The following is a 68,871-nucleotide window of genomic DNA, read 5'->3' on the forward strand; positions in this document are numbered from 1 at the left end:
CCCTACATTTCACCCAACACTAGGGGCAATTTAGCATGGCCAATTCACCTAACCCGCACATTTTTGGACTGTGGGAGGAAACCGGAGCAGACCCACGCAGACACGGTAAGAATATGCAAACTCCGCACAGATGGTTGCCCGAGGCAGGTATTGAACCTGGGTCTCTGGCGCTGTGAGGCAACAGTGCTAACCACTGTGCCACCATGCCGCCAATGCTGTGGAAAATCAAAGTGAATTCCTGAGAGCTGTGGCATACCCTTGGTTTGGTCCCAGAAGAATAAAGAAACTTTCAAGATCCCATAGATTATAACTGAATTCCTGGATGGGAACAATAGAATGGGGAGGTGGGGTGTTAATTAGAGAAATGTGCCACAGACTTCAATTGCAGTTTGTTCATTATCTCAGGACATACCCAGTCACTTTGAGGAGGCTGCAGTGCACCTTTTCACCTGGACAAAACTGATTCATAAGGCAGGGTGGGAGCTCAAGAACTTTTAGACCGGCGCAAATCCTAGCCCCAATGTTGCCAATAAAACCAAGTCTTCATCCTTAGTGTACAGATCCTAATACTCACAAGGCCACCTCGTGGCAACCAGGTCAATGTTTCTGAATAACAAATACATCAAATTCATTGCACCCTTTTTTATCTGCTTGCTCACTAACTCCTTTCAGTCAGTCGACCAGAAATCTGCTGTTTATAAATCTCACTGAAACTCTCCAGTTGGACTTCTAAGCAGTAGGTTATTCTGAAACTGTGGGATTCTGTGCGGTGATGTTGCTTTTACAATGGTGGCTGCTCAAAGATGATCTACTTTTTTTTATTCCTTTGTGGGACTTGAGCTTCACTGGCTGGGCCCAGCATTTATTGCCCATCCCTAGTTGCCCCTTGAGAAGGTGGTGGTGAGCTGCCTTCTTGAACTGCTGCAGTCCACCTGCTGTGGGTTGACCCACAACGCCGTTGGGGAAGGAATTCCAGGATTTTGATCCAATGACTGTGAAGGAATGGCGGTATATTTCCAAGTCAGGGTGGTGAGTGGCTTGGAGGGGTACTTGCAGGTGGAGGTGTTCCCAAGTACCTACTGCCCTTGTCCTTCTAGATGGAAGTGGTCGTGGGTTTGGAAGGTGCTGTCTAAGGATCTGATCTCATCCTTCCATTCAAATAGCGACATACCACAGTCTGTGCCCCTCATTATAGATCCATCAACGAGTCATGACCTTAATAGGTGATGGGACATGTGTTAGGGTTAAATGTTCATATGCTATGCCAGTGGTCCAATGGAAAAAAAGATCTGCCACTAGTTTAATTTTCCAAACCTCTCAGAATTTTAAACACTTCTGTTAACTAGCTGCTAGCCTCTGCTTTAGTGAGCACAGCTATTGATATTTAGATCTCACACGAGCATTCGGAGTTACAACCAGGCACTGATATCCTAGCTGAACTAATGTCGTGCCTCTTCCATCTCTCTCCTATCTTCCCTATGGAAGGCCCCAAACTCTGCCAACTAGGATCTTCCCATGTCTGATACATCACTTATATCTCCAGAGATCAAGAAAAATCCCTTGGGAATGCCAGGAGCTGTGCCAAAGTAAACAACAGCTGCATTTCCTCACACGCTCTGCTTTCTGTTTTTCCAACCATCTACAAACCCATACTGCTGTTCCTGGGGAAGGTTTTCTCTGTCGGCTTCTGAACTCTGACATCAGGTTCAAATATGGGTCAGAGGCCTGCACTGTGTGTGAAACAGTCACTCAATATTGACACAGGGTTGGGCTTTGGGGCGTCATTGTCGCCAGACTAGTCATCCAAAATACCGAGGTTATGTCCTGGGGACCTGTGTTCAAATCCCACCAGGGCAAATGGAATTCGAATTCAATAAAATCTGGAATCAATAATCTAACAAAATCAGTCTTCTGTCCCACTGGTGGGACAAAGATGGCAGCATGATGCTTTACAGTCAGGAAGGAGTTACCTGGGAGTCCTCAACAGCGACTTTGAACTCCAAGAAGTCTCATCGAATCTGATTAAACACTAAACTAGGAAACCTCCTGCTGATTACCATGTACCACATCCCCCTCAACTGATGGAGTGATGAATATCATTTGGAGGAGGCACTGAAGGTGGCAAGGGTGTGGAATATACTCTGGATGGGAGACTTCCATGTCTATCACCAAGGAAGGCTCAGCAGTACCACTACTGACTGAGCAGGTCCTAAAGGATGTAGCTGCTAGAGTGGCTCTGAGGTAGGTGGTGAGGGAAGTGATGAGAGGCAAAAATGTAAGAGACCTCATCCCCACCAATCTGCTGGCCATAGGTGACTATATCGGTATCGGTCAGAGTTAAAACTGCATCGTCAAAATCCCATTTTCACATTGCGTTATCGCCGTGCTAAGTGGAAGAGACCTCAAATAGATCTAGTAACTCAAGACTAAGTGACCATGAGGCACCGTGAGCTATCAGCTGCAACAGAATCGTACTCCAGCACAATCTGCGACCTTGTGTTCCTTACTCTACCATTATCATCAAACCAGGAGTTTAACCTGGAGACAGCAGGACAACATGCCAGGAACAGAACTGGGCACGCCTGAAGATGAGGTGTCAATTAGTGGATATACAACAAAGGACTACTTGTGTGCTAACAGCATAAACTAAGTGATAGACAGAGCTAAGCATTCCCAGAACCAACAAATTAGAGTTAAGTTCTGCAGTTCTGCCACCTCCAATTGTGAATGGTGGGAAAATCAAACTACTCACTGGGATAATATATATTATGGAAAACTGCCCAGATATGTACACGAAAAGCAGGACAAATCCAACCCAGCCATTTAATGCCCCATTAGTCCACTCTCAATCATCAGTAAAGTGATGAAAGGTGTCATCAACAGTGCTATCAAGCAGCAATAATCTGCTCAGTGAGGCCCAGTTTGGGTTCCGCCAGGACCACTCAGCTCCTGACCTCATTACAGCCTTGGTTCAAACAGGGACAAAAGAGTGGAATTCCTGAGGAGAGGTGAGAACGACAGCCCTCAACATCAAGGCTGCCTTTGACCAAGTGTGGCATCATGAAGCCCTGGAAAAACTGGATCGACGGGTATCAGAGGGCAAACTCTCCCCTGTTTGGAGTCATATCTGGCACATAGGAAGATGGTCGTGGTTGTTGGAGGTCAGTCATCTCAGCTCCAGTACACCTCTGCAGGAGCTCCTGGAGGTCTATAATGTCAAGTTTACTTGCTCAGAAATGTTACTACACACCTCTGGAACAGGTAGAGGTTGAACCTGGGCCTCAGGGCAGTGCCCAGGGCACAACTATCTTCAGCTGCTCTATCAATGACCTTTCTCCATCATAACATCCAAATTAGAGATGTTTGCTGATGATTGCACAATGTTCAACATCATTCACAATTCCTCAGATACTGACGCAGTTCCATGCCCAAATATAATAAGACTCGGATAAGATCCAGATTTGGGCTGACAGTGGCAAGCATTATTAATGCCATGCAAGTGCCACGCAATGACTATCTCCAGCAAGAGAATCTAATCATTGCATCTTGATATTCAATGGTGTTACTTTCACTGAATCCCCCACCATCAACATCCAGGGGGTCACCCACTGACCAGAAACCGAACTGGACTCACCATCTAAAATAAATGGCAAGCACAGCAGGTCAGAGGCTAGGAATCCTGTAGCGAGTAACTCACCTCCTGACTCCCTGGAGCTTGTTCACCACCGACAAGGCACAAGTCAGGAGTGTGATGGAATACCCCCTGGATCAGGGTAGCCTCAGCAACATTCAGGCAGTTGATACTATCCAGGGCAAAGTAGCCCGCTTGACTGGCACCACATCCACAAGCACCCACTCCCTCTACTTCTGACATGAAATTGCATCAATGCGTACAAGATGTACTGCAGAAAATCACCAAAGACCCTTAGACAGCACATTCTAAACCCATTATCACTTACATCTAGAAGGACAAGAGCAGCAGATACATCTGAACACCACCCCCTAGAAGTTCCCCTCCAAGTCGCTCACCATCCTGACTTGAAAATATACCGTTGTTCATTCCATGTCACTGGGTCAAGATCTTGGAAATCCTTCCATAACAGCATTGTAAGGCAATATACACAACATGGACAGCAGTGGTACAGGAAGCAGATCACCAACAGCTGCTCAAGGGCAACTAGGGTTGGGCAATAAATGCTGGTCAGCCAGGGATACCCACATCTAACGACTGCATTGGCCTATCATTGATCAGAGGTCAGGCTCACCATTTAATAAAGGTTGATAGGTGGGGCTGTCGAAGCTAAATGGCCAATTAGAGATTTCTGCCTCAAAAGGAGGCACAGACTGTGATCATAGGTAAATAAGAGGGGGGTGGTTCCAAAATGGAGGTATCCCATCTCCAACGTTTTTCAACCTCAATTGAAAAACAGTTTTTGCAGACAGACCATGAGGGGTGGGGGTGGGGGTTTGAGGGAGTATTTAGGAAGGGGTTAGAGAGAAGACCCCTCTTCAGCGTGAATGGCAACTGTTGCTGGGCGCGGGTCAGGAGTCCCCTTCGAACAATTAACCCAGCCACAGAAGCCTGTGGATACCTGGTGGGTGACTGGTCAATCCCCATCGGCTCTTGGTGGGCCTTAGGTGACCGTTAGCGACCTTTTGGTGACCCATTGGTGACCCATTGCCACGTCCACCCCCTCCTCCCCACCCACTGCTTGCCACCCATACCCCACCTCTGCCAAACCAATATGGAAGTGGGATGGTTCCAGGGAATGTTTCCTGACCCCCAACTCCCCACCCCACGTCAAGCGCAGGCCCAGGGAGGCCAAGAAACCGGGCAATTTATAAATATTTATTAATAATGTCATTATTATTCGATGATCATTAATGAAATTGTTTTGAACAGCATATGCATCAAGCCATTAGGGTCAGCGTGGTGGCTCAGTGGTTAGCACTGCTACCTCACAGCACCAGGTACCAGGGTTCAATTCCACTCTCAGGTGACTTTCCGTGTGGTGTTTGCACATTCTCTATGTGTATTTAATTTCGTCTTAAAAATGTACACCCTTTTGAGCTTCCCGTGGTGGCATGTTGCACATTCTCTCACTGTTTTGGTAAAGACGTTTTATCCTGAATTCTCTATCGGCTTTCTCGTTGGCTGCCTCAACCGATGGCCTGCAATGAGAAGAGATCTCTACCTGGGATGCATGCTATCGAAATCTTTCATTAGTTCCAAAGAAACCTCTACAGAATAGGTAAGCTGAGCTGATCCTGCAGGAAGCCAATATGAACAGGGTGGGCTCTATGGCCTCCCTCTGTGCTCTACCTACTCTGTGATGCTACAAATCACCCCTCAGCTCTCGTTTTGCAAGAGAAAATAGGGTAAGCAGAGTGTCTGTCACTTGATTATTAATCTCCGCTTGAATCTCAGACTGCTCAATCTCCCGGGGTGGTGATCAATCAACCTTACTTCCCATTATTACTTTGGACACTTCAATAGGCCGAATGTCTACATTTGTCATTCCTCTTTAACTCCTCCTCTGGTGCCCCTCCTTTCAATGCAGAGATGAGGACTTTTTAATAATCTCCATCTCCATAGAGTCATAGTCATAGAGATGTACAGCATGGAAACAGACCCTGCAGTCCAAATCATCCATGCCGACTAGATATCCCAACCCAATCTAGTCCCACCTGCCAGCACCTGGCCCACATCCCTCCAAACCCTTCCTATTCATATACCCATCCAAATGCCTTTTAAGTGCTGTAATTGTACCAGCCTCCACTACTTCCTCTGGCAGCTCATTCCATACACACACCACCCTCTGCGTGAAAAAGTTGCCCCTTAGGTCTCTTTCATATACTTTCCCTCTCACCCTAAACCTATGCCCTCTAGTTCTGGATTCCCTCAGCTCAGGGAATAGACTTTGTCTATTTATCATATCTATACCCCTCATGATTTTATAAACCTCTATAAGGTCACCCCTCAGCCTTCGAAAATTCAGAGTAAACAGCCCCAGCCTGTTCAATGTCTCCCTGTAGCTCAAATCCTCCAACCCTGGCAACATCCTTGTCAATCTTTTCTGAACCCTTTCAAGTTTCACAACATCTTTCCGATAGGAAGGAGACCAGAACTGCATGCAATATTCCAACAGTGGCCTAACCAATGTCCTGTACAGCCGCAACATAACTTCCTGACTCCTATTCTCAATACTCTGACCAATAAAGGAAAGCATACCAAATGCCTTTTTCACGATCCTATCTACCTGCAAATCTACTTTCAAGGAGCAATGAATCTGCACTCCAAGGTCTCTCTCAGCAACACTCGCTCTCCCCCTCTCTCTCTCTTTGTCTCTCAGAATACAGCCTGGTGACAGGCACTGGCCACAGTGCAGGCTAGGTCCATCCTCAACACTGGGCGAACAGATGGCCACAATCTGGGCACATTACACAAATCGGAAAGATCACGTGGTTTCATAGAGCCAAGTTCCAACTGGCAAGAGTTCCTCTGAGGGAACTGTCAGTTAGTTGAGAATGGATTGTCTGTGGCTCAGGAAAACCTCTCACCAAAGAGCTCAGAATGAGGCAGCCACCAAGAAAGATGGGAGGTGATGGCCTAGTGGTGTTATCGCTGCACTGTTGATCCAGGTAGTGCTTTGGGGACATGAGTTCAAATCCTGCTTTGGAGGATTCAATAAAAATGCGGAATTAACAGTCTGATTAAGAGATGACCATGAATTCTCTGTTGGGAAAAACCCTTCTGGCTCACTAATATCCTTTCGGGAAGACCTAACCTGGTCTGGCCTACATGTGACTCCAGACCCACAGCAACGTGATTGACTCCTAACTGCCCTGTGGGCAATTAGGGAAGGGCAATAAATGCCGTTCTAGCCAGTGACACCCTCAGCCTGTGAATGAAAAATGCATTAAAAAAACCTGATAGGGAATTCAGGATTAAACATCTTTACCCAAAGAGAGATTGTGGACCATGCCACCAGGCTGAAGCACAAAAATTTGAGTTATTTTAAGGGGGAGATTAGATATGCATATAAGAGAAAAGGAAATAGAGGGTTATGATAATAAATCTACTCATCTCAAAAGAAGAAGGAACAAGCAACTGACAAAATGGATATTGAGTAATGATTGAATCATAGCAGCACTTTTGCAAACATCAACTGTTTTTATCTTCAGAATTCAAGAATGTGAATTAACAAGCTGTAGAGAGTGGGGATTTGTGTTCAAATAAACTTTAACTGAACGGGACTGGGCAGTGATCACAAGCACTGGTAATCTCTGAACCTCTGCACTACAGGAAAGGTGGAGTCAGGGGATCGATTTAAGCTCGCACTCATTTTTCATTGACAGAGGCAGGAAGTAATGTAAAAGATCATCTCCCATCACTGTGAGATTTATATCCAAATCATCCTCTGCTCTGAGATGGGAGGGGTCAGAGAGTTAACATTCCCAACTGTGGTAGCGCAAAGCAAATCTTCTGGGGGTGGCACAGTGGCTAGGGACCTGGGTTCTTTTTCCAACCTCAGGTGATTGTCTGTGACGTGTTCGCACATTCTCTCCTTTGGGTGCCCCGCTTTCATCCCACAGTCCAAAGATGTGCTAGCTAGATGAATTACTTATGGGAAATACAGGGTTACAGGGATATGGTGGGATACTCTTCAGAGGGTCAGTGTGGAATTGATGGGCCAAATGGACTGCTGCTGCACTGTAGGGTTGGTTCTGCTATCAACCAAACCAGGCAGCTCAAGAGGGAATATGCTATGAGCCATGATGCCATTCCTGCCCAGGCTGGGTTGGGCTCCAGGGCTGCAGGGAGGGAGGTAAGAAAATTATCCAGTATTTGCAAATGAGGATCAGCGACATTCAGTGAAAAATGGAAGCTGGCTGAAGGTAAACAAGTGGAGCTCAATGACGATGCCCCTTGTTGTCAAATAGTCTGCACTCAGTGTCCTTGCGCCCCTCTCCCTGAAGGTTGGCATTGTGGCTGCAATTCTGTCAGTGTATTATTGCCTCAGCAGGAGCCCTGGTCTTTAACAGGAGACAGGCGATAACGGAATGAGGAGGTGAAGAGAAGGGAGTGTAAGATATGGTGTAATTACAAAGCTTCCCCTTTTAGATTGTCTGGTAAAGCAGAGCAAGGTCTGAATTATACACACCCGCCCTCAGAGTGTGACACTTCTTTCCAGTGTCATTAACACGAAGGAGGGCAGAAGCTTAATTATAGTCTGGAAGAATTAAGAATTAATGGTGTGCAGCATCAAATATTGATCGGTTAAAACGAAAATTAAGCATAGTAGCATCTGGATCCTTTATAATGGCAAGCTGACACGACAGACAGAATGGCGGCTAAGCCTAGACATTCCTTGGTTCAAACACTGGTTTTGGTTGAGGCAAAGGGCTTCAGCAGAAACAACAGTGAGACTGCATGTAGTGCTCGGTTAAGGAAATTGGCTGCTCCTATGGTCTGCACATGACACATGTGCTGAATGCATGTGTGCGCTGATGCATGCACATGTACACACCGGGTCTGTATGTTGGCCAGGTGTAAGGGTGCTGTGTGCAAGTGTTTGTATTGGATATTTGGGTGTCTCTGCTAGCAGTGTGTTGGTATGAGTGTGCACTGAGCATGACCATGGCTTGGATGTGAGTATACGTGCCTCGTATGTGTCAGGTGTATGTATATGTGCATTGTATGTGTCAGGTGTGAGTGTTTGTATATTGTATGTGTCAGGTGTGAGTATATGTGCATTGTATGTGTCAGGTGTATGTATATGTGCATTGTAAGTGTCAAGTGTGAGTGTGTTCGGGGTGTGTGTGTGTGTTGGGTGTGAGTGTTTAATTCTCTACAGGTATTGGGCAATAACCTTCACTTGTGTTTGACTGAAACTGCAGTTGTGAGTTGAGGGGGTGCATGTGGGTGATGCACAACTCCACAAATAAAACCGTGCAAGCATGTTGGGCCAGTGTCTGACTTCCGATCTGAAGATTGTGGGATGGGTGGCACGGTGCCTCAGTGGTTAACACTGCTGCCTCACAGCACCAGGGTCCCAGGTTCAATTCCAGCCTCGGGCGACTCTCTGTGTGCAGTTTGCACATTCTCCCCGTATCTGAGTGGGTTTCCTCCGGGTGCTCTGGCTTCCTCCCACAGTCACAAAGATGTGCAGGTTGGGTGAATTGGCCATGCTAAATTGCCCATAGTGCTAGGTGCATTAGTCTGAGGGAAATGGGTCAGTGGAGACTGGTTGGGCCGATGGGTCTGTTTCCGCACTGTAGGAAATCTAATCTAATTGGTTCCTGTTGCATCCTTTACTACCTGGCTTTCTAGATTATAGCCCTAAATCAGTGCAAAACTAATCCCCATTGTTGTGCATTCTTCCAGCCTGCCACAACCCTGTACCCAGCTCACTACTCTTCGCTGTTAGACATGCCTTGCTCTGCGTTATTTTAGTTTCTCAGAAGTCCTGATGAAAGCTCATTGAACTGAAACGTTAACTGTTTTCTCTCTCTCTCTCTCTCTCTGCACATTGGCTACCAGATCTGCTAGTTATTGCCAGCGCTTTCTGCTTTCATTTCAGGTGTCCAGCTTTTGTGTGCACTCAGAACTGGGTCCCTTGGAAACGGCAGTAAACACTTTTAGAGAAAAAAAAGACGCCCTTTCAAACGCAATCGAGGTTTCAGAGTCCAGCTATTCTCTGGCATCCTTAACAACCAGTGTTGAAGGTGAGGCGTCAATATCTCCCGTCCAACTGTGTACCGCGTGTCCTTGACTCCTAACACTGCAGCAACGTTTCTGAAGATCAGTGCTAACAAGGCATGTTTATGATCAGAAACTCAAACCTGTAGCTTTCAGCTAACGCTCCACAAAGCTCAGAACTCACGGCAAATCCGAAGCACAAACCTTTATTTACTCTCGATTTGCAGTCTCCACCATCACGATTCAGTAAAGTACCAAAGGCAACCGCAGTCACGCCAACGTTGCAAATTCTCAGCTACAAGTTGCCTTCACCATGCAAATAAAACGCAACTTATAAGCACGAACATGCTGCAGTCATGAGAAGATGGTGTGACAGTCAGCCATCCTGCCCCTCGGGGCTTGCAAACTGTGGGACGCTGCAGATGCCCATGGCTGCGACAAACAAATACTTTTCTTTTGTAAGTAAAAAAGGCAGCGAGATTTGCAAAGCCTACCTTGCAATTTCTGCATCACGTTGGCGATATCTAGGGGGGATCTCCCATACTGTCTCCCTGTCGCCATCCTGAGACTGTGTGTGTGTTGTTTGAGCTCAGCTCAGAGCAGCAGTGTTGAAGCTGAGTCACTCACTGCTGTCTGACACCCAATGAGAGCCCTGCTCCCTGCAACACTCAGGGAGCTTGAGCTTCCTTTCTGCAGGAGGCTCGCTTTCCAAATGACCCCGGCTCTCTGGAAGGAAACGCCAAGTATTAACGTAAATCCTTGCCTTCTTTAAGAGGGTGAAATCCACATTGGCCGATTATCGACTCTGACAGATCAGCAGCAAGGACATCCCCTCCCTCCTCTTACACACACACACACTGCACTGATTAAGGCAGTACCAGGTATCAGATCCCAGGTGCAGTGGGGAAATACCACTGCAGTTTTCCTGCTGAGGTTAATCGGGGGTCCGTTCAGTTATCGAACCCTCCTGGTGCCTTCATGCATGTCAATATAGTCTTGTATATGTAAGGGATGCCTTTGGTTTTAATGTATAGAGTCAAACTCCAGTGTTTATATATTTCCTTCATATGCTATGGGGCAGAAGCGAAATGCATTCGTGACAAATATATGTATACAAAGATTTTTTATGAATAAAGTGTATTTTTGAAATAACAAAGGTGTCAGATCTCTGAGCCAGGAGTAGTTTGGTTCAAGTAAGAGATGCTTTTGGTTTGTTTGGATAGAGTCAAACTCCAGTGTTTGTTTGTTATCACAGAATCCCTCCAGTGTGGAAGCATGCCCTTCGGCCCATCGAGTCTACACCATCCCTTGGAAGAGCATTCAACCTCCCTCCATCCTATCCCTGTAACCCTGCATTTCCCATGGCTAACAGTCACATGCTATGCTGTAGTACAGAAAGGAACTGCGTTTGTGACTATATATGTATAAAGATATTTTTTAATGAATATGTTTTGAAATTTTAAAAAAAGTACCAGAAATAGATGGTGACATCTTGCAAAATGTCCAGATTACAGAGGAGGAAGTGCTGGATGTCTTGAAACGGTTAAAGATGGATAAATCCCCAGAACCTGATCAGATGTACCCGAAAACTCTGTGGGAAGCTAGAGAAGTGATTGCTGGGCCTCTTGCTGAGATATTTGTATCATCGATAGTCACAGGTGAGGTGCCGGAAGACTGGAGGTTGGCAAACGTGGTGCCACTGTTTAAGAAGGGCGGTAAAGGCAAGCCAGGGAACTATGGAGTGGTGAGCCTGACCTCAGTGGTAGGCAAGTTGTTGGAGGGAATCCTGAGGGACAGGATGTACACATATTTGGAAAGGCAAGGACTGATTAGGGATAGTCAACATGGCTTTGTGTGTGGGAAATCATGTCTCACAAACTTGATTGAGTTTTTTGAAGAAGTAACAAAGAGGATTGATGAGGGCAGAGCAGTAGATGTGATCTATATGGATTTCAGTAAGGCGTTCGACAAAGTTACCCATGGGGGACTGATTAGCAAGATTAGGTCTCACGGAATACAGGGAGAACTAGCCATTTGGATACAGAACTGGCTCATAGGTGGAAGACAGAGGGTGGTGGTGGAGGGTTGTTTTCAGACTGGAGGCCTGTGACCAGTGGAGTGCCACAAGGATCGGTGCTGGGTCCTCTACTTTTTGTCATTTACATAAGTGATTTGGATGCGAGCATAAGAGGTACAGTTCGTAAGTTTGCAGATGACACCAAAATTGGAGGTGTAGTGGACAGCGAAGAGGGTTACCTCAGATTACAACAGGATCTGGACCAGATGGGCCAATGGGCTGAGAAGTGGCAGATGGAGTTTAATTCAGATAAATGCCAGGTGCTGCATTTTGAGAAAGCAAATCTTAGCAGGACTTATACACTTAATGGTAAGGTCCTAGGGAGTGTTGCTGAACAAAGAGACCTTGGAGTGCAGGTTCATAGCTCCTTAAAAGTGGAGTTGCAGGTAGATAGGATAGTGAAGAAGGCATTTGGTATGCTTTCCTTTATTGGTTAGAGTATTGAGTACAGGAGTTGGGAGGTCATGTTGCGGCTGTACAGGACATTGGTTAGGCCACTGTTGGAATATTGCATGCAATTCTGGTCTCCTTCCCATCGGAAAGATGTTGTGAAACTTGAAAGGGTTCAGAAAAGATTTACAAGGGTGTTGCCAGGGTTGGAGGATTTGAGCTACAGGGAGAGGCTGAACAGGCTGGGGCTGTTTTCCCTGGAGCATCGGAGGCTGAGGGGTGACCTTATAGAGGTTTACAAAATTATGAGGGGCATGGATAGGATAAATAGACAAAGTCTTTTCCATGGGGTGGGGGAGTCCAGAATAGGAAGGGTTTGGAGGGATATCTGTTTCCGTGCTGTACATCTTTATGACTCTATGACTCTATCTCTGACCTAGGAGCCCCGGGTTCAAATCCTTACCTGCTCCTGAGGTGTTTGTTCAAAATAACAATGTCACCTGCTTCCTCCAACTGAGCTGGTGGCTAAGGGGTCATAAGCTGGCTTGTAATCTGTGACTGATGCCAAAGGTGTAGATTCTGTTCCCACACTGACTGAGGTTACTATGGTTTCCCTCACCTGAAGTATGGTGACGCTCAGGTTAAACTGTCATTGGTCATATCTCTCTAATGTGCTTTTTCATCCAGTCGCTAGCTCTATTTCTCTTCTCGCATCTTGTGGAGAGAAAGATAAACCCAGCTTTTTTCCCTATTGTCATAGAGTCATAGAGATGTACAGCACAGAAACAGACCCTTCGGTCCAACTTGTCCACGCCAACCAGATACATAAATTAATTTAGTCCCATTTGCCAGCATTTTGCCCATATCCCTTTAAACCCTTCTTACTCATATACCCATCCAGATGCATTTTTAAATGCTGTAATTGTATCAGCTTCCACCACTTCCTCTGGCAGCCCATTCCACACATGCACCACCCTCTGCATGAAAAAGTTGCCCCTTCGGTCTCTTTTATATACTTTCCCCTCTCACCCTAAACCTATGCCCTCTAGTTCTGGACTCCCCCACCCAAAGGAGAAGACCTTGTCTCTTTATCCTATCCATACCCCTCATGATTTTATAAACCTCTATAAAGTCACCCCTCAACCTCCAACGCTCCAGGGAAACAGCCCCAGCCTATTCAGCCTCTCAAATCCTCCAACCCTGGCAACATCCTTGTAAATCTTTTCAAGTTTCACAACATCCTTCTGATAGGAAGGAGACCAGAATTCCACACAATATTCCAAAAGATAGGATAGTGAGGAAGGCATTTGGTTTGCGTTCCTTTATTGATCAAAGCATTGAGTACAGGAATTATGAGGTCATGTTGCAGCTGTACAGGACATTGGTTAGGCTACTTTTGGAATATTGTGTGCAATTCTGGTCTCCTTCCTATCGGAAGAATGTTGTCAAACTTGAAAGGGTTCAGAAAAGATTTACAAGGATGTTGCCAGGGTTGGAGGATCTGAGCTATAGGGAGAGGCTGAATAGGGTAAGGCTGGTTTCCCTGGAGTGTCGGAGGCTGAGGGGTGACCTTATAGAAGTTTATAAAATCATAAGGGGCATGGATATCATAAATAGACAAAGTATATTCCCTGGGGTCGGAGCGTCCAGAACTAGAGGGCATAGGTTTAGGGTGAGAGGGGAAAGATATAAAAGAGACCTAAGGGACAACTTGTTCACGCAGAGGGTGGTACAAATATGGAATGAGCTGCCAGAGGAAGTGGTGGAGGCTGGTACAATTACAACATTTAAGAGGCATTTGGATGGGTATATGAATAGGAAGGGTTTAGAGGGATATGGCTGGGTGTGGCAGGTAGGATTAGATTGAGTTGGGATATCTGGTCGACATGAACGAATTGGACTGAAGGGTCTGTTTCAGTGCTGTACATCTCTACGACTGTATAAGTGGCCTAACCGATGTCCTGCACAGCTGCAACATGACCACCAAACTCCTGCGCTCAAGGTTCAGATCAATAAAGGAAAGCATACCAAACGCCTTCTTCATTATCCTATCTACCTGCAACTCTATTTGCTCAATTGGCACATTGGGAGCAAAATGATAATGGCAGCAGGTCAGATTTAGATAAAGATTTGTGTCAGGTCCCAAAGACCATGCACTTTCAGGATCACAGCCCCACTAGACCTTTCCTGAACACCAACAACAACATACATTTATATAGTTTCTAATGTAATAAACCCATTTTAAGGCATTTCACAATTGCTATTCACCAAACCTTTGACACCAAGCCCACATTGAGACAAATTAGGTCAGGTGGTTCAGTGGGGCGACACAGTGGCTCAACGGTTAGCACTGCTGCCTCACAGCGCCAGTGACCCGAGTTTGATTCCAGCCTTGGGTGACTGCCTGTGCAGAGTTTGCACGTTCTCCCCGTGTTTGTGTGGGTTTTCTACGGGTGCTCTGGTTTCCTCCCACCGACCAAAGATGTGCAGGTCAGGTGAATTGGCCACGCTAACATTGCCCATAGTGTTCAGGGATGTCTAGGTTAGGTCCATTAATCAAGGGCAAATAGAGGGTAGGGAGAATGGGTCTGGGTGGGTTACTCTTTGGAGGGTCAGTGTGCGCTTGTTAGGCTGATGGGCCTATAAGGGACTCTATGGTTCAAGTGACCAAATACTTGGCCAATGTGGTAGGCTTCTAGGAATGTTTTTGAGGTGAAAAGAGAAGTAGAGAGGCGGATGATGCAGGGAGCGAATTCTAAAGGATGGGATCTTAACAGCTGAAGTTACTCGTGATTGAGCAATTAAAATGGTGAATGCGCAAGAAGTTAGATTCATTGAGTACAGAGATCTCAGAGGACTGTTGTAGGGGATCACAGTGAAAGGCAGGGGTGAAAGCATTGAAAGTATTTGAAATTAAGCATGACAATTTAAAAATTGAAGGCATTGCTTCAGTGGGGATCAGTGTAGGTCAGTTAGAACAGGGGAGACCAGCCAAGAATACATTAGAATAGTCAAGTCTGAATGTAACAAACAGATAGCTGAGGGCTTCAGAACAAAAAGGCTGAGGCAAAAATGAAATGAGTCATTTTCAGGGAGATGTGAAGGGACTATCTTAGTGATGTTGTAGATATGTGGTTAGAAACTCATTTCAGAGTAAAGTTTAACCCCAAGGTAGCAAACTGGTCCAGACAATGCAAGGGTGAAGTCAGTTACAAGGAAATGAAGGTTGTGACAACAACCACAGACAATGTCATTTGGCTCTTCCAATATTTGGTTGGAAAATCTTTCTGCTCATCCGATATTGAAGTCTGATAAGGCTTCCATTTTCTGATGGGCACTCCTCTCTGCTGCCTATATTCAAAGCATGTCAAATCTTTTTCATCCAGCACTCCTGCACTCTGTAACCTAGACTGGCTCCCACTCAGGCAATGCTGCCATTTTTCCAATGCTTCTGATTTCCTCCATTTCCTCAACACTCCCTATCTATGTAAACTCTAAACACATGTCCTTTCTTACTCTTTCATGGGATGTGATCAGCTAGCAAAACATTTATTGCCCACCCTTAGTTGCCCTGGAGAAGATGGAGGTTGGCTTCCTTTTTTATCTACGGAGTTTGTGGTAGGATCCTGGGATTATGATCTAGCAACAATAGAGGAATGGCAATATATGTACCTGTCCCGCTGGTGAGTTTCTTGGTGGGAACTTGCAAATGTTATTCCCACGTATCTGCTACTCTTGTCCTCTGGATGGGAGAGGTTGTGGGTCCAGAAGCTCTGGGTGAGTTACTGCAGTAGGTCTTATGGACGGTACATATTGCTGTCACTGTGTGTCAGAGATGGAGGAAGTAAATGTTTAAGGTTACGGATGGAGTGCGAAACAAGCAGATGGCTTTGACCGAGGTGGTGTGAAGCTTCATTAGTGTTGTTGGAGCTGTATTCATCCAGAAAATTGGGGAATATTCCATCACATTCCTGACTTATGCCTTGTAGATTGTGGATAGGCTTTGGAAGTTGGACTTCACATTACAAATTCTCTCTGAGACCCCTGTGCTCCTCCACAACTGGTGTATACTAAAGCTCTGATTTTAATCACTCCCACTTTCATGGCTATGTTATCAGCTGCCCAGATCCTGAGCTCTGGAATTCCTTCCTTAAAACTCTCCAGATCAATCTGCTCCTTGAAACCCAAGTCTTGATTTAGTCAAATCACCGAGTATGACACTAGGTTCAAATTTTGCCAGAGGCAATGAAGCCCTTTGTTACTATGCCAAAGGTGTTATTGAGCTGTTTTGCTCACTGAACCAACCCTTTCTGTGAGATTTGGAATATTTCACTATTATTTTAATGTCCTACCTATGCTTCTTACTACTTTAAGTCCTAGATGATGCTATTTCCCATCTTGTGGTCTCTATAACGGTAAACTCGCCATAGTCTTACCAGGGCACTGACATTGGAGAGAGGTGACTGGTGATGGTTTAACACAAAGGTCACCTTACCTCAGGCAGGGGGAAAGGTTGAGAAGGGAAATCCTTCATGGTAACCTCAGCCAGTGCGGAAATCCTTGAGTGGATCTTGCATAACCCCTGAATATTGATAAAAGTGATGCAAACTACAGCCAGGATGTGCCCATGGCACCAAGAGTGGCCCAGCTACACAGGGGACACAAGGAAGTCCATAAAAAACAATAGTGATAAATGATTTGATAGTTAGGGTCGCAGATAGACGATGCTGTGACAAGTGACATTAATCCCGGATGGTGTGTGGTCTCCCTTGTGTCAGAGTCAAGGATGTCACTGAATAGCTTCTGCTGTAAGGTGCATGATTTATATACATTTTAACATGATTTTATTTTAGAGTTTGGATTTTGAACTAGTGGAATATGGGTTTTAGTCTGTGCATATGAGAGGTTTAATCATTAACTTGGGTGCCAGTATGAGAGAGAGAGAAAGAGAGATAACTCCTGGGGTGATTGTTTGTATTGAAAGAGTTTTACAAGCAGATAGAGTAAATATTGAGTAACATTAGCTTGCTTTCTATTTAGAAGGATCAAGACTTTTTTTTCACTTGGGAGAAAACCTATGGCTTGGAAACCTTTGATTTTCAGTTTACACAGTCCTAATTGAAGTTATAACGATAAAACAGCTTCTCTTGAAGAAAGAAGATGGCTTAAAACTGTTAGGAATATCTCAGGATGTTAATATGTAAGTTCTAAACCAGAAGTGTTTGGCTAGAGCCCACAAGGATTATTCAAAGTTGAAAGAGTCTAACCTCTATTGTGAGACTAATCAAGGAAGAGGCTATTGCGGTGATTGGAACCAGGGTCAGATGGATTTCGTTGACAATGAGATCCCTGATTGGGATTAACCTGAACCAATCAGGGAGCCCTAGCTGACAGAATTTAACAGGAGATTCAGAAGGTCTCCTCAGTCTACGGACCGGCTTTAAGCTGGCTGGCCACAGTCCATGTATTATGCAGAAGTAAATAAAGGGTGACTTGGTGACGGGGTAATCACCCTCTGTCCAGTTATTTCAGCTACCAAACTCTGAAGATTGGAGATTGAAATGAACAGCTAAGTTTGACCCATTGCTATAAAAGAGAAGCAAACCTTCACTGGTGTTTCAGTATTAAAACATGATAGATGGATCGTATTTTTACTGTGTGTTTCAAACTTTTTCAAATTGTGGCTGTATATTCTGTTGGCATGGTTTATTCTGTTGCATCTTCTTTTTCCTTTTGCATTCATTGTTCAAACCAAACCTGTAGCATTGGGTGCCTATGTTTTCTAAAAAATAAAACAAAGTGTGATCCTTCAAATCAGATTTCAATTGGGATCTGGTTTGACCAGTAATAACATCAATTGCAGGACAGTAAACAGCCAGCGTCATTGTCCACAATGGGACCAACAATATAGGTGGATGAAGGGATATAGTCCTGCACACACTGAATATCAAGAGACAGTGGTTACATTAACTCTTATTGGAAATGGTCATTGCCTGGTGTTTGTTTGGTGAGAATGGTACTTGCTACTTGGATATTGTCCAGATCTTGTTGCATTTGAACATGGATTGCATCAGTGTCTGAGGCATCACAAATGCGGTGCTGAACACTGTGCAATTGTCGGCAAACAGGTGGATTCAAGATTATATACCCTCCACATTTCTGTGAAGCCAAGATGACTGACCTCCAATAACCATAACTACCTTCATATGTGCCAGGTATGACCCAAACCAGTGGAGAGCTTTCCTCCCTGATACCCACAACACCAGTTTCACGAGGGCTGCTTGATGCCATACTCAATCAAGTGCAGCATGATGTCAAGGGCTGTCACTCTCACCTCCCCTCTGGTATTTAGCTCTTTTATCAATGTTTGAACCAAGGCTGTAATGAGGTCAGGAGCTGAGTGGCCCTGGCAGAACCCAAACTGGGCGCCACTGAGCAAGTTATTATTGAGCAAATGCTGCTTGACAGCACTGTTAATGACGTTTTCCATCACTTCACTGATAATCGAGAGTAGACTAATGGGACGGTAATTGGCCAGGTTGGATTTGCCCTGATTTTTACGTACAGGATGTACCTGGGCAATTTTCCACATTGTCGTGTAGATGCCAGTGTTGTGGCTGTACTGAAAGAGCTTGGCTGGGGAAGCAGCAAGTTCTGGAGCACAAGTACTATTGCCAGAATATTGTCAGGGCCCCAGTGCTTCCAACCATTCCTTGATATCACATGGAGTGAATTGAATTGTATGACGATTAGTATCTGTGATGCTGAGGACCACTGGAGGAGACTGAGAAGGATCATCCACTCAGCACTTCTGGTCAAACATTGCTGTAATGCTTCGGCCTTATCTATAATTTGTGGATATAACAGAGACCTGGCTCAAGGCAGGGTAGTACTCGTTGTCAAATATTTCTGGATACAAAGTGTTCAGGAAAGATAGAAAAGGTTGAACAGGTGGTGGGAAAGCAGTATTGATTAAGGGGAGAATGGTCCAGTGTGGTGGAGGTAGGTTTAATCAACACTTTCAAAAGAGAATTGGATTGTTATTTGATAAGGAACAATATGTAGTGTTAAAAGGAGAATGGCACTAAGTAATGTGCTCATTCAATGGGCTAGCACATACACAGTGGGTCAAATGGCCTCTTTCTGTGATGTAACAATTTGGTGATCCTATAATGGGTGAAAGCAAACCCTAATTATGTGATCTTCCAACACCACACTCCTCCCTCCAGCTCCCACACATGACCTCAAGTGGAACTTAGGACCCAGTCTCCCAATGGTACAGAACCACAACTCCATGCCTGCCAAGGAAGAGAGGAGGGCACCCACTCACCCCATCATTAACAATGGGAGTAGGACTATAGTCCATCTTACCAGTTCTAGCTACACCTCTCCTCTTAACCCAACTGTATGTCAGCATACTAAATCCGAACAACCAATCCCCTCTTAGGCATGTCAATGTTTTCAAAGAGGAACACCTGATTTAGTGCTGAACAGGGCAGTGGACTGGGGACAGATGAGATCCCCATGTGTTATCACTTCTCCAAGCTAAACATTACAGGGGACTGCTCATACTTTAAAAGTCCACTGGTACTGACAATGGCACTTTCCCAGAGATTAGTGAGCCTCTTGCTATCTGGTGGGGTAGATGCTAACTCTTGGGGTATATGTTCCAAATCAAGCCATTTAAAGATGTTATTACGCACCTGTGCAGCAGGGAGACTTAAACCCAGGGCTTCTAGCTCAAAGGTAGGGACACCACCATCAGACCACAAAAGCTCCAAACTTCAGGAGTGTGTTGGAGGAGTTGCTGACCCATGCAGAAGGTCTTTGTCCAGCACACATAGTTCATGGCATCTCCAGGACTCATTTCAATCACTTGAAGGGAATCAGAAAGAAATTTTCCAGTATGTGTGTGTGTATGTATGTGTTTTTCACTCCTTAACAGTCCTGTTGCTTTGCTTGCCTCTTCCAGGAAATGACATAACTGACAGGAAGTGCCTAGCCGTGAGCATGAGGGCAGGTTTGATAAGCCTGTGGATCTTTTCCTACCCATCATGTTTGTACGTTTAGCAAAGGGTCCCAAAATAACACACATGATAGCAACACCATCTCATTCTACACCCAGACAGTGATTGGCCACATCTCTAAGCTACAACCTGTTGGGGAAGTCAACCATGCTGACTATTCACCAGCTTGTGCGATTGTAATCGTCTAACACCACACCCACTCAGGCATTTGGACCTTGGCCACCCATTAAAGCAGACTGGCCTCAGAGGGATTTGAGAGGATTGATGAAGACTAGCACCGTTGACTAATGAAGCCTGAATCACACATTTCAAAAGCACTAAGACCTTCAGAACCAATGCCACAGTAAATTCGCACCTTGACCCTCGACTGATGTCAAATGCTCTTTGTGGAGTTTTCCTTAATCCACTTAGCTTGAGCCAGAACGCAAAGGACAAATTGAAGTACTCCACCTTCCGATAACCTCACCCTGCTAAATGGACAGTGTCACAGCAGAGTAATGCGATAGTACCAAGTGTTATTGTACTGGCACCCATCCCATGTTCTCAAGCATGCAGCACTATTTGACAAATGAGTCTCCACTTCCTACCAGAGAGGCCCTTACCTCCCTTCAATATTTCTTGCTTCATTCCAACTCTGCTGCCATCCCCACAAGCTCCCTTCCCCACACCCCTGCCATCCCAAGCTCCTCTACAACCCGGTGAAGATGAGACACTAAGGTAATGCAGAGCAAATTTGCAGCCTGTCACTATAGTGCCAGCTTTTACTTAGCAGTGGAGTCCCTTTTTTCTTCAAGAGTTATGACTGAATTTATAGCATTCATTTGAGGCGAGTTTGATTTGAAACTTCTGAAGTTCAGCTGAGCATCAGTCACAAAGTGAAAAAAAGAAACAAACTTAAGGTTTCATGAAACAAAGAATTGCAGAGTTTCTCCAGCAATTTCTGTTTTGCTTCAAATTTAAGGTTTACTTGGATTGAGCTGCAATGGTAGCAATTTTAGCACTGAGTCAAAATGTCGTAGATTCAACCCCGACTCCAGAAAATTGAGGTCAAAGTTGCGACAGACACTGGTGTGCAATAGTGAGGGAGTGCTGCACTGTTATGAGGTGTGGTCTTTTGGATGAGCCATTAAGCTGGGGCCTCACACTGGACTTAAAGGGGACTATTCAAAGAATAGCAGCTTCACCTCAATCAATGGCATTTAAAAGAAACATCTAAAAATAAGAAAGAATAGCTTTACGTAGCATTTTCGCAACCACAGATGTCTCAGAACGCCTTGCAAACGGTGAATTTCCTTTTGAAATGTCTTCACTTTTGCAATATGGGAAAGAGACAGCCAATGAACACACAGAAAACTCTCCCAAAAACCAATGTGATAATGTTCAGATAAACCGCTCTGGTGATGTTGATTAAGAGGTGAATATTAACAAGAATATCTGCAGTACTTCAAAATAGTGCAATGGTGTATTATGCATGCACCCAAACATGTAGATGGAGATCTCGATTGAACGTGTCATTTAAAAGACAGCACCTCAGAGAGTGCAGCACTCCTTCAGTACCGCACTGGAATGTCAGCCTTAAACCTCATTGAGAAGCACATGCACTGCCAACACATACACTGGATACTACTTCTGAGGTAACTCCACAGAGGCCAGTATCCCATCATCCAGTCACTCTTTATTTAGAGTGTTTGATGCTGATCTGACTCCCTCAGAGCCAGCTCTCAGAGTTAACAGAGCTCTGACACTCCCAGTTATATCTGTCAGCCAGATCTCCCTGACTGGACCAGGTTAACAGCCCCAGTCAGGTAACTCATATTCTATGAGATCCATCTGGCTGAACTCGCTACGATCACTATAAATTAATTGCTGTTTGTGGGAGCTGACTACTGCATCTCTGTACATTACATTAGTGAGTACCCTTCAAAAGCCCTTCATCAGCTGTAACACACTTTAGGACACCCTGAAGTTGCATAATGCACTATCTTTAAGTCTTTCAAAGAAACAGGTAATTCAATAATTTGAATAAAAGAAATAAATAATGGCAGGAACTTAGTACTAAAAATAATAAGAAAGCTTCCCGATCAAATCTGAAGTCAGCCAAGGTTATACCCCCTACCTCTCTCTCTCGCTCTCTCTCTCCCTGTCTGGGGGTTTGTATTTTGTATAAAATATTTTGTATTTTGTCTGAAACACTTTGTTAAGTCCATCAGGAAGGATGCAGGCAGAAGTGAGATGACTCACCCTGGTAGTAGAGGCAGTACAGGAGACATAGGACTTCATATTGAGGTAAGCACTGAGGCTTGGGGCCATTTTTGCAAAGTACAATGGGGAAAGTCCATTATCTAAGACCTTTCAACCCCAGATACTAATGAGTTAGAGACTGGACAAAATTCCTGGAGCTGTACTTTGGACATGTGATGGACATTGTAAAATTAACTTTGTAAACATTAATTACATTAGCACATGTAATGAGTAGCATGCGGTTTTGAAAAGAAAAGGATTTAGTTTGCACACATCAAGTTTGAACACTCATCATGTATTTTTATAAGTTTCATGAGAAAGGTAGAATTTTCAGGAAGAAAATTGTATAATCTGTGTATTGTATCAAACTGCTTCCCCAGTCTATCAGGAAGGATACAACTGGGCCGACTATCCCAGGCAGTGGAGTCACCAAGTCAAATCCCCTCTGTTGCATGGATGTTGTTACCATTTCCTGCTCAGATCCACGGAGGAGCATCTGAGCCCAGTTTGAACTGACCTTGGAACCTGTAGTAATGGCTCTGATCCACAGTGTCGTGACAATGACCTGAGACACCTTTTGCCTTATCTGGAGGTTAAAACCGGACTGTGTTCAAAGCAACATGGCGAACAAACCTCTAGATTTGCGGGGTAAAGTATTCCACATGTAGCCTTCACCCATTGGTCACCTCTCTGAGCAGCTGCATGGAACTGTGCGCAGTTCCTCTGTAGGTATACACAAAGTGTCTTTGTGGGTTGAGGTTGGATCTGTCCAGTGAAATGAAGGATGGGTCTGGCCTTGCTGCGGTGGAACGCTCCATATTGTTGGAATCGGACCATATCCCTTGGGTATGTCTGTGCAGAAAGCACCTTTTGCCACAGATCTATCAGGCAGTGGTCCATACATATCCTCCTCAAGACATTGTGGGGAAAGGAGATGGTTGGAACTCTGTGCAGATATTTGGCTGAATGCTTTATTGCCAGAACCTTCAGATGATCACAAAGACGTTGTGTGGGTGATGATGAGGAAGCCCACCCCAGCTCCAATAGACTTTTCATAGGGTCAGACAGCACACACTTTGTACCAATCTGTCCATACCGACCATAATCCCAAACTAAACTAGCCCCACCTACAAGCTCAAAGTCTCACTTCCAAAACAAACACCCCTCCAGGTGGATAAGACAATTGTCCTGCTCTTTCTGGATAATGCTTTCGTGAAGGACAATTGTAGAATGGTTACAGCATGGAATGAGGCACTGGTCTATAACAGGAGCAGTGCCCATGAAACAGGAAATGGTTTCAAACCTTGCGCTCAATATCCTCTTCCCTGGAATATGCATCATAAACATGAATTGCCCTTGTGGTTGTAGTGAGGCATCTCAGAGTGTCACGTGTTGCGGAGGAAGAATTGAACCGTGCTGCACTTTGAACAATGTTCAGATAGGAACACAGAAACAGGAGGAGGCCATTCAGTTCATCAAGCCTGCCCCACCACTCAACAGGATCATAGGTGATCAAATATTTCTTACTCACTCCATCCTCATACCTCTGCAAATTGTTGGTAGTCAGAAATTTATCAATCTCTACTGTAAACACAATCAAAGACTGAGTTAGCTTCCAGAGCCCTTGTGGTAGAGAATTCCAAACGTTCACAGCCCCACAAATAAAATAATTTCTCCCCATCTCGGACCTAAGTGGTAACTCTCTTATTTTTAAATCGTGCCCCATGGTTACAGCCTCCCCATCAAGGGGAAACCTTTCTTTTACAATGATCCTGTCTATCCCTTTGAGTATTTTGTAGGTTTCAATGACATCACCTCAATTTAAACTGATACGGAATGTCATTTTACATGTGAAATCCCTGTGTGTGTATGTTTGTTATGAAATTAATGTTGTGAATATATTCTAGAAATCTAAGTGTAACAAAACTCCTGGAGTTGCCACATACTGTATCAAAGAAAATTAATCTGTTTTTGCACTTTATGCTGTGTTAAACTGTTCTAAAATTTTACAAATTTTTTAATGAAAAAGAGTATTTTTGCAAAGATACATCTCCCTATGCATTCACTAAGTACATGAGATGACAGATTTCCTCAGCTTGCATCTAATTATTATTATTTCTGACAAAGAATTGGCTGATTGTCTTAAGGTTTCACAGCTGACAGATGTGTGGGGCATCAGGTAACCATTTGGTCAGGACACCGAGCTGGATAAGGTGCAGGACCAGCCCCAGAGAGGCCGCGAGTAGGAGGTAGTGGTCTCCTTGCCTTAGATACCTGAGCGCCACTGAGCTGATAACGCCTAGTGCTGATATATCCCGGTGCTGATATCACCTGGTGTTGATATCTCCTGGTACTGATATCACCTGGTGTTGATATAATCCCGGTGCTGATATCACCTGGTGTTGATATCTCTTGATACTGATATCATCTGGTGTTGATATATCCCGGTGCTGATATCACCTGGTGTTGATATCTCTTGATACTGATATCACCTGGTGTTGATATATCCCGGTGCTGATATCACCTGGTGTTGATATCTCCCGGTACTGATATCACCTGGTGTTGATATAATCCCGGTGCTGATATCACCTGGTGTTGATATCTCTTGATACTGATATCATCTGGTGTTGATATATCCCGGTGCTGATATCACCTGGTGTTGATATCTCTTGATACTGATATCATCTGGTGTTGATATAATCCCGGTGCTGATATCACCTGGTGTTGATATCTCCCGGTACTGATATCACCTGGTGTTGATATAATCCCGGTGCTGATATCACCTGGTGTTGATATCTCTTGATACTGATATCATCTGGTGTTGATATATCCCGGTGCTGATATCACCTGGTGTTGATATCTCTTGATACTGATATCACCTGGTGTTGATATATCCCGGTGCTGATATCACCTGGTGTTGATATCTCTTGATACTGATATCACCTGGTGTTGATATTTCCTGATGCTGATATCTCTTGGTGCTGATATCACCTGATGTTGATATCTCTTGATACTGATATCACTTGTGTTGATATCTCCTGATGCTGATATCTCCTAGTACTGATATCACTTGGTGCTGATATCTCCTGGTACTGATATCACTTGGCGTTGATGTCTCTTGATACTGATATCATCTAGTGTTGATATCACCTAATGCTGATATCTTCTAGTACTGATATCACTTGGTGCTGATATCTCCTGGTACTGATATCACCTGGTGTTGATATCTCTTGATACTGATATCACTGGTGTTGATATCTCCTGATGCTGATATCTCCTAGTACTGATATCACTTGGTGCTGATATTTCCTGGTACTGATTTCACCTGGTGTTGATATCTCTTGATACTGATATCACCTGGTGTTGATATCTCCTGATGCTGATATCACCTGGTGTTGATATCTTCTGATGCTGATATCTCTAATACTGATATCACTTGGTGCTGATATCTCCTGGTACTGATATCACCTGGTGTTGATATCTCTTGATACTGATATCACCTGGTGTTGATATTTCCTGATGCTGATATCTCCTAGTACTGATATCACTGGTGTTGATATCTCCTGATGCTGGTATCTCCTAGTACTGATATCACTTGGTGCTGATAACTCCTGGTACTGATATCACCCTGGTGTTGATATCTCTTGATACTGATATCACCTGGTGTTGATATCACCTGATGCTGATATCTTCTAGTACTGATATCACTTGGTGCTGATATCACCTGATGTTGATATCTCTTGATACTGATATCACTGGTGTTGATATCTCCTGATGCTGATATCTCCTAGTACTGATATCACTTGGTGCTGATATCACCTGATGTTGATATCTCTTGATACTGATATCACTGGTGTTGATATCTCCTGATGTTGATATCTCTTGATACTGATATCACTGGTGTTGATATCTCCTGATGCTGATATCTCCTAGTACTGATATCACTTGGTGCTGATATCTCCTGGTACTGATATCACCTGGTGTTGATATCTCTTGATACTGATATCACCTGGTGTTGATATTTCCTGATGCTGATATGTCCTCGTACTGATATCACTTGGTGCTGATATCACCTGATGTTGATATCTCTTGATACTGATATCACTGGTGTTGATATCTCCTGATGCTGATATCTCCTAGTACTGATATCACTTGGTGCTGATATCTCCTGGTACTGATATCACCTCGTGTTGATGTCTCTTGATACTGATATCACCTAGTGTTGATATCACCTAATGCTGATATCTCCTATTACTGATATCACTTGGTGCTGATATCTCCTGGTACTGATTTCACCTGGTGTTGATATCTCTTGATACTGATATCACCTGGTGTTGATATCTCCTGATGCTGATATCACCTGGTGTTGATAGCTTCTGATGCTGATATCTCCTAATACTGATATCACTTGGTGCTGATATCTCCTGGTACTGATATCACCTGGTGTTGATATCTCTTGATACTGATATCACCTGGTGTTGATATTTCCTGATGCAGTTATCTCCTAGTACTGATATCACTTGGTGCTGATATCACCTGATGTTGATATCTCTTGATACTAATATCACCTGGTGTTGATATTTCCTGATGCTGATATCTCCTAGTACTGATATCACTGGTGTTGATATCACCTGATGCTGGTATCTCCTAGTACTGATATCACTTGGTGCTGATATCTCCTGGTACTGATATCACCTGGTGTTGATATCTCTTGATACTGATATCTCCTGGTGTTGATATCACCTGATGCTGATATCTTCTAGTACTGATGTCACTTGGTGCTGATATCTCCTGGTACTGATATCACCTGGTGTTGATATCTCTTGTTACTGATATCACTGGTGTTGATATCTCCTGATGCTGATATCTCCTAGTACTGATATCACTTGGTGCTGATATCCCCTGGTACTGATTTCACCTGGTGTTGATATCTCTTGATACTGATATCACCTGGTGTTGATATCTCCTGATGCTGATATCACCTGGTGTTGATATCTTCTGATGCTGATATCTCCTAATACTGATATCACTTGGTGCTGATATCTCCTGGTACTGATATCACCTGGTGTTGATATCTCTTGATACTGATATCACCCGGTGTTGATATTTCCTGATGCTGATATCTCCTAGTACTGATATCACTGGTGTTGATATCTCCTGATGCTGGTATCTCCTAGTACTGATATCACTTGGTGCTGATATCTCCTGGTACTGATATCACCTGGTGTTGATGTCTCTTGATACTGATATCACCTGGTGTTGGTATCACCTGCTGCTGATATCTTCTAGTACTGATATCACTTGGTGCTGATATCTCTTGATACTGATATCACTGGTGTTGATATCTCCTGATGCTGATATCTCCTAGTACTGATATCACTTGGTGCTGATATCTCCTGGTACTGATTTCACCTGGTGTTGATATCTCTTGATACTGATATCACCTGGTGTTGATATCTCCTGATGCTGATATCACCTGGTGTTGATAGCTTCTGATGCTGATATCTCCTAATACTGATATCACTTGGTGCTGATATCTCCTGGTACTGATATCACCTGGTGTTGATATCTCTTGATACTGATATCACCTGGTGTTGATATTTCCTGATGCAGTTATCTCCTAGTACTGATATCACTTGGTGCTGATATCACCTGATGTTGATATCTCTTGATACTAATATCACCTGGTGTTGATATTTCCTGATGCTGATATCTCCTAGTACTGATATCACTGGTGTTGATATCACCTGATGCTGGTATCTCCTAGTACTGATATCACTTGGTGCTGATATCTCCTGGTACTGATATCACCTGGTGTTGATATCTCTTGATACTGATATCTCCTGGTGTTGATATCACCTGATGCTGATATCTTCTAGTACTGATGTCACTTGGTGCTGATATCTCCTGGTACTGATATCACCTGGTGTTGATATCTCTTGATACTGATATCACTGGTGTTGATATCTCCTGATGCTGATATCTCCTAGTACTGATATCACTTGGTGCTGATATCCCCTGGTACTGATTTCACCTGGTGTTGATATCTCTTGATACTGATATCACCTGGTGTTGATATCTCCTGATGCTGATATCACCTGGTGTTGATATCTTCTGATGCTGATATCTCCTAATACTGATATCACTTGGTGCTGATATCTCCTGGTACTGATATCACCTGGTGTTGATATCTCTTGATACTGATATCACCCGGTGTTGATATTTCCTGATGCTGATATCTCCTAGTACTGATATCACTGGTGTTGATATCTCCTGATGCTGGTATCTCCTAGTACTGATATCACTTGGTGCTGATATCTCCTGGTACTGATATCACCTGGTGTTGATGTCTCTTGATACTGATATCACCTGGTGTTGGTATCACCTGCTGCTGATATCTTCTAGTACTGATATCACTTGGTGCTGATATCTCCTGGTACTGATATCACCTGGTGTTGATATCTCTTGATACTGATATCACTGGTGTTGATATCTCCTGATGCTGATATCTCCTAGTACTGATATCACTTGGTGCTGATATCTCCTGGTACTGATTTCACCTGGTGTTGATATCTCTTGATACTGATATCACCTGGTGTTGATATCTCCTGATGCTGATAGCTCCTAGTACTGATATCACCTGGTACTGATATCACCCCGGTGATGATATAGTCTGGAACTGATATCACCAATGGCTGCAGTCTACCAGTGTCAACATCTCTTGGAGCTGATATCTCCCAGTGCCAATATTGCCTGTTGCTAATATTTCCCTAGTGATGATATTGTCCAGTGCTGATATTCCCTGGAACCAAACTCCTCATGTGCTGATATTCCAGATATAGCCAATGCAGTCCGATGCTGATACACTCTGGAACTGACACCCCACTGGAGCCAAAAATCCCAAAGCCAATATCCACCTGAGCCTATACCCCCCTGAGCCGAGATAGCTGCGTATCCTGCATGCTGTATTTGCCTCACTGTTAGGTTGTCTCCTCAAGAGGCAAGGAGGTGATCAAAGGGCAGGATTAAAACCCAAGGAAGACAGGAGATGTAAAACCCCAGGGAAGGAGAGATTTTTAAATGACCCAGTGAGAGGTGTGAATGCCCTGGGAAAGAGTAAAGCCTCAGGACAGTTGTTGATACCCATGCAGAGAGAGAGTTAATGCCCCAAAGAGAGGGATTAATGACCATATAGAGAGAGAGTGCTGAATGATTTGTGAGAGGGTAAAGCTCCAAGTAGAGGTAGTATTTCCTAAGAGAGAAGGGTAAAAACCGCAGGAGGCGTACTGACGGCATTAAAGCCTCGGCTGGTTGGTTGGGAAAGGCTGCTGGGCAATCGAGGGAGGGTGAGTGCTGTCAATTGTCCTGGCTGAATCAGAAACGAACAGAACAACACTCTGCAAATGGACACGCATCTCACCGAGGTTCGGTTATAAAGGTGGAGTGACCAGAAATTAATACAAGGTTTCACCAATTGCAACATCCCTCCCAGCACATTGCCACGGTCTTGGGTCAGTCGGGAAGATTGCCTCCCAATCCTATGCGATACTGTGGAAAAGCCCATTCAAATGTGTCAAATGATCCATCAGAACAGGATTAGTCTATTCAGACTTAAAGGCCGCTTGTACTAGTTTGTGGGTGATCTGTATGTTAACTCCATTGAGTTGTCTTTGTTCAATATTCCTAGGATTGACCTAGAATTGACTCAGAATGCAATGGTGGTGGAAGCAAATTCACCAACAGCTTTCTGAAAGGAATCGGATGTATGCTCAAAAATGAAAAATAAACTATGCATTGAAGAGAACAGTGCGGGGGGTAAGCTTGCTGGCTGTTTCATAGAGCTGACAGAGACATGATGAGCCAAATGGCCTCTATCTGTGCTCAATGGTTCTCACTGCAGACATTTGTAACATAAGGAATGCTAAAATTATGAAGCGGTGCTCTTTTCTAGCCTCAATACTCACCAAATAGTGTATCACAGCCAGTCATCATCACCGGCGGGCCCTCTTGGACAAGGATGACTCTCTTCCACTCTCATGGTGAGTCTGTAGGTGGCTGTACAGACCAGTGAGGGCTACATTGGGGGCAGAAGGTGGCCATGGGAAGGGGAGGTTGGGGCATTAGTGTGACAGCGTGCTCCTTTCCCTGCTCTCTCCTGGCTTCCTGACAGGAAGTCTCGAGGTGCTTGACACCTTCCCAGATGGTCCTCCTCCATTTTGGATGCCCTGGGGCCAGTGATTCCCAGGTGGTCTGCGGGAATGCTGCCGTGAGGCCCTGAAGCACTTCCTCTATCCACCTGGGGCTCGCCTGCCATTTCAGAACTGGGAGTGGAACACCTGCTTGGGGAGTCTCGTGTCGGCCATGGGGACAATGTGCCCAGCCCATCGCAGACAATCAAGGGGGTGTTCAGTGCCTCGATGCTGGGGATGTTGGCCTGGTCTTCCCAGTGGATTCACATGATCTTGCAGAGGCAGTGTTGGTGGTACTGCCCCAGTGCCTTGAGGTGACTGCTGCAGACAGTCCACATCTCACAGGCGTAGGCAGGAACCATCAAAGTTCTGTAAACCATGATCTTGGTAGCCAGTACAGTCAATATGATGGCAGGGGGTTCTGAAGAAGAGTTAATATGTTGACACTGTTTACCTCTCCAGAGGTGCTGCTGGACCTGCTGAAGTCATTGTTTTTATTTGTAATAGCAGAGAATTGTGAACCAGTACTGCCATCTTCAGGTAGTCTAACTGAACTGCATGGCCCGGGCACAAACTTGTGAAACAGTTCTGAGGATTGAATCATCGAATTCATAGCAGTGAGGCAAACAGGGAAATGCATGAAATTCAGGCTAATAGGTTAAAATCCCAGCAGGCCAGCTGGAGGAATTTCAAATTAATAAATAAAATTCTGGAAATGAAAATCTAGGACAGGCATGGTGGCTCAGTGCTAGGGACCTGGGTTCGATTCCAGCCTCAGGCAACAGTCTGTGTGGAGTTTGCACATTCTCCCTGTGCCTGTGTGGGTTTCCTCCCACATTCCAAAAGGCGTGCAGGTTAGGTAAATTGGCCACACTAAATTGCCCATAGCGTTAGGGGCATTAGTCTGGAGTAAACATAGGGAAATGGGTCTGGATGGTTTTCTCGCCAAAGGGTTGGTGTGGATTTGATGGGCTGAAGGGCCTGTTTACACGCTGTAGGGAATCTAATCTAAAAAACAGCATCTAACGCTAGAGAGACAGAAGTATGGTGCTTAGATACAGTCTTGATCATACTGAATGGGTCAAATCAATAATTCTTGCTCTGTGTTTCTATTTGCAACAATGTGTCCATGCCAGCTATCTGTGAGAGTAATTCACTTAGAGTCAGAGAGACATACAGCAGGAAACAAACCCTTTGGTTTAACTCGTTCATGGCGACTAGATAACTGAAATAAATCTAGTCCCACTTTCCAGCATTTGGCTCATGTCCCTCTAAACTCTTCCTATTCATATACCCATCCAGATGCCTTTTAAATGCTGTATTTGTACCAGCCTTCACTACCTCTTCTGGGAGCTCATTCCATACATGCACCACCCTCTGTGCAAAAAGGATGCCCCTTAGATCTCTTTTAAACCTTTCCCCTCTCACCTGTGCCCTCTAGTTTTGGATTCCCCCACCTCAGGAAAGGACCTTGTCTATTAATCCTATCCGTGCTCCTCATGATTTTATAAACCTCTATAAGATCACCCCTCAGACTCCAGCCTATTCAGCCTCTCCTACCCTCCATCCCAGCAATATCCTTGTAAATCTTTTCTGAACCCTGTCAAGTTTCACAACATCTGTCCATTAGCAGGGAGACCAGAACTGCATGCAGTATTCTAATAGTGGCCTCGCAATGTCCTGTACAACTGCAACATGACCTCTCAACTCCTCTAGTCAATGCACTGACCAATAAAGGAAAGCATACCAAACACCTTCTTCATTAACCTGTCTACCTGTGACTCCATGTTCAAGGAACAATGAACCTGCACTTCAAGGTCTCTTTGATCAGTAACACTCCCCAGGATCACCACCACCACACCCCCCGACCCTTCAACTTTTGAATGCAGATATAAAACTGATTTTGTTTTAACTCTAAAGCATTCACTGAGAGTTATTTTAAATTGGACTTTACAAACAGGAAAGACACGATCATCTATTTTTAAAACAGAAACGGAAATAAGAAAAAAATAAGTAAATTGAACTCTCCCACTGTACAATCTCATTGTGATTTTTAATACCCCTATCAAATCATTTTACAACATTTTCTTCTCCAGGTTCAAGGTTCTCCAATCTATTTCTGTAACTTATTTTTCTCATCAATGGTGAGTGTTTTCTGTACACTTTTTAATGCTGTCACATCTGTCTGAAATGTGGCACTTTACCCTGGATACACCACACTGTTATTGAAACCATAATTTTACTGGATTACAGAATTGCTATAGGATAGAAGGAGACAATTTAGTCCATCGTATCTGTATTGTCTCTGAGTGATCAATAGAGTCATAGAGATGTATAGCACAGAAACAGACCAACTCGTCCATGCTGACCAGACATCCTAAATTAATCTAGTCCCATTTGCCAGCATTTGGCCCATATCCCTGTAAACCCTTCTTATCCATATACACTATTCTGGTCTCCCTGCTAATGGACAGATGTTAAATGTTGTAATTGTACCAGCCTCCACCACTTCCTCCGGCAGCTCATTCCATACAAGCACCACCCACTGCATGAAAAAGTTGCCCCTTAGGTCCCTTTTAAATCTTGCTCCTCTCTACTTAAACCTACACTCTCTAGTTCTGGATTCTCCCAATTCAGAGAAAAGACCTTGTCTATTTATCCTATCCATGCCTCTCATGAAGTTATAAACCTCTATAACTTCACCCCTCAGCCTCCGATGCTCCAGGCAAAACAGCCCCAGCCTATTCAGCCTCTCCCTATAGCTCAAATCCTTCAACCCTGGTAACATCCTTGTAGATCTTTTCTGAACCCTTTCAAGTTTCACAACATCCTTCCTATAGGAGGAAGACCAGAATTTCACACAATATTCCAACAGTGGCCTAACCAATATCCTGTACAGCTGCAACATGACCTCCCAACTCCTCTACTCAATACTCTGACCAATAAAGGAAAGCATACCAAAAGCCTTCCTTACTATCCTACCTACCTGCGACTCCACTTTCAAGGAGCTATGACCCTGCACTCTCAGGTCTCTTTATTCAGCAACACTTCCCAGAACCGTACCATTAAGTGTATAAGTCCTTCTCTGATTTCCTTTTCTGAAATTCAGCACCTCACATTTATCTAAATTAAACCCCACCTACCACTCCTCAGCCCATTGGCCCATCTGATCAAGATCCTGTTGTACTCAGAAACAACCTTCTTCACTGTCCACTACACCTCCAATTTTGGTGTCATCAGCAAATTTACTAACTATACCTCCTATGCTCACATCCAAATCATTTATATAAATGACAAAAAGTAGTGGACCCAGCACTAATCCTTATGGTATGCCACTGGTCACAGGCCTCCAGTCTGAAAAGCAACCACCACCACCCTGATTTTCTACCTTAGAGCCAGTTCTGTATCCAAATGGCTAGTTCTCCCTGTATTCCATGATATCTAACCTTGTTAACCAGTCTGCCATGAGGAACCTTGTTGAGCGGTTTACTGAAGTCCATATAGATCATGTCCACCACCCTGCCTCCATCAATCCTCTTTGTTATTTCTTCAAGTTAGTGGGACACAATTTCCCAAACACAAAGCCATGTTGTCAATCCCTAATCAGTCCTTACTTTTCCAAATGTATGTAAATCCTGTCCCTCAGGATTCCCTCCAACAACTTGCCACTACCGACGTCAGGCTCACTGGTCTATAGTTCCCTGGCTTGTCATTACCACCTTTCTTAAACAGTGGCACCACGTTTGCCAACCTCCAGTCTTCCGGCACCTCACCTGTGGCTATCGATGATACAAATATCTCAGCAAGGGGCCCAGCAATCACTTCCCTAGCTTCCCACAGAGTTCTCGGGTACACCTGGTCAGGTCCCACTTATTTAGCCACCTTTATGTATTTGAAGATGTTCAGCACCTCCTCCTCCATAGTATGGACCTTTTTCAAGATGTCACTATTTATTTCCCAATGTTCTCTACTTTCCATATCATTCTCCACAATAAATACTGATGCAAAATACTCATTTAGTATCTCTCCCTCCTCCTGAAGTTCCACACATAGGTGGCCTTGCTGATCTTTAAGGGGCCGATTCGCTCCCTTTTGTCCTTATTTGTAAAAACCCTTTGGATTCTCCTTAATCCTGTTTGCTAAAGCTATCTCATGTCTCCTTTTTGCCCTCCTGATTTCCCCCTTAAGTATACTCCTACTGCCTTTATATTCTCTTAAGGATTCGCTCAATCTATCCTGTCCATACCTTACATATGCTTCTTTCTTTTTCTTAAACAAACCCTCAGTTTCTTTAGTCATCCATCATTCCCTATACCTACCAGTCTTACTTTTCACCCTGACAGGAACATACCATCTCTGGACTCTCATTATCTCATTTTGAAGGCTTCCCATTTTCCTGCTATCCATTTATCCACAAACATCTGCCTCCAATCAACTTTTGAATGTGCCTGTCTAATACCGTCATAATTAGCCTTCCCCCAATTTAGAGCTTTAACCTTTATATTCTGTCTATTCTTTTCCATTGCTATTTGCTGTTCTGTTATCCCTAATCCAAAACACCACTCCCCCTCCTCTCTTGCCCCGTTTCTATCCTTCCCTCAGCTTTGTCTTTGTAATTGCTATGATATGGAAATGTGTTGCTGGAAAAGCGCAGCAGGTCAGGCAGCATCCAGGGAACAGGAGAATCGACGTTTCAGGCATAAGCCCTTCTTCAGGAATGAGGAAAGTTTGTCCAGCAGGCTAAGATAAAAGGTAGGGAGGAGGGACTTGGGGGAGGGGCGTCGGAAATGTGATAGGTGGAAAGAGGTCAAGGTGAGGGTGATAGGTCAGACTGGGGTGGGGGCGGAGAGGTCGGGAAGAAGATTGCAGGTTAGGAAGGCGGTGCTGAATTTGATGGATTTGACTGAGACAGGGTGGGGGGAGGGGAAATGAGGAAACTGGTGAAATCCGAGTTCATCCCTTGTGGTTGGAGGGTTCCTAGCCGGAAGATGAGGCGTTCTTCCTCCAACCGTCGTTTTGTTGTGGTCTGACGATGGAGGGGTCCAAAGACCTGCATATCCTTGGTGGAGTGGGAGGGGGAATTGAAATGTTGAGCTACAGGGTGGTTGGGTTGGTTGGTCCGGGTGTCCCAGAGGTGTTCTCTGAAACGCTCCACAAGTAGCCGGCCTGTCTCCCCAATATAGAGGAGGCCACATCGGGTGCAGAGGATGCAATAGATGATATGTGTGGAGGTGCAGGTGAATCTGTGGCGGATATGGAAGTTTCCTTTGGGGCCTTGGAGGGAGGTGAGGGGGGAGGTGTGGGCGCAAGTCTTGCACCTCCTGCGGTTGCAGGGGAAGGTGCCGGGAGTGGAGGTTGGGTTGGTGGGGGGTGTGGATCTGACGAGGGAGTCACGGAGGGAGTGGTCTTTACGGAATGCTGATAGGGGAGGGGAGGGAAATATATCCTTGGTGGTGGGGTCCGTTTGGAGGTAGCGGAAATGACGGCGGATGATGCGCTGTACATGGAGATTGGTGGGGTGGTAGGTGCCATGTCCTTGGCAGAGGGGGAGGGGGAGTTGAAATGTTGGGCCACGGGGCGGTTTGGTTGATTGGTGCGGGTGTCTCGGAGATGTTCCCTAAAGCGCTCTGCTATGAGGTGCCCAGTCTCCCCAATGTAGAGGACACCGCATCGGGAGCAACGGATACAATAAATGATATTAGTGGATGTGCAGGTAAAACTTTGATGGATGTAGAAGGCTCCTTTAGGGCCTTGGATAGAGGTGAGGGAGGAGGTGTAGGCACAGGTTTTACAGTTCCTGCGGTGGCAGGGGAAAGTGCCAGGATGGGAGGGTGGGTCGTAGGGGAGCGTGGACCTGACCACGTAGTCACGGAGGGAACGGTCTTTGCGGAAGGTGGAAAGGGGTGGGGAGGGAAATATATCCCTGGTGGTGGGGTCTTTTTGGAGGTGGCGGAAATGTCGGCGGATGATTTGGTTTATGCGAAGGTTTGTAGGGTGGAAGGTGAGCACCAGGGGCGTTCTGTCCTTGGTACGGTTGGAGGGGTGGGGTCTGAGGGCGGAGGTGCGGGATGTGGACGAGATGCATTGGAGGGCATCTTTAACCACGTGGGAAGGGAAATTGCGGTCTCTAAAGAAGGAGGCCATCTGGTGTGTTCTATGGTGGAACTGGTCCTCCTGGGAGCAGATACGGCAGAGGCGGAGGAATTGGGAATACGGGATGGCATTTTTGCAAGAGATAGGGTGGGAAGAGGTGTAATCCAGGTAGCTGTGGGAGTCGGTGGGTTTGTAAAAAATGTCAGTGTCAAGTCAGTCGTCACTAATGGAGATGGAGAGGTCCAGGAAGGGGAGGGAGGTGTCAGAGACGGTCCAGGTAAATTTAAGGTCAGGGTGGAATGTGTTGGTGAAGTTGATGAATTGCTCAACCTCCTCGCGGGAGCACGAGGTGGCGCCAATGCAGTCATCAATGTAGCGGAGGAAGAAGTGGGGAGTGGTGCCGGTGTAATTACGGAAGATTAACTGTTCTACGTAGCCAACAAAGAGACAGGCATAGCTGTGGTCCATACATGTGCCCATGGCTTCCCCTTTGGTCTGGAAGAAGTGGGAGGATTCAAAGGAGAAATTGTTAAGGGTGAGGACCAGTTCGGCCAAACGAATGAGAGTGTCGGTGGAAGGGTACTGTTGGGGACGTCTGGAGAGGAAAAAACGGAGGGCTTGGAGGCCCTGGTCATGGCGGATGGAGGTGTAGAGGGATTGGATATCCATGGTGAAGATGAGGCGTTGGGGGCCGGGGAAACGGAAGTCTATTTGTGTTGCCTAGTCCTTGTACCATCACCTAACTAGCGCTTTCTTATCTACCTTATCCACAATCTTAAAAATCACACAACACCAGGTTATAGTCCAACCAGGTTATTTGGAAGCACTAACTTTCAGAGAGCGCTGCTCCTGCTCCAAAAGCTAGCACTTCCAAATAAACCTGTTGGGACTATAACCTGGTGTCATGTGATTTTTAACTTTGTCCAACCCAGTCCAACACCGCCTCCTCCACATCATACTTATCCATAATCATAATCTTGTAACATGACTAGCTGATCTCCCCACTCGCTCTTTTACTCGAGGAAAAACAAACCCAGATTTCCCAACCAAACCTTACGAGTTCCTCATAGCGTGTTTTGAGAAGATTTGTAGCTCAGGTTGAGGTTCTGAATGTGGGTTTGCTCACTGAGCTGGAAGGTTCATTCCCAGACGTTTTGTCACCCTACTCGGTAACATTTTCAGTGGGCCTTAGGTGAAGCACTGCTGATAATTCCTGTTTTCTATTTATATATATAAATTTCTATTTTATATATATAAATAGAAAGCAGGAATTATCAGCAGTGCTTCACCTGAGGCCCACTGAAGATATTACCTGGTAGGGTGACAAAACATCTGTGAATGCACCTTCTAGCTCAGGGAGCAAACCTACTCAGTGGTTAGCACTGCTGCCTCACAGTGCCAGCGTCCCAGGTTTGATTCCAGCCTCGGGCGATTGTCTGTGTGGAGTTTGCACACTCTCCCCGTGTCTGTGTGTGTGTTTCCTCCAGGTGCTCCAGTTTCTTCTGTGCAGATCAGATGAATTGGCTATGCTAAAATGCCCATAGTGTTAGGTGCATTAGTCAGAGGGAAATGGGTCTGAATGGGTTACCCTTTGGAGGGTCAGTGTGGACTGGTTGGGCCAAAGGGCCTGTTTCCACACTGTAAGGAATCTAATCTACATCCATGACTCCTTCATCACTGGAACCATTCTGGTCAATCTGTTTCCAATGTAATGTTGCAAACTTAGTGAGCCTTGGAAAGTCCAACCTTTAGCACTCTGCAGAGTTGTTGACTCAGGTCTCTGCATCATAAATCCTCTACCTCAGAGAGGAGGCTGACCACTCAGGCAAAGCTACATTCCTGTAGCCATTCAATCAGATTTTCATAAGAGTGAGCGAGGGCACGCGATGCCAATACAGCATAAACTCAACTCTCAGATAGTTTGTTTGGACAGAAAACTTATCAGCTATTGATCAAAAGACAAACAGTACATGAGATAAGAACAAATTGACAGTGCAACCATTTGTAACAGAGGACAGGACTGTGGTTTATTTGCTGTCAATAAACCACGAGCGTTTGCCTGCTGGTGAATGTTTGCGTAGAGGTTTATCGATAGCTTGTTCTAGCCCAGATTGCTGGAAGCAATACTTTAGCCTCAATAAACGAGAAAAAAAAGGAAGCGCCTGGCCTAGGTTTTTGTGTGCTGAAGTGGAAATTTCTTCCAACAAGGAGGCAGAGGTTAGAATTGGAGAATCATAGAATGAATGCAGTGCAGAGGGATCTGGTTCAGCCTGTTCTGGCCCTTTATAAGAGCAATTCAGCTAGCTCCACTCCTGTTCCTTACAAATATTTTCTCTTCAATGGCTTATCCAATTCCCTTTTCAGAATGAATGTTGAATCGTTAAGGACACACAACCCAATCTAACACATCAACCACATTTACAGCAATATCCCTTTGGGGTCTTGTGCCAAATAGTTTTAAGCCTGTGTCCTCCAGCTCTCAACCCTTCCATAAATTGAACTATATTTTCTCTATCTGCCCTGTCTAGAATGTCCCCTCTCCCCAACGAAGTCTAAGTATTTACGTTTATCAAGAAAGCCAGCAGTCTACATAATCCCTGGAAAAACTCTTAAATCTCTCAACCTTTGTGATGCGATTAGGAAGGGTTTGGAGGGATATGGGCCGGGTGCTGGCAGATGGGACTAGATTGGGTCGGGATATCTGGTCAGCATGGACGGGTTGGACTGAAGCTGTACATCTCTATAACTCTATGTTGCACTGGATTTATACACTAATTTGATATGGTTACAACATTTAAAAGACATTTAAAAGACATTTGGACAGGTTTAAGAAGAGGAAAGGTTTAGAAGGATATGGGCCAATCATAGACAAGTAGAGCTAATTCAGTTTGGGGAAACTAGGGGTTAAAGTACAATAGATCCGCCGTACCCATGGGGAACAAGTTCCAAGACCTAGCATGGAAGCCCAAAACAATGGATAGGAGCAAACCCGATCATTTAAATGGGAAATTTACCTTCCCAGCAGTCCCCTGGTCCTGGAATGTTCCCTGTAATGTGTTTGGGCCACAGTAAACCGCAGATAACTGAAACAGTGGTAACAGGACTCATGGATATAGGGATCACCCTGTACATAATTCTTTAAAGCTTGAATCATAGATAGAGTGGTTAATGCAGCATTTAGCACACTGACATCTATACTCAGAAGTTCTGAGCAATGAAGTTGTGATGTTATGTTGAGGTTGTACAAGATGCTGGCAAGACCTCTTCTGAAACGCTCTTCTATTATAGGAAAGATATTATTAAGCTGGAGGGGGTTCATAAGAGATTTGTCAGGAAGGGAGGGTTTGAGTTTAAGAAGAGTTTGGATTGGCTGGGACATTTTTCCCTGCAACAGAGGAGGATGAGAGGTAACATTATAGAGGTTTGTAAAATCATGAGCCATATAGATAAGGTGAATGGTAACTGTGTTTCCCCAGGGTGGGAGAAAGCGAGGACTGCACTTGCTGGAGATCAGAGTCGGGAGTATGGTGCTGGAGACTAGATGCCAAATTTTTGAGGTGAGAGAAAACGGATTTAAAAAAAGACTGGTTGCTTATTTTTAATACAGAATAAGCAATGTATGGAATGATCGTCCAGAGGAAGTGGTGGATGCGGGTACAGTTACAATGCTTAAAAGACATTTGGATAATACATGAACAAGAAATGTTTGGAGGGCTATGGGATAAGTGTATGCAGGTGGGATTAGTTTAGTTTGGGATTATGGTTGACATGGACTGGTGAAAGGGTTTGTTTCCGTGCTGTATGACGGACAAGTTGGACTGAAGTGTCTGTTTCTATACTGTATGACTCTCTAACCATTTGTCACTGCTCTCTCAATTCCTAGCATTCTCCTACTGCCACACTTTAATTGTCTAAGTGATGTTCAACAGATCCATCCTGCTGATGGCAAGCTGAGAATTAACTGAAGAGTGCTGCTGAATGTTTGGCTGACTTCACATTTCACCCTTTAGATTAGCTACCTGTTGCTTGTATATAGCAACTGTTTACAAAACCAAGCAAGTCTTTGACTGATGCTGACAGCTTACAGCCCCAGATGCAAATTCAAGCCATAATGCTTCATGTCAACTGCAGTCAACAAGAAAATGTAACCTTAATGCTTTTGCATGTGGAAAATGAACAGGAAGCTTGTGCCTACAAGGCAAAATGAAACATTGCCACTGTTGATTCAATGTCAAATGTCTAGATTGGCCTAACAAGCTCAGAAATAAAGCATTCTGGAAAGAGACAAGAGTGTGATAAGTCACTTTTTCTTTTAATTATGTACGCTTCATCAAATAAAGACCGTTCCCATAAGCAGTGAACAGACACTTGTAAAATAAGATCCCTGATAATTTACAGTTTAACATTCAGACAGGGCTGTGGAGTGAAACAAAGACTTCCAACTTGGCTGCAAGCCGATATTACTTCTTCTTGGGTAGGGCAATGTCAAAGAGTTCGTACATAACATAGACTGTACCTGGAAATAAGGAAAAAAGATTTCTGCAATTATAGTCAAACATTTAAAGAAAGAAAATCAGCAATACCATGGGTTTTCCAGAGGGAAGTATTGACAAGTCAATTTACCAAGTGCGTGCAAAGTTTTTTCGGTTTCTGCTGTCATGTTAGCAATTCCTGACATTTCACTTATTTTGTAAACCCCAGTTCTCTTATTATTTTATCAAATTGAACCATTGGTCTCAAAGCACTACCAGTCCTTTGAGTTCACAAGAATAGCCGAGAAGACAGACCCTCTCGACCCCAACCTACCTTGTTGCTGAACCATCAGTACACAAACTGCAGTTCTCACTGGTTGGGGCTACAACGCAGAATGTGTTGAAATGCCAAGCATGAATAAGTCCCACCCTCACAACTACCATCAAAATTTCACATTGGGATCTGCAAAGAACTGCTTGCTTCATTTTATCCTCTTTCCTGACACTAGTTTCAGAAGGATTTTTTTTAATTCTGAGTGTCTGCCCAGGTACAAACCTCCAGCTGCACAGGAAAAGGAGCAGATATCATAGGTGCACCTTGAACAAACCCTGGGTAGCAGGGACTAGAATCTTTAGCTCCTTCTGTGCTTTAGGGGTGGCACATTGGCTCAGTGGTTAGCACTACTGCCTCACAGAATAATGTCTGATACCACCCTCAGGTGACTGTGTGGAGTTTGCACGTTCTCCTTGTGTCTGTGTGGGTTGCCTCCAGGTGCTCTGGTTTCCTCCCACAGTCTAAAGATTAGGTGGACTGGCCACACCAAATTGCCCAAGGATGTACAAGTGAGGTAGATAAGCCTTGAAAAATGCAGGGGGATGGGGTAGAGGTGCTTTCGGAAGGTCAGCATGGACTCAATGGGCTGAGTGGCCTGCTTCCATACTATCAGGATTCTATGATTTTACTTTGCAGTGGCTAAGCTACACAGTAAGTGTATCCATTTCTGTTCAAAGATGCATTTCAGTCAACAAGTTAAATTCTCTCTCTTCACAAGTGCAACCCCTCACAAAGCTGACACTCAAGGGGCCACAGAACTCTAGTTATTCTTCATTGTTCAACCTAGAAACGGGCTGATCATTTGGCAGGAGCACGTTCACAGCTCATACCCATTGTGGCTCCGACATAACACCCAAGTCACTTCTCCTGTTTCCGCACTGTAGGGATTCTATGATTCTAAGTCTATACATTTACTCACGGTGTTCTGATTCATAACCAGTTTTCTATCCTTATATTCCCTGGTCTGGGTGGGTTACTCTTCAGAGGGTTGGTGTGGACTTGTTGGGCTGATGGGCCTGTTTCCACACCATAGGGATTCTATGATTCTAAGTCTAAGTGAGAACACCCAGATGAGTCACTGTACAGGGACTCAATGTCTTTACCTACTAGAACACGCAGAAAGATCAGGTTTCAAGAAGGATTACCCAGTAAGTCTTACCCACAACAGTGAGACCCATGGTTAGCCTGTAGAGCACAGCATCCATCACACCACCTTTTAGATGGACTGGCAACCCATTGTCCGCCTGAAACAAACAGAAGAATCAATGGGAGTCAATTGTAGCATTGTTGCACCAACATTAGGAAAGCAGCTAATGAGCCAAACCTAGAGGTGCTGTTGAGGCTAACACAAATTCCTCTCACACTGGTTACATTGAAGAGCAGGAAATTCACAGATCCAGAGAGAATAAGGCAAAGAGCTACTTTCACATCTTTGGCAGATGAGACTGCCAGCCCATTGTGCAAAGTGGAACCTGCAGGAGCAGAACGTGGGGCAAGGAAGGAACTGCAATGGGAACATGTTCAGAGATAGCAAGTTTGCTGGTGGAGAAAAGGTTTATGAGCACCAGCTTCAACTCCAGGCTCCAGACGGTCAGTCCTTCTAAATCACACTGTTTCTTCTGTCTGACATAAATTTCTGGGTGTACAAGTCAATCAGGAGCACAGATTCCAGCTGAGACCGTCAGTGAGATAACACAACTAATGAAGGTCACAGTACAGAAAGCTAGATTTAAAGCCTATCCCAATCTATATTGCTACACTGAGACTAACAAGGCCACATCCCGCACTCTGATGTGCTACTGGGATCCAGCCAGTAGGTGGCAAGGGAAGCACTCCATTACCATTCCCAAGCAAAAGTACGTGTTCCAAGATACTGGTCTGAATCCTCTGTTCTGTCAGAAATCCTATATCCTATAGTGGACGGCACGGTGGCACAGTGGTTAACACTGCTGCCTCACAGCGCCAGAGACCTGGGTTCAATTCCCGCCTCAGGCAACTGACTGAGTTTGCACATTCTCCCCATGTCTGTGTGGGTTTCCTGCCACTGTCCAAAGATGTGCAGGTTAGGTGAACTGGCCATGCCAAATTGCCCGTAGTGTTAGGTGAAGGGGTAAATGTAGGGGAATGGGTCTGGGTGGGTTGCACTTCGGCGGGTCGGTGTGGACTTGTTGGACCGAAGGGCCTGTTTCCATACTGTGTAATCTAATCTAAAAGGAGATATCTAACCCAGACCAGACTAAAAAGCACCCACTTTGATTCACTTTTAGGCCTTCCCAGTTAAAACAGTGTAAACAAGTTTCGCAATCCTCATAGGTAACACCGGAGTGGGTAGACTCTGAAACCAAGTACCCCTTTTCTGTGTTCAGTGCCTTACGCTATCGGTTAAAAAGCCCTTATGGCACTTGGACAGCTGTGTGGGAGAGGGGAGTCACAGGCACTTGGTAACTGGGTGAGGACGTAGGAAAGGTCAGCTCACATTGAGTTGGGGGTGGGGAGAACATTGTCAGGGCGTGTGGTGGATGGGATGTGCTTGGGTATCAGACAGAAGAGGAGTTGAGTCAATGGAGAGGAGTTGGTAAGTAATGGGTCAGGCCCTAGGATGAGGTAGCCATTTTATAGTTTGCCAGGAGTTACAATAGGTTTTAATGTCATAACTTTTCCGGGCTAATTTTTGAGGTACGTCAGTCAGAACCCTCCAAAGTGACTGACTTGGGAACTTTAGCAATGCTAGGCAATTGCCCATTAGAAGGTTTGACTTTGTAAGGAGCTCCTCTGGAGCTCGCTGCATTAGGATGGTTTCTGTCTATGTTGCTGCAATGTGCAGCTTCTTATCAGAAGATCAGGACCAAGGTTCTGCACATTGAGATCCTTTTCAGCCTCTGCTTAACCATCAGTGTAAGTGCTGGGAGCCAAGGTCTGTATCGTTGTAAGAACCGTGGAGTGCGTCTCCATACAGAGATTACTAAAAGCAGGTACACAGATATGTAAAACAAAAATGTTAATGGTGGCTCATCTCTGCAAGACTGGAATACAAAGGGGGAGTCATTAAGTTACAGAAAGTGGTCTGATCAGAGCGCATCTAAAATATTGCAATGAGTTTTGGGCCCTCCAATAGAAACAGGAGATATTGGCTTTGCAAGTGGTGTAACAGATTAACCGGAATGATATTGGGCATAAAGGGCTAAATTCTGAGTTGCATGATGTTAACTCATACTCCCCTGAGTTTAGAGGGTTAACCTATTCAAAGTGTTTATCACAAGATTCTTGACAGGGTAGATGGAGAAAAACTATTAAAGATCAGCATGGGTATCACTTTACGTTTTGAGCTGGGCCATTTAGGAGTGTCGTTTTGAAGCAGTTTTCCCACAAACTTGGATCCTTAGCCTTCAAAAGGCTGTGGCTGCTGAATGGGACAACTGGGATCTTTTTGATGGAAAAAAGGTAGGAAAGTGCAGTTTGAAGGTACAGATCAGTCACCAGCTGACTGAAGAACAGAGCAGACTCAAGGGGCTGAATGGCCTCCAGTCCTGTTCACAAGAACTAGACCAAGGCACTGCTCCAATGACAGTCTGATAACCATTCAAGATACTAGAAAGGTTATGCTCTACTTTTTCCAAAATATTGCCAGTTCACCTTTGCATGTTAGAGACTAACAAATATGATCGTACATTTGGTCATGCATCTCTCCAAAGTTATTGTGATGGTGCAGTGTAAAACAAACACATTGCAGTTTCAAATACACCATATATCAAAAGGTATTTCTTGGCCTTTACTCTTGGAGGTTGAAAATATGAGATCTGTCAATTTTCAGCCATAAAAATAACTGATTCTTAAATCTGAAACTGATTCAGTCTTTTATACACAGGTCATAGTGATCCTTCATCAGAGCATGCTTTTCTGTTGCCTATAATCTTTAATATCTTTCGCCAGCAACTAATTCCCTTTCAGGAAGGATTTCTGAATTCTGCTTCAACAGTTGCTTCCCCCACATCTCCCTTAATTCTGCGGCCACTCTGCTTATATCCTACCTTCACCTGGTAGAGTGGGTCTCACTGTGGTCAGATAATAATAATCCTTCTGGTTAGGTAGTAAGAGACTAGCCAAACAAGCAAACTACTTCTCATTCAGTTCCTCAACGTCCCAGCATTCATCACACTTTAGGATAGCAAATCCCACTGATTCATGATCCTTTCAGAGAATTTGACCTCACCTCAGGTCTTTAATTCTGCTACCTCTTATCCCAGAGGTTGCAATAGATTTGTGCTGGAACGGAACACTATTCACTTCTAGCCTCCTTAACGGCATGGGGGAGGCCAGAAATGATAGCGTCCCGTTCCAGCACAGATCTACTACAACTTCTGGGATAAGAGGTAGCAGATTTAAAAACCTGAGATGAGGTCAAATTCTCTGAAAGGATCATGAAAGTCGAGAGGCAAGAGCCACCTCCGCCATTCAGTTAACAATACTTCACTCAACACTATCAATGGGTGGTTAAGCCAGCAATGCCCAGATCCCAGGAGTAAATAATTCTATGGACGAGGAATGGCCCATTTCTTTTCATATTCTTTGGAGGCAACATTCAATGTAGTGTTAAAACTCCCTCATACAAACTCAGAATTCACACATTTCCCAGTCCATTTTGCAAGCTATTGGCCTTATGTTGAAACACTAACAAATAGTTCTGGTCCTTATTGGGAAACACAAGCACTGCAATCGTTATTTCAAATATATTACACAACTCCCCCAAAAAGTACGACTCAAGCAGCCGTTAGTTCCAGCTGGTCAGTGGACTCCCAGCTACACAGAGATGACGGGAAAAAAAACATCAAGAGCTCCTCATTGACAGTGAAAACAGTCTCAGTCTGCATTTAAACCTGTAGGGTTGCCTTGGTGGAAACCTTAAATGCAGAGCGAAAGAGAGAAACAGGGAAGGGGCTGGAGGAATAGCTCACCCTGGCCATGGCAGTACTGGCCACATTTTTATCTTTTTCTTACCACTTCCACGGACCAGACATGATGGGAAGAATGCCCCCTACTTCCCCTCCCTTCTGTGCCATAAAATTACTGATTAACTACATTCTATAAACCTCACCATCCAACAGTTAAACAGGGTATGGTAAGCTGCTGCTCTAAGTTTTCAGTCAGCTGCCCTGACATTCCCTCTGTAGCTTGCTGTCCACTTCCATCCAATAACAGTTCTCTGAAATGTTTGTGGCAGCTCCGATGGAGGTAAGGTCTCATTAAGATGGTGGTTCAAGAAAACACCCATCTTGGATGAAGATTATTGAACTGCTTTAAATCAGCAGAGCCAAAAAATGACGCCAACTTTCCCCTAAACACACAATTCACACAAGCACATGCGCCCAGCAAAGATTAGTAGACAATGATTGGGTGGTCTGCACTGGAGTTAAAAGCACATGTCGAGTACATGCAAACTTAACCCATGAGGGGGCTGCAGTGAAGAAACGTGCAAACGTTAGGGGCAGCACGGTGGCTCAGTGGTTAGCACGGCTGTCTCACAGCACCAGGGACCGGGGTTCGATTCCAGCCTCGGGCGACTGCCTGTGTGGAGTTTGCACATCCTCCCAGTGTCTACGTGGGTTTCTTCCAGGTGCTCCAGTTTCCTCCCACATTCCAAAGATGTGCAGGGTAGGTGAATTGGCCGTGCTAAACTGCCCAGTGTTCAGGGATGAGTAGGTTAGGTGCATTTGGAGTCATAGAGATGTACAGTACGGACAGAGACCCTTCGGTCCAACTCGTTCATGCCGAACAGATATCCCAATCCAATCTAGTCCCACTTGCCAGCACCCGGCCCATATCCCTCCAAACCCTTCCTATTCATATACCCATTCAAATGCCCCTTAAATGTTGCAATTGTACCAGCCTCCACCACATCCTCTGGCAGCTCATACCATACACCCTCTGTGAAAAAGTTGCCCCTCTTTTATATCTTTCTCCTCTCACCCTAAACCTATGCTCTCTAGTTCTGGACTCACCGACCCCAGGGAAAAGATTTTGTCTATTTATCCTATCCACGTCCCTCATAATTTTGTAAACCTCTATAAGGTCACCCCTCAGCCTCCAACACTCCAGGGAAAACAGCCCCAGCCTGTTCAGCCTCTCCCTTTAGCTCAAATCCTCCAACCCTGGTAACCTCCTTGTCAATCTTTTCTGAACCCTTTCAAATTTCACAACATCTTTCCGATAGGAAGGAGACCAGAACTGCATGCAATATTCTAACAGTGGCCTAACTAATGACCTGTACAGCCACAACATGACCTCCCAACTCCTGTACTCAATACTCTGACCAAGGAAAGCATACCAAACGCCTTCTTCACTATCCTATCTACCTGCGACACCACTTTCAAGAAGCTATGAATCTGCACTCCAAGGTCTCTTTGTTCAGCAAAACTCCCTAGGACCTTACCATTAAGCGTATAAGTCCTGCCCAGATTTGCTTTCCCAAAATGCAGCACCTGGCATTTATCTGAATTAAACTCCATCTGTCACTTCTCAGCCCATTGGCCCATCTGATCAAGATCCTGTTGTAACCTGAGGTAATCTTTTTCGCTGTCCACCACACCTCCAATTTTGGTGTCATCTGCAAACTTACTAACTGTACCTCTTATGCTCGCATCCAAATCATTTATGTAAATGACAAAAAGTAGAGGACCCAGCACCGATCCTTGTGGCACTCCACTGGTCACAGGCCTCCAGTCTGAAAAACAACCCTCCACCACCACCCTCTGTCTTCTACCTTTGAGCCAGTTCTGTATCCAAATGGCTAGTTCTCCCTGTGTTCCATGAGATCTAACCTTGCCAACTGCCAGGGATTCTAATCCAAAAACTACTACCCATGTGACCCACAGAAATAACAAACATGGGTCAATGATGAATAGAATGACAGCCTGCTATATTCTAAGCAGAACTTGGAAACAACTTGGTTATTTGCTGGTAATGCAGTACACAGAAGGCTGGATAAAGCAATGCTCTAGGAGACATTGGCTTGCATTCTTTAGCTGAGGAATATAAACATTCAACCAAGTTATGCTTCAAATGCACCTTGATAGGGATTTGCTTAGTCAGCCAACAATGTTATTTATTGGTGCAGAGTCCACGAGCAAAGCTTAATAACAAAAATTCACACGGTGACTACTGACCATTATGGCAGCCAACATTGTGTCTGTTGGAAGCTCAAAACTTCAACTGAATTCTTGAAAACGGAAAAATATATCAACCGTTCACCTTGGGAAAAAGTACAGATGTCTTGAAAATAAAAGCACTATTTTAAGGGCACAAAGACAAGTTAAAAACATTTAGAGTAAAAGTTCAATACACCAAGATTGAGAAGATCTGTAGTTCAGGTTGAGTTCTGGATGTAAGTTTGCTCACTGAGATGGAAGGAGCATTTTCATGAAAACTAACCTTCCAGCTCAGCGAGCAAACATATATCCAGAACCAACATTCATGTGTAACACTGTCAGTAAAGATAGATAATGCTCTTTCCAGCAAATGTGCCAATTTACATTAATCCTAGTGGAAGTTGAACAATAAAGCAGCCAGAATCCGTTCTACTACCCTGGATGGATAAGTCTACCTAAAGAGGAGGAAATGGTTTACAAAATTAATTGCATCCTTTAAGTTAAGACTGCTTCTCTAGGATTTTAAAAATCAACTGCAACTATGACTTTCTGAATTGTGAACTTAATGTCAAATTAGTTGAAACCTACAGATCTGATATACATTCTTATTCATCTCTGTTGATAAGTAGTAAGTAAAGAGGGTACACAACTTAATCTGTGACAAAGCTCATTGTTTTTACTGTTTCCAAACACCAGGCATGTTGGGATGAATGCCTCCATTCTAATGCTATAAAATTGCATGATCAAGTATATCCTGCAAGCCGTACCATCCAGAAACTAAACTCTATCTGATAAACTGCTGTTGTTTAACTACACTTTCATCAGCTGCTTTAATATTCCCTTTATTTTGTTTGTTGTGCAAACATGGAGTTGAGGGTCAGTTGGCTGGATGGCTGGTCAACAGTGTGGGTTCACTCCAAAACCAGCTGAGGTCACCATAAAGGTCCTGTTTTCGCGAACTCGCCCCTCACCTGAGGCATAGTGACTCACAAGTTAAAGTATTGGCAGGCATCTGGTCCTCTGAGACTAAGGCAACTTTAAATGTGGAGCAAAAATACATTGAAGACCTGCAAGAAGTGTCCAGCGAGGGGTCACATTCTACCCCAACACAGCTCTCAGAAACTGTCTTGTATTTGCAGGAATCAAATACCTAAAGTATTTTGAGATATGTTGTTGGAATAAGATGACATGATGCAGTAAGGGATCTTTGGCAGAAGTAATGACAAAAATCCCAAAACTCTCAATCTCTACAGTTTGCTGACCTTGTGCCTGAATTAGTTTTAAACTTAGTAATAATCGTAATTTCTTAACCAAGCAGTTATTGTTCTAATATGTAAACATCAGGCTGGGAGAAGGCAAACTAAATGGATATTGAATTTTTCAAATTTAGCAAATCCTATCTAAAGGTAGAAATCACCTTCAATTTCCAAATTCAGCAAATGCAAATAGTTGCAAGAATGTTCGTTGATTCAGATGACTTGCACTAAACGCAACCACGTACACAATCAGTAAGCACAGGGTAACAGCAGCAGCATGGCAGTGTAAAGCTACATGTCGAGCTCCAATTCCTGAAGTAGCCCAACCCAGTCCACACAGGTCACTCACCTGAAATATCTTCTGCTTCTCAGGAACCTTATTCTCCACTCGCCGGCGGGCTGCAGTGCTGAAGGTTCGCTGTGAAAGCTGCTGGAAAGCCTGAGGGAGAAAACCGCAATTACATGGAAATGTAGTTTCCCAAATGGACAACATAGGCTAAGTGTGGATGCATTACACATGGATAATTATTTGGAATGCACTTATCACAGATGCAACCCTAGATGATCGTTTGATTGCACCAGCTGCTGCAAATGTGAGTAACAAGTCATAAAAATAGCAAGCGAGGTGAATGGCAAATTAATGTGGCTGCCTGAGTGATAGAGAGGCAAGGTTGCCAAATTCATCTGCAAAATTTGAATTATACAGCAGCGCGGAATGAGTAATTCAGTTTTGGCTCCAAGACACAACAGAATAGTGTATGTTGGACGTCAGGTAAGTGCTGAGATGGACCAGCTGTAATGGCCAAACAGATAAGAGTAGTGAGATTTGAGAAGATTTGTAGTCAAGTTGAGTTTCCTTGGGTTGGTGGAGTTGGAAGGTTCGTTTTCAGACATTTTATCACCATTCTAGGTAACATCATTGGTGAGCCGCTGGTGAAGCACTGGTGTTATGTCTCACTTTCTATTTATGTGCTTAGGTTGCCTTGGGATGGCTATGTCATGTCCTGTGTTGCTGATGTCATTTCCTGTTCTTTTTCGGAGGGTGGTAAATGGGCCCAAGTCGATGTGTTTGTTGATAGAGTTCCAGTTGGAATGCCATGCTTCTAGGAATTCTCGTGCATGTCTTGGTTTGTCCAATGTGGTGTTTGTTACAAACAGGCAGAAAACTAGCCACCAGGATACATGAACATCCACTAACCACAAAAAGACATGACCCACTATCACTAGTATCCTTACATACAGATGAGGAAGGACACCACTTCGACTGGGACAACACATTCAATCTTCGGACAAGCCAAACAGAGACACGCACGAGAATTCCTAGAAGTATGGCTTTCCAACCAGAACTCTATCAACAAACACATTGACTTGGACTCCACTTACCACCCCCAGAAAAAAAACAGAAAATATCACCAACCCGAAGCGGGTCATAACACCAGCGCTTCACTGGAGGCTCACTAATGACGTTACTTAGTATGGTGACGAAACACTTGAAAACAAACCTTCTCGCTCAGCGAGCAAACTTACATCCAGATAGAGTAGAAATTAAAAAGCTGCAGATGCAGGGATTCAAAACAAAGAGGTGCCAAGGTTGAAAACATTCAGTGGATGACAGAATACTGAGTGGGGAAATGAATGTGGCAATACTCTGGGACTGAGCTCTTCTTTGCAACATTGCTTGCTAGCTGACCAGCCAGGGCTAGCCATAGGCTCACACTCCCAGCTCACTCAGCCCCATCAAGGGAGCAAATAAATGCTACTGAAATTCTCCATATTTCAGATTTTCAAAATGATGATTGGGATCCACACACACGTCTAAATTACCTTTTCTCCAGACAATATCAAATATAACATTTAAAGTATGGTTGCCGTGTAAATTAAAACCTTATAACCAATTATGTACTAAGATAAATAGTGCGGACAGCCATTCTGTCCACTCATCCTATTCCATTATTAAATAAGATAATCCTGAAAAATCAACATATTCAATGATCCAATCTTCACTTCTCTGTGGAAGATAATTCCAAACATTAGCACCCTTAGAAGACATTTACCCACGTCTTCATTTTAAACAGGAGGGCCTTTATTTTGAAACTGTGCTTCCTGGCTCTAGAGGGGAAAGACACTAGTGAGGTTTGAGAAGCTTTGCAGCTCAGGTTGAGGTTCTGGATGTAGGTTTGCTCACTGAGCTGGAAGGTTCATTTCCAGACATTTCGTCACCCTACTAGGTAACATCTTCAGAGGGCTGCCGGGTGAAGCCCACTGAGAATTCAGAGAAACATGGCATTCCAACTGGAACGCTCAACAAACGCATCGAGTTAGACCCCATTTATCACCCCGAGAAAAAGAACATGAAATGACACTGTCATGGGAAATGACATCACCAACCCAAAGAAACCCAAACATTTAAATAAAAAGCAGGAATCATGAGCAGTGCTTCGCCAAGAGGTCCACTGAAGATGTTACCTAGTAGGGTGACAAAACGTCTGGAAATGAACCTTCCAGCTCAGCAAGCAAACCTACATCCGGGAAAGACCCTCTTGGCATTCACCCTGCCAAGTCCCTCAGAATTGTGTTTCAATTAAGACATCCCATTCTTCTAAACTGCAATGAATACAGACCCAACTTGATTCCCATTCATCCCAGAAATTAATCTCCCCTGAGCTGCTTCCAGTGCAAGTATATTCCTCCTTAAGTAAGAAGAGTTGCACTATCTGGTGTCTTGATATGCAAAAGCACTTGCTTTAACAATAGATATATATACCAAGTATATAGATATAATGGTGTATATCTGTATGTTGAAATAACCACCTGGACTTGCATATAATTTAAAAATCTGCAAGTGAATCAAGGCATGAAACCAATACACAGAAAGAATAGACACTGCAGTAAGCAGGACATAAACAGACCCCTGAAATGGAGACCAATTGGACTGCATTCACAAGTAGAGGAAATTTAAAGCAGCGAAGTATAAAGTCAGAATGAATGAGACATAATACAAAGTAAATGCTGAAACTTAAATACAGGAACAAAAATCTGGGTGCTTTGGAAACAATCTTTGACCATGGCAGGGGCACACTGAATAGAGCACTGATTAACAGAGCAGAATGGAATTCTATTTGCTGCACAGGTAACATCTACAAAAGTGAAACCTTTATGCTAAACTTGTGCGAGTTAGACAGACCTCAACAGGAGCAGTGTACTCAAATTCTCACTGCCTGATCCCATCAGGGCCCTCACCCTCCACACTCAGGCCTCTCAGTCACACCCACACAGCCTTGCACCCCTCAGGACCTTCACTTCCCACTCCCCCAGGGCACACAGTGACCCACTCATTCAGTGCCATCAATGTGACCCTCACTCTTCTCAACGACCCATCCACCTCAGAGCCTCACACTTCCCCCTCAGTGTCCCTAATATCACCCTCACTCTTCCCCTTCCCCTAAGAGCCTCATTCCCCAACTCACTGTCCCTCCTCAAGGCCCAAACTTCCATCCACTCTGGACCCTCAGGCCCCACAGTCTCCCACCCTCCCATTCCTCCTCCTCCACCACCTCCTCCTGAGGGCCCACACCCTCAAGGTCCTCACCGTCACGTGGCTGTCAATCGCACTACCCAGTCCCTCAGTGCCTCCGCAACCTCCAGGCCCTCCCCCTCCCTGCCTTCCCCCGAATAGGCCTCACCCTCAAAGCCCTCACTCCGGCCATCTTCCTTTCGGTTCTCCACAAGGACAAACGCCAGCCCACAATGCAACGCTTCCTGCCGGGCCCGGGAAGGAACCGGAAATCAGACCTGACGTCACGCGCTGGGGTGGGACGCGTGGAGCGCGTCACGTCATAGACCGCGCCCCAACGGCCACTGCACCACGTGACCCGGGCGGGAAGCGGTGACTCGGAGCATGTCGCCGTCAGGGCGGAGGGAGAGAGGAACCTCATGGGGTCAGAGGGCGGGATGGGGGTGGCTGACCTATCGGAGGAGGAGGAGGATGATGATGATGATTTGAGGGTGATAGAGAGGGAACACTGAGGGGCATTACCGTGTGAGGGTCTCTGAGGAGACACTGCCCTGTCTGAGGGTCACTGAGAGTTCACTGCAGTGTCTGAGGATCATTCTTTGGGGAACACTGCACTGTGTGATGGTCACTGTGCTGGGGTCACTCCAAGGGGGACACTGCACTGTGTGATGGTCACTGTGCTGGGGTCACTCCAAGGGGGACACTGCACTGTGTGATGGTCACTGTGCTGGGGTCACTCCAAGGGGGACACTGCACTGTGTGATGGTCACTGTGCTGGGGTCTCTCCAAGGGGGACACTGCACTGTGTGATGGTCACTGTGCTGGGGTCTCTCCAAGGGGGACACTGCACTGTGTGATGGTCACTGTGCTGGGGTCTCTCCAAGGGGGACACTGCACTGTGTGATGGTCACTGTGCTGGGGTCTCTCCAAGGGGAACACTGCACTGTGTGATGGTCACTGTGCTGGGGTCTCTCCAAGGGGGACACTGCACTGTGTGATGGTCACTGTGCTGGGGTCACTCCAAGGGGGACACTGCACTGTGTGATGGTCACTGTGCTGGGGTCTCTCCAAGGGGGAACACTGCACTGTGTGATGGTCACTGTGCTGGGGTCTCTCCAAGGGGGAACACTGCACTGTGTGATGGTCACTGTGCTGGGGTCACTCCAAGGGGGACACTGCACTGTGTGATGGTCACTGTGCTGGGGTCACTCCAAGGGGGAACACTGCACTGTGTGATGGTCACTGTGCTGGGGTCTCTCCAAGGGGGAACACTGCACTGTGTGATGGTCACTGTGCTGGGGTCTCTCCAAGGGGGAACACTGCACTGTGTGATGGTCACTGTGCTGGGGTCTCTCCAAGGGGGACACTGCACTGTGTGATGGTCACTGTGCTGGGGTCACTCCAAGAGCGAACACTGCACTGTGTGATGGTCACTGTGCTGGGGTCACTCCAAGGGGGACACTGCACTGTGTGATGGTCACTGTGCTGGGGTCTCTCCAAGGGGGAACACTGCACTGTGTGATGGTCACTGTGCTGGGGTCACTCCAAGGGGGACACTGCACTGTGTGATGGTCACTGTGCTGGGGTCTCTCCAAGGGGGACACTGCACTGTGTGATGGTCACTGTGCTGGGGTCTCTCCAAGGGCGAACACTGCACTGTGTGATGGTCACTGTGCTGGGGTCTCTCCAAGGGGGACACTGCACTGTGTGATGGTCACTGTGCTGGGGTCTCTCCAAGGGGGACACTGCACTGTGTGATGGTCACTGTGCTGGGGTCACTCCAAGGGGGACACTGCACTGTGTGATGGTCACTGTGCTGGGGTCTCTCCAAGGGGGACACTGCACTGTGTGATGGTCACTGTGCTGGGGTCACTCCAAGGGGGGACACTGCACTGTGTGATGGTCACTGTGCTGGGGTCACTCCAAGGGGGACACTGCACTGTGTGATGGTCACTGTGCTGGGGTCTCTCCAAGGGGGACACTGCACTGTGTGATGGTCACTGTGCTGGGGTCTCTCCAAGGGCGAACACTGCACTGTGTGATGGTCACTGTGCTGGGGTCTCTCCAAGGGGAACACTGCACTGTGTGATGGTCACTGTGCTGGGGTCTCTCCAAGGGGGACACTGCACTGTGTGATGGTCACTGTGCTGGGGTCTCTCCAAGGGGGACACTGCACTGTGTGATGGTCACTGTGCTGGGGTCACTCCAAGGGGGAACACTGCACTGTGTGATGGTCACTGTGCTGGGGTCTCTCCAAGGGGAACACTGCACTGTGTGATGGTCACTGTGCTGGGGTCTCTCCAAGGGGGACACTGCACTGTGTGATGGTCACTGTGCTGGGGTCTCTCCAAGGGGGACACTGCACTGTGTGATGGTCACTGTGCTGGGGTCTCTCCAAGGGCGAACACTGCACTGTGTGATGGTCACTGTGCTGGGGTCTCTCCAAGGGGGACACTGCACTGTGTGATGGTCACTGTGCTGGGGTCTCTCCAAGGGGGACACTGCACTGTGTGATGGTCACTGTGCTGGGGTCTCTCCAAGGGCGAACACTGCACTGTGTGATGGTCACTGTGCTGGGGTCACTTCAAGGGGGAACACTGCACTGTGTGATGGTCACTGTGCTGGGGTCTCTCCAAGGGGGAACACTGCACTGTGTGATGGTCACTGTGCTGGGGTCTCTCCAAGGGGGACACTGCACTGTGTGATGGTCACTGTGCTGGGGTCACTCCAAGGGGGACACTGCACTGTGTGATGGTCACTGTGCTGGGGTCTCTCCAAGGGGGACACTGCACTGTGTGATGGTCACTGTGCTGGGGTCTCTCCAAGGGGGACACTGCACTGTGTGATGGTCACTGTGCTGGGGTCTCTCCAAGGGGGACACTGCACTGTGTGATGGTCACTGTGCTGGGGTCACTCCAAGGGGGACACTGCACTGTGTGATGGTCACTGTGCTGGGGTCACTCCAAGGGGGACACTGCACTGTGTGATGGTCACTGTGCTGGGGTCTCTCCAAGGGGGAACACTGCACTGTGTGATGGTCACTGTGCTGGGGTCTCTCCAAGGGGGACACTGCACTGTGTGATGGTCACTGTGCTGGGGTCTCTCCAAGGGGAACACTGCACTGTGTGATGGTCACTGTGCTGGGGTCTCTCCAAGGGGGACACTGCACTGTGTGATGGTCACTGTGCTGGGGTCTCTCCAAGGGGGACACTGCACTGTGTGATGGTCACTGTGCTGGGGTCTCTCCAAGGGCGAACACTGCACTGTGTGATGGTCACTGTGCTGGGGTCTCTCCAAGGGGGACACTGCACTGTGTGATGGTCACTGTGCTGGGGTCTCTCCAAGGGGGACACTGCACTGTGTGATGGTCACTGTGCTGGGGTCTCTCCAAGGGCGAACACTGCACTGTGTGATGGTCACTGTGCTGGGGTCACTTCAAGGGGGAACACTGCACTGTGTGATGGTCACTGTGCTGGGGTTTCTCCAAGGGGGAACACTGCACTGTGTGATGGTCACTGTGCTGGGGTCTCTCCAAGGGGGACACTGCACTGTGTGATGGTCACTGTGCTGGGGTCACTCCAAGGGGGACACTGCACTGTGTGATGGTCACTGTGCTGGGGTCTCTCCAAGGGGGACACTGCACTGTGTGATGGTCACTGTGCTGGGGTCTCTCCAAGGGGGACACTGCACTGTGTGATGGTCACTGTGCTGGGGTCTCTCCAAGGGGGACACTGCACTGTGTGATGGTCACTGTGCTGGGGTCACTCCAAGGGGGACACTGCACTGTGTGATGGTCACTGTGCTGGGGTCTCTCCAAGGGGGACACTGCACTGTGTGATGGTCACTGTGCTGGGGTCTCTCCAAGGGGGACACTGCACTGTGTGATGGTCACTGTGCTGGGGTCTCTCCAAGGGGGACACTGCACTGTGTGATGGTCACTGTGCTGGGGTCTCTCCAAGGGGGACACTGCACTGTGTGATGGTCACTGTGCTGGGGTCTCTCCAAGGGGGACACTGCACTGTGTGATGGTCACTGTGCTGGGGTCACTCCAAGGGGGACACTGCACTGTGTGATGGTCACTGTGCTGGGGTCTCTCCAAGGGGGACACTGCACTGTGTGATGGTCACTGCTGGGGTCTCTCCAAGGGGGACACTGCACTGTGTGATGGTCACTGTGCTGGGGTCTCTCCAAGGGGGAACACTGCACTGTGTGATGGTCACTGTGCTGGGTCACTCCCAGGGGGAACACTGCACTGTGTGATGGTCACTGTGCTGGGGTCTCTCCAAGGGGGAACACTGCACTGTGTGATGGTCACTGTGCTGGGGTCTCTCCAAGGGGGAACACTGCACTGTGTGCTGGTCACTGTGCTGGGTCTCTCCAAGGGGGACACTGCACTGTGTGATGGTCACTGTGCTGGGTCTCTCCAAGGGGGACACTGCACTGTGTGATGGTCACTGTGCTGGGGTCACTCCAAGGGGGACACTGCACTGTGTGATGGTCACTGTGCTGGGGTCACTCCAAGGGGGACACTGCACTGTGTGATGGTCACTGTGCTGGGGTCTCTCCAAGGGGGACACTGCACTGTGTGATGGTCACTGTGCTGGGGTCTCTCCAAGGGGGACACTGCACTGTGTGATGGTCACTGTGCTGGGGTCTCTCCAAGGGGGACACTGCACTGTGTGATGGTCACTGTGCTGGGGTCACTCCAAGGGGGACACTGCACTGTGTGATGGTCACTGTGCTGGTGTCTCTCCAAGGGGGACACTGCACTGTGTGATGGTCACTGTGCTGGGGTCTCTCCAAGGGGGACACTGCACTGTGTGATGGTCACTGTGCTGGGGTCTCTCCAAGGGGGACACTGCACTGTGTGATGGTCACTGTGCTGGGGTCTCTCCAAGGGGGAACACTGCACTGTGTGATGGTCACTGTGCTGGGTCACTCCCAGGGGGAACACTGCACTGTGTGATGGTCACTGTGCTGGGGTCTCTCCAAGGGGGAACACTGCACTGTGTGATGGTCACTGTGCTGGGGTCTCTCCAAGGGGGAACACTGCACTGTGTGCTGGTCACTGTGCTGGGTCTCTCCAAGGGGGACACTGCACTGTGTGATGGTCACTGTGCTGGGTCTCTCCAAGGGGGACACTGCACTGTGTGATGGTCACTGTGCTGGGGTCACTCCAAGGGGGACACTGCACTGTGTGATGGTCACTGTGCTGGGGTCACTCCAAGGGGGACACTGCACTGTGTGATGGTCACTGTGCTGGGGTCTCTCCAAGGGGGACACTGCACTGTGTGATGGTCACTGTGCTGGGGTCTCTCCAAGGGGGACACTGCACTGTGTGATGGTCACTGTGCTGGGGTCTCTCCAAGGGGGACACTGCACTGTGTGATGGTCACTGTGCTGGGGTCACTCCAAGGGGGACACTGCACTGTGTGATGGTCACTGTGCTGGTGTCTCTCCAAGGGGGACACTGCACTGTGTGATGGTCACTGTGCTGGGGTCTCTCCAAGGGGGACACTGCACTGTGTGATGGTCACTGTGCTGGGGTCTCTCCAAGGGGGACACTGCACTGTGTGATGGTCACTGTGCTGGGGTCTCTCCAAGGGGGACACTGCACTGTGTGATGGTCACTGTGCTGGGGTCTCTCCAAGGGGGACACTGCACTGTGTGATGGTCACTGTGCTGGGGTCACTCCAAGGGGGACACTGCACTGTGTGATGGTCACTGTGCTGGGGTCTCTCCAAGGGGGACACTGCACTGTGTGATGGTCACTGCTGGGGTCTCTCCAAGGGGGACACTGCACTGTGTGATGGTCACTGTGCTGGGGTCTCTCCAAGGGGGAACACTGCACTGTGTGATGGTCACTGTGCTGGGTCACTCCCAGGGGGAACACTGCACTGTGTGATGGTCACTGTGCTGGGGTCTCTCCAAGGGGGAACACTGCACTGTGTGATGGTCACTGTGCTGGGGTCTCTCCAAGGGGGAACACTGCACTGTGTGCTGGTCACTGTGCTGGGTCTCTCCAAGGGGGACACTGCACTGTGTGATGGTCACTGTGCTGGGTCTCTCCAAGGGGGACACTGCACTGTGTGATGGTCACTGTGCTGGGGTCACTCCAAGGGGGACACTGCACTGTGTGATGGTCACTGTGCTGGGGTCTCTCCAAGGGGGACACTGCACTGTGTGATGGTCACTGTGCTGGGGTCACTCCAAGGGGGGACACTGCACTGTGTGATGGTCACTGTGCTGGTGTCACTCCAAGGGGGACACTGCACTGTGTGATGGTCACTGTGCTGGGGTCTCTCCAAGGGGGACACTGCACTGTGTGATGGTCACTGTGCTGGGGTCTCTCCAAGGGGGACACTGCACTGTGTGATGGTCACTGTGCTGGGGTCTCTCCAAGGGGGACACTGCACTGTGTGATGGTCACTGTGCTGGGGTCTCTCCAAGGGGGAGCACTGCACTGTGTGATGGTCACTGCTGGGGTCTCTCCAAGGGGAACACTGCACTGTGTGATGGTCACTGTGCTGGGGTCTCTCCAAGGGGGACACTGCACTGTGTGATGGTCACTGTGCTGGGGTCTCTCCAAGGGGGACACTGCACTGTGTGATGGTCACTGTGCTGGGGTCTCTCCAAGGGGGACACTGCACTGTGTGATGGTCACTGTGCTGGGGTCTCTCCAAGGGGGACACTGCACTGTGTGATGGTCACTGCTGGGGTCTCTCCAAGGGGGACACTGCACTGTGTGATGGTCACTGTGCTGGGGTCTCTCCAAGGGGGACACTGCACTGTGTGATGGTCACTGTGCTGGGGTCTCTCCAAGGGGGAACACTGCACTGTGTGATGGTCACTGTGCTGGAGTCTCTCCAAGGGGGAACACTGCACTGTGTGATGGTCACTGTGCTGGAGTCTCTCCAAGGGGGAACACTGCACTGTGTGATGGTCACTGCTGGGGTCTCTCCAAGGGGGACACTGCACTGTGTGATGGTCACTGCTGGGGTCTCTCCAAGGGGGACACTGCACTGTGTGATGGTCACTGTGCTGGGGTCTCTCCAAGGGGGACACTGCACTGTGTGATGGTCACTGTGCTGGGGTCTCTCCAAGGGGGACACTGCACTGTGTGATGGTCACTGTGCTGGGGTCTCTCCAAGGGGGACACTGCACTGTGTGATGGTCACTGTGCTGGGGTCTCTCCAAGGGGGACACTGCACTGTGTGATGGTCACTGTGCTGGGGTCTCTCCAAGGGGGACACTGCACTGTGTGATGGTCACTGTGCTGGGGTCTCTCCAAGGGGGACACTGCACTGTGTGATGGTCACTGTGCTGGGGTCTCTCCAAGGGGGACACTGCACTGTGTGATGGTCACTGTGCTGGGGTCTCTCCAAGGGGGACACTGCACTGTGTGATGGTCACTGTGCTGGGGTCACTCCAAGGGGGACACTGCACTGTGTGATGGTCACTGCTGGGGTCTCTCCAAGGGGGACACTGCACTGTGTGATGGTCACAGTGCTGGGGTCACTCCAAGGGGGACACTGCACTGTGTGATGGTCACTGTGCTGGGGTCTCTCCAAGGGGGACACTGCACTGTGTGATGGTCACTGTGCTGGGGTCACTCCAAGGGGAACACTGCCCTGTGTGATGGTCACTGTGCTGGGGTCTCTCCAAGGGGGACACTGCACTGTGTGATGGTCACTGTGCTGGGGTCTCTCCAAGGGGGACACTGCACTGTGTGATGGTCACTGTGCTGGGGTCACTCCAAGGGGGACACTGCACTGTGTGATGGTCACTGTGCTGGGGTCACTCCAAGGGGGACACTGCACTGTGTGATGGTCACTGCTGGGGTCTCTCCAAGGGGGACACTGCACTGTGTGATGGTCACAGTGCTGTGGTCACTCCAAGGGGGACACTGCACTGTGTGATGGTCACTGTGCTGGGGTCTCTCCAAGGGGGAGCACTGCACTGTGTGATGGTCACTGTGCTGGGGTCTCTCCAAGGGGGACACTGCACTGTGTGATGGTCACTGCTGGGGTCTCTCCAAGGGGGACACTGCACTGTGTGATGGTCACTGTGCTGGGGTCACTCCAAGGGGGACACTGCACTGTGTGATGGTCACAGTGCTGGGGTCACTCCAAGGGGGACACTGCACTGTGTGATGGTCACTGTGCTGGGGTCTCTCCAAGGGGGACACTGCACTGTGTGATGGTCACTGTGCTGGGGTCTCTCCAAGGGGGAGCACTGCACTGTGTGATGGTCACTGTGCTGGGGTCACTCCAAGGGGGACACTGCACTGTGTGATGGTCACTGTGCTGGGGTCTCTCCAAGGGGAACACTGCACTGTGTGATGGTCACTGTGCTGGGGTCTCTCCAAGGAGGAACACTGCACTGTGTGATGGTCACTGTGCTGGGGTCTCTCCAAGGGGGACACTGCACTGTGTGATGGTCACTGTGCTGGGGTCTCTCCAAGGGGGACACTGCACTATGTGATGGTCACTGTGCTGGGGTCTCTCCAAGGGGGACACTGCACTGTGTGATGGTCACTGTACTGGGGTCTCTCCAAGGGGAACACTGCACTGTGCTGGCCACTGTGCTGGGGTCACTCCAAGGGGGAACACTGCACTGTTTGATGGTCACTGTGCTGGGGTCTCTCCAAGGGGGACACTGCACTGTGTGATGGTCACTGTGCTGGGGTCTGTCCAAGGGGAACACTGCACTGTGTGATGGTCACTGTGCTGGGGTCTCTCCAAGGGGGACACTGCACTGTGTGATGGTTACTGTGCTGGGGTCTCTCCAAGGGGAACACTGCACTGTGTGATGGTCACTGTGCTGGGGTCTCTCCAAGGGGGAACACTGCACTGTGTTATGGTCACTGTGCTGGGGTCTCTCCAAGGGGGACACTGCACCGAGGGTCATGGAGTCATAGAGAAGTATAGCACAGAAACAGATCCTTCGGTCTGACTCGTCCATGCCGACCAGCTATCCTAACCTAATCTAGTCCCATTTCCCAGCATTTGGACTGTATCCCTCTAAACGCTTCCTATTCATTTACCCAACCAGATGCCTTTTAAATATTGAAATTGTACAAGCTTCCAGCATTTACTCTGGAAGCTCATTCCTTACATGCACCACCCTTTGTGTGAAAAAGTTGCCCCTTAAGGTCTTCCTTAAATCTTTCCCCTCTCTCCTTAAACCTATGCCCTCTAGTTCTGGACACCCCCACCCCAGGGAAAAGACCTGTTTATTTATCCTATCCATGCCCCTCATGATTTTGTAAAGCTCTAGAAGGTCACTCCTCAGCCTCTGACATTCCAGGGAAACAGACCCAGCCTATTCAGCCTTTCCCTATATCTGAAACCCTCCAATCCTAACAACATCCTTGTAAATCTTTTCTGAAACCTTTCAAGTTTTACAACATCCTTCCAATAGAAGGAAGACCAGAAATGTGCACTGTATTCCAAAAGTGGCTTAACCCATGTCCTGTAGAGCTGCAACATGACCTCCTAACTCTTATGCTCAATGCTCTGACCAATAAAGGAAAGCATACCAAACACCTTCTTCACTATCCTATCTACCTAGGACTCCACTTTCAGGGATCTATGAACCTGCTCACCAAGGTCTCTTCATTCAGCATCGTCCCCCAGGACCTTGCCATTAAGTGTATAAGTCCTGGTAGACAGGAAGACACTGCACTGTCTGAGGAGGATAGTGAGGAGGACACTGCACTGTCTGAGGGGGACACTGCAATGTCTGAAGGGGGTAGTGAGGGGAACACTACTGTGCGAAGGTCACACTGGGATGCACTGCTCTGTCTGAGGGGAATAGTGAGGGAATACTGCACTGCCTGAGGGTCATATTGAGGGGGACATTACTGTGTGAGGGTCTCACTGAGGAGAATACTGCTCTAAGTGTCACACTGAAGGGACACTACTCTGAGGGTCAGGCTGAGGGTACGGTGCATTGTCTGAGAGTGACTCTGAGGGAACGTGTTTTGAATGTCAATCGAAGAATGTCACTCCTCTGTCGGAGGGTCACTGAGAGGTCATTGCAGTATTTGATGGTCACCCTGACGGGAAAACTACACTGTCTGGGGGTCACTCCGCTGAGGGATTGTACCAGCCTCCACCACTTCTTCTGGCAGCTCATTCATTTCACACATCACTCTTTGTTTGAAAAAGTTGCCCCTTAGCTCCCTTTTAAACTGAAATTCTTACAGTGTGGAAACAGGCCCTTCAGCCCAACATGTACACACTGACTCTCTGAAGAATAACCCAGCCAGACACATTCCCCTACCCGAATGCATCTAACCGACATATCCCTGTGACGCTATGGGCAATTTAGCATAGCCAGTTCACTTAACCTGCACATCTTGGATTGTAGGAGGAAACCCACACAGACAGTTGCCCAAGGCTGGAATCAAACCTGGGTCCCTGGCACTCTAACCACTGAGCCACCGTGCCACCTCTCTCCTTAAACCTATGCCCTCTACTTCTGGACACCCCCTCACCAGGGAAGAGACCTGTCTATTTACCCTATCCATGCCCCCCATGAGTTTATAAAGCTCTGGAATGTCACTCCTCAGCCTCTGATACTCCAGGGAAAACAGCCCCAGCCTATTCAGCCTTTCCCTATAGCTCAAATCCTCCAATCCTGGCAACACCCTTGTAAATCTTTTCTGAACCCGTTCAAGTTTCACAACATCCTTCCAATAGAAGGGAGATCAGAATTGCACACAGTACTTCAAAAGTGGCTTAACTCATGTCCTGTACATTTTGCAACATGACCTCCTAACTCTTATGCTCAATGTTCTGACCAATAAAGGAAAGCATACCAAACACCTTTTTCACTATCCTATCTATCTAGGACTCCACTTTCAAGGCACTATGAACCTGCTCACCAAGGTCTCTTTGTTCAGCAACACTTCCCAGGACTTTGCCAATGAGTGTATAAGTCCTGCCCTGATGTGCCTTTCCAAAATGCATTTATGTTTATGTTTAATTTATGTTTATCTAAATTAACTCCATTTGCCAGTCCATTGGTCCATCTGATCAAGATCCCGTTATACTCTGAGGTAACCTCCTTCACTGTCCACTACACATCTAATTTTGTTATCATCTGCAAACTTACGAACTATACCTCCTATGTTCACATCCAAATCCTTTATATAAATGACAAAAGACAGTGAACCCAGCACCGATCCTTGTGGCGCACCGCTGGTCAAACAATCCTCCACCATCATCTTCTGTCTTCTACCCTCAAGCCAGTTCTGTATTCAAGTGATGAGTTCTCCCTATGTTCCATGCACTGTCTGATGATCACTCTGAGGTGGGGGTGGGGGTGGGGTGGGGGTGGGGTGGTGGTGGGGGTCACTGCCTGAGAGTCACACTGAGGAGACACTTTGTCTGAGGGTCACACTGGGGAGACACTGCTTTGTGTGAGGGTGGCACTGAGGGATCACTGTACAGTTAGTCCTGTCTTTCAGCTCAGTAATAGAACCCAAAGCATCATTGGGAGAATGGCAGGCAAGATTAGATGACCCTCTGTGTTGTTAATTTCTGGAGCAAGTTGCTGAAAGTTCTGTGGCATCGATCCTAATTGCATTTGTTGTTGTACATGTATTGTAAGATGTTCGATCATAGTATATTAGCAGTATTAACCATGTGTAATGGGTTAAAGGGTTATGGGAAGTGGGTAGCAAAGTGAAGATGAGGCCTAGATGAGATTAGTCACGATCATAATGAATGATCAAGGAAGCTTGAGGGGAGGAGTTACCCCTTCCTGCTCTTATTCATGTGTTAGGTTGGAGTGTTAGAAATAATTTGTCTATGTATTGTGGATTGGTACTGTTGTAATGTTGCAGAATAAAAGTATTATTGTTTGTTCAAAACTGGAATCTTGTGGCTTAGTCCTTTCCCTTAATCTCTGACTTTATCTAAAAATAAGTTACTTGTCCCTAATCAGATTGTGACATAAAATAGGTTTTCTGACCTGGGCCATAACAGAATTGCTTTTTGTGAACAAGATCTACCTAAACTGTGTAGCTTCAGGCATTGAAGCTCTACTGGAACATATTGGCTAGGAGCACACTTAGTTCTGCAGTTTGAGTCTTTGTTATTATTGTGGAATGTTGTCAGGATTTGGCCTCTAAGAGAGAGGCAGCTGTGTCATGAGAATTTTACTGGACTAATAATCAGTGGCCCAGGCTAAGGTAGGAGTATGGATTCCGATCTCACCATGGCAGCTGGTGGAATTTAAAGCCAGTTAATAAATCCAGAGTATAGAACAAATCTCAGTAATGGTGTCATGAAAATGTCATTTTTATTTTTAAAAACTCTGATTCATTAATGCTCCTTCGAGAAGGAAATCTGTCTATGTGACTTGAAAGCCACAGTAAAGTGACTGGCCCTTAACTTCCCTCTGAAATCCCCAGTAAGCTATTCATTACTAAGGCTGGGTAACAAGTGTGGATCATCCACTCAGCATGTCTGGTTCAGGATGGATTGAAATACCTCGGCCTTGATTTTCGCACTTTTGTCAAGTCTCCCCTCCTGTTACTTGTTTAATTGCCCAATACTGTCCGTGACTGGTGGCAGGATTGCAGAGCTTGGATCTGATCTGTTGGTTGTGGGAATGCTTTGCTCTGTCTATTGCGTACTGCTTCTACATTTGGTCATACGTGTGATCCTGTATTGACATTTTGGCACCTCACTTCTGGCTCTGCCTGGTGCAGCTCCTGTCATGCACTCCTGCACTAGATAAACTTGACTGGACCATCGTATTCCCAATTCCCATTATCCTGGTTCGCCCCTGCACTCCATATTGAGCCAGTGTCGATTTCCTGGCTTGATGGTAATGGTAGAGTGGAAGATATACTGAGGGTGTAATGAATACCGTTCAATTGCTTTTGATGTCCACAGCACTTTGTGGATGTTTGGTCTTGAGGTGCTAGATCTGTTTGAAGTTTATCCCATTTAGCATGGTTGTAGTGCCACTCAACAGGCCAGTATGCATCTTTAGTATGAAGATGTGACTTTGTCTCTGCAAGGACTGCAGTGGTCACTTAATACTGCCATGAACAGATATATCTGAAACATGTGGATTGACGACGATGAGATAAACGAGTTTTTTTCCCCATATTTGTTCTCACTACCTATTGCAGGCAGATATGTCTTTCAGGACTTGACCAGCCCAGGCAGTAGTGGTGCTATTGAGCCACTCTTGATGATCATATCGAAGACCCCTACCCAAAGTGCACTCTGTGCCCTTTCTAACTTTAGTGTTGCTTCCAAGTGATGCTCACATATGACCTGATACCTGAGATTTTGTCAAATCCACTGCTATTCTTTAGGAATGCCAGATAACTTACTCCTGATGTATATTATACTGCCACTATGGTGGGTGTGTCCTGCCAGGGAAGGTGATGGTAGTATCTGCAATGCGATCTATAAGACATGATTCGGTGAGTGTGTTGACAAATTGCCGATGGTGTTTAATTTAGATAAACGTGAGGTGTTGCATTTTGGTAAGGTAAATCAGGACAGGACTTCCAAAGTTAATGGTAGGGGCCTGGGGAGTGTTGCTGAGCAAAGAGACCTAGAGGTGTACAAGTGCACAATTCCTTTAAAGTAGAGTCACTGGTGGTGGTGAAGGCGGTGTTTGGCACACTTGCCTTCATGGGTCAGTGCATTGAGTATAGGAGTTGGGATGTCATGTTGCAGATGTACAGGACATTGGTTCGGCCACTTTTAGAATACAGCAGGTTGCAAGTTTGCTGGCTAAGCTGGTAGATTTATTCTCAGATGTTTCATCACCATGCTAGGTAACATCATCTGATGAAGCGCTAGTGTTGTATCCCGCTTTCTATTTATGTGTCTTGATCTGTTACGGTCGGTGATATCATTTCCGGTTCTTTTTCTCAGAGGTTGGTAAACCGGGTCCAAGTCGATGTGCATTCAATTCTAGTCTCTCTGCTGTAGGAAAAATGTTGTGAAACTTCAAAGGATTTTGAAAAGCTTTTCAAAGGTATAGCCAGGAATGGAGGGGTTGAGCTACAGGGAGAGGCTGAATAGGCTGGGGCTGTTTTCCCTGGAGCATCGGAGGCTGAGGGGTAGCCTTATGGAGGTTTATAAAACCTTGAGGGGCATGGATAGGATGTACAGTCAAGGTCTTCCCCTCAGGTTAGAGGAGTTCAAAACTAGAGAGAATAGGTTTAAGGTGAGATGGAGAAAGATTTAAAAGGGACCTCGAGGGGTAGCTTTTTCATGCAGAGGGTGATGCATGTATGGAATGAGCTACCAAAGCAGGTAGTGGAGGCTGGTACAATTGCAACATTTAAAAGGCATCTGGATGGGTATATGAATAGGAAGTATCTGGAGGGAAATGGGCCAAATGCTGGCAAATGGGACTATGTCATTTAGGATATCTGGTCAACATGGAGGAGTTGGACTGAAGAGTCTGATTTCATGCTGCATAACTCTGTGACTCTATTCTGGATGCTTTTTGACCAGTCCGTCTATTTCTATACAAGCCTCCAGGAATTAATAAAGAGGATGATGCTGAATCAACTGAGCTGTTAACATGTTATTTTCTCCTAGGTGTTACTGGTCTAATTGTGCACAGATTACCTACATTAAAATGGTAACCACAACAACAACACATAAATAGCACTCTTAACCTAATGATACAGTCCAAGGTGCTTCACAGGATTAAGCTATGAAACCAAGCCTCAATATAACTGGGTTTGATGTTTAAAGAGTCTGGTTAAAGAGAGATATTTTCAGTGTTGCCTTTTGGGGGGGGGGGGGGGGGGGGCTGTGGTGGTGCCAGCAGCAGAGTCCGGGGAGCTGTTTGGCGCTGCCTTTCTGGAGTTGACTTCTCACCTATCGAGAAGTCTAAAGTGGGGAATTTTGTATGCGTTCTGAGGCTGCATTCCCATCCCTCCTTGGGGATAGGAGCATATCAATCAGGGCCTACACAACTGAGGCACCAATGGTGAAACAAGATCAGAGATGCAGGAGAAGCCAGAATGAGAGAATCACTGATATCTTGGAGGATAATCGGGCTGGAGATGATTAGAGATAGGGAGGGGAGAGGCCATGGATGGTTTTGGATGCGAATTTTAAAACTGAGTTGTCACTTGACTAGGAGCTAATGTAGAATAGCAGGTGTAGGGATTATTGGGGAATGAGCTTGATTTGGTTTGATTTATTGTCGTCAGGTGTACCCAAGTAGAGTGAAAAGCTTTGTTTTGCAAACAGCATAGACAGATCATAACAGATCATAAGGACACACAGATCATAGGGTGCTTTAACAGAGTGAGGCACACAAGGTTACGACTGCACAGGAGGTGTGCAAAACAAGATCAACATTAGATTTGAAATTAGCGAGGTCCATTCAGATTCAAAAAATGTGGTGCTGGAAAAGCATAGTGGGTCAGGCA

At 46.4% G+C, this 68,871-nt stretch overlaps 2 protein-coding genes across 2 annotated transcripts in view; both read right to left on the minus strand.

Moving 5' to 3' along the window:
- syne1b (spectrin repeat containing, nuclear envelope 1b) overlaps nt 1-10,328 on the minus strand; it is a 629,476-nt gene extending 619,148 nt beyond the window's left edge. The window contains exon 1 of the mRNA XM_087991586.1: nt 10,198-10,328. Coding sequence (XP_087847712.1) covers nt 10,198-10,264 — 67 coding nt within the window. The 5' untranslated portion in view covers nt 10,265-10,328. The remainder of the gene's footprint in view (nt 1-10,197) is intronic.
- Nucleotides 10,329-41,011: 30,683 nt separating this feature from the next.
- Nucleotides 41,012-53,715, minus strand: LOC122553272 (cytochrome c oxidase subunit 7A2, mitochondrial-like). The gene is made up of 4 exons (XM_087991599.1): nt 53,608-53,715; nt 50,274-50,363; nt 42,686-42,770; nt 41,012-41,236 (listed from the first exon to the last, which is right to left on the minus strand). The coding sequence occupies exons 1-4, from the start codon at nt 53,629-53,631 to the stop codon at nt 41,181-41,183; spliced, it is 255 nt and encodes an 84-aa protein (XP_087847725.1). The 5' UTR covers nt 53,632-53,715; the 3' UTR covers nt 41,012-41,180.
- Nucleotides 53,716-68,871: the final 15,156 nt, after the last annotated feature.

The sequence above is a fragment of the Chiloscyllium plagiosum genome, unplaced genomic scaffold (genome assembly GCF_037043375.1).
Source record: "Chiloscyllium plagiosum isolate Xiang-an unplaced genomic scaffold, Cpla_swu_hap1 HiC_scaffold_10, whole genome shotgun sequence".
NCBI classification, from domain to species: Eukaryota; Metazoa; Chordata; class Chondrichthyes; order Orectolobiformes; family Hemiscylliidae; genus Chiloscyllium; species Chiloscyllium plagiosum.

Coding starts and splice junctions, on each gene's coding strand:
- LOC122553272 (XM_087991599.1), bottom strand. CDS start 53,631: ATGGCCGGAGTGAGGGCTTTGAGG. Junction 50,364..53,607: donor CCGGAGTGAGGGCTTTGAGG/GTGAGGCCTATT, acceptor TTTCTCCCTCAG/GCTTTCCAGCAGCTTTCACA. Junction 41,237..42,685: donor CATGGGTCTCACTGTTGTGG/GTAAGACTTACT, acceptor CCTTATTTCCAG/GTACAGTCTATGTTATGTAC.